General features: G+C 40.3%; 2 protein-coding genes across 3 annotated transcripts; one reads left to right on the top strand and one right to left on the bottom strand.

The window, feature by feature from the left end:
* The first annotated feature begins 2,713 nt into the window (after window positions 1–2,713).
* Window positions 2,714–23,963, top strand: DBX2 (developing brain homeobox 2). Of its 2 annotated transcripts, none has more exons than XM_017829153.1 (4): window positions 2,714–3,115; window positions 15,110–15,205; window positions 20,070–20,257; window positions 22,620–23,963. In XM_017829153.1, exons 1-4 carry the CDS (start codon window positions 2,779–2,781, stop codon window positions 22,938–22,940), a joined length of 942 nt encoding a protein of 313 aa, XP_017684642.1. In that variant the 5' UTR covers window positions 2,714–2,778; the 3' UTR covers window positions 22,941–23,963. The 2 variants fall into 2 exon arrangements, with proteins under 2 accessions (XP_017684642.1, XP_017684643.1); XM_017829154.1 differs by having other exon boundaries at window positions 2,726–3,115; window positions 22,638–23,963.
* A 5,200-nt stretch (window positions 23,964–29,163) lies between these two features.
* On the bottom strand, window positions 29,164–32,983 carry LOC108504328 (prolactin-like). The gene is made up of 5 exons (XM_017829150.1): window positions 32,866–32,983; window positions 32,622–32,773; window positions 32,368–32,475; window positions 31,160–31,339; window positions 29,164–29,482 (listed from the first exon to the last, which is right to left on the bottom strand). The coding sequence occupies exons 1-5, from the start codon at window positions 32,981–32,983 to the stop codon at window positions 29,288–29,290; spliced, it is 753 nt and encodes a 250-aa protein (XP_017684639.1). The 3' UTR covers window positions 29,164–29,287.
* Between the last annotated feature and the right edge of the window lie 39,106 nt (window positions 32,984–72,089).

Raw genomic sequence — 72,089 nt, forward strand, 5'->3', positions numbered from 1 at the left:
AAGTATCTTCTAAGTTTGCAGAGCCAAATGAAAAGAAATGAGAGCTAATCACCATGTGAATACCACCTCTACTTACTGAATGTATCTGGGTAATACACAACAACTTTGCAGGTCCATGGCTAAAGATCCGTTTGTCACACAATTTCAGGCTGCATTCACCAGAAAGGATCTGGGCTTAGGAATGCCACTTGCTTTACTATGAAATCATTTCATACTCCAGATCTGAACAAGGAATCTATGCTTTCCTGTGCTGTGCTCTCCAACTTTTGACAGGTAACAGCTCTTGAGCCTGACTGTACTTTATTTATCACATGTCCAAAAGATAAACAGAATTTGCTAGCTACTGCTCAGCAGGGCTACACGTGTCCCAGACACCAAGTGCTCAGAAGCTGCCCTGGTTTAGTGAGTTCATTCAGCTATTCTTCTATACCACCCTTGCTTAAGCTCACACAACCTGTTTTAGGTATGCACAGGGAATCTCTTGAAAAATAGTATTTTCTGCCTTATTTAAAACTCTGATTTGGTTCGCAGTGCTTTTTTAGTACAGCTATGAGAGCAGAGCCAGAACATGGGTGAGAGGCCACTGACAGATGAAGATGAGAGGGAAGAAAGGGACTGCTTAAACACACATTACAATTCATGGGTTGAACCCTGGAACTACAGATGAAACCTGACATGAATTGTGTTCAATTGCTCTCTTCCATGCAGCAAATTGTCCGATGCTACATGTGTTGATCCTTGTGGATCCCTTCCAACCCAGAATATTCTGTGATTTGGCATGTTGGGCTAATATTTCACAGAAATGTGCAACTTGCTAATCATACTTTACTGAACTACACAGCTGAGATTAACACACGGGTGGCCACTCTGGCATAAGAAATAGCCTTGGAGGAAACCAAAGCCCAACTCTGTCTTTGAAGACTACTGTCTTTGACAACCATCTTTTCCTTGCTGAACACCTGTTATTCATGCAGCACAGCTGGATGGACTAACTCCACTTTCCCAACTGCTGAATTACGGTTTTCAATGTCTCAGGCCATTGGGAACTCTGTGAGAACTTGATCAGTGAAAGGAAACACAGAGTAAATCCTTAAGTGTGAATAAATTCTCGAGGGGTAATTGGAAAGGCAGCTACTTCCAATGCTCAAAAGAATGTGCTGTCCTGGGAATACTTGTTTCTTTCCCTTAAAAACATGATAAATATGTATTTCTGCAGCTTAATATTACAATGATGCATAGTACCTTCAGATGTACTCTGGGACACAACAGGCTAGATTCTGTCATTTTTTGTGGCAAGAGGCAACCCAATCTTAAAACGCTCATAGGTAAAATACTTGCATTAATATCTTCAGATGAACGCCTTCAGATTTGTAAGTACAAGTGCTCAAGCTGTGGAAATTGTTTAAGCTGAGAACAGATAGAGAATGGAAATGTAGCAGGGCAAAACATCAGACTCATCTGAGTCTTATTCTTCTTCAAGCTTACAGCCACTGCTGTAAGACAAATAGTCAGACTCCATGGGTCCCTGGCATGAAGCACTCATCAACTCTTAGGTTCCTATTCACCACAGCTAACAACATCTTAATGCCAATGGAGTAAGTGCCCAAACTGTAGCAGGGCCAACCCACTCAAGGATGTGAAGGAAAGCTTGGGACATCCAAACACCTAATTTACACTTCCCAAGGTATTCCTTAGTGCCATAGCATTTAAGTCATCCTTCCCATTTCCCATCTGAGGGCACAGATGATTCCACTTGTCCAGCTAGCTTTAGCTTTGAACTACCCTGATGTCCAAGAGATTATGCCTCTGCTACTATACAAAACTAAGGGACGTGCTTGCTCCAGAGGATCTTGCAGGGAATATCCCCAGACTGACAAACAGCTGCTTTGAAGTAAAAGTATTTCTCTACAAAACAGGGAGATGCTTTCAGGTCTTTGGGAACAGCACCCAGTTTTAACTTTCTGTATGTGTGTTGTGTTTGAACTGCAAAATGAGACATCTTTGCCGCATTTCATCGTTTGTAAGCAAATAAATAAGAATACACACAAGGAAGTAGAGATGTATTAAGCGACCCCTGACAAAGAATGTTTATGCCTGCACAAAGCATCGTTCCACATTTCAAGGAAAACATGATTAACAGTGCCGTGATGATCTTAATCAGATTTATTAAGACAAATGTTGAAAACCCAGCATGTATTCGAGAGGTGGGTAACTAAAAGGAAAAAAAAAAGGCCAGATAAAAATGCCCAGAGGGAGTGAGCTAATGACTATCTTCCCATTACCTCATGGGATCATTAGGTCGACATGATCTCTCCGCGGCCAGCACCGGAGCCACCTCCCCGCTGGGACAAAGGCCAGCGGCCTTTCCCTTGCCCTCCCGTCCCTTCCACACAGGTGCAGCCCCTGGCCGGGAGGCGCCGCTCCGCCGCCATGTCGGGCCGGGCACCGCGGGACAGCCACCTCAGCTTCCCGCCCTACCCCCCTTCCCCGGGGGGCTGCTGGGCAAGGCAGCATTGTTGGCCGCGTCCATCACTCCTCGTCCCCGGCTGACATAATGAATGCGCTTGGACACACCTTCCAGCCCGGCGCAGAGGCGCCGCGTCTCCACGGACAGCCCCGCCGAGCTCTCCGCTCCGCTCCCCGCAGCCCTCGGGGAGGCGTCCCGCCAGCCCGCCCGGCCCCGGAGCCCGGCGCCCCGTCCCAGCCCAGTGAGGGGCCGCGGCGGCCGGGCCGGGCTGGGCCGGGCCGGGCAGGGCGAAGGGGGTAGAAGCCTTCGCTATGCTGCCCAGCGCCCTGTACTGGGACCTGGTGGGCTCCTCTGCTCTCCTCAACCTGCCGGCGACGCCGGGCTTCGGCAACCTGGGCAAAAGTTTTCTCATCGAGAACTTGCTGCGGGCCGGGGCGCCGCCGAGCCCTGCCCAGCTCCGTCCCCTCCCCGCCAGCCCCGTTCCCCTCAAGCTGTGCCCCGCGGCGGAACAAATCAGTCCCTCAGGGGCTCCCTTCCCGACAAGATGGGCTTTCCAAGTGCTTAACCCCTCCGGGGCGGACGGCAGCCGCCCGCCAGCGCGGGCCCCGGCGGCGGAGAGAGGTGGCGTCTTCCTGCCGGCAGCCACAGGTGAGCGCCAGCCCCTTCCCGCGTCCCGCCGCCGGCGAGAGGCACAGAGGGGCTTCCCGAGGGCTCGGCCAGGACGGTCCTAGGAGCCGAGCCCCGCTGGGTGCCGTGCCGCCGGGGCGCCCTCCCTGCGGCGAGAGCTGCCTCGGAGCTCAGGCCGGGGATCTCGCCCTGCCGCCGGCGGCGGGACGCCGAGGAGCGGGCGGGGGCCAGGGATGCGGGCGGCCGGGCGGCGGCTTTCGAGTGCGGCCGGGCGGGCGGCGCACCTGCGGGTGCAGGCGTGCTCCGCAGAGACCTGCGATGGCAGCGTCGGGTGCTGCTAAACGCCCTTAATCGCAGTTTTTCAGGTCTCATCCCGCAGCCTCAAGGGGTGGTAAAAGCTTCGCCGCCAACAGGCGCGCCGGGAAGGTCTCAAATCCCAAGTTTTGGGAGAAAGTTGAGCGGTCCCGTCCCCCCCGGATGGCGATAGCTGGGGAGGCGACAGCCCACTCGGCAAGTGCCCTGTGTCTGGGGGACAGCAGGGCGTGAAGGACCATGCTCGTCCAGCCAAAATGAAAATGAATCCAAGCAGAGCAGGCAGTTTTCCGGAACTTTTGGCGAGAAACAAAAAAAAAAAAAAAAAAAAAAAAAAAAAAAAAAAAAAAAAAAAAAAAAAAGACTTTAAGCGGTGTGAAAGGTCCGTCATGAGCCCTTCGGCCCGGTTTCACACTGAGAGCCAGCGCTTTGCCGGGCGATGGGACCAGCTCCCCGCCGCCGGGGGCCCGCAGGAACCGCTGTCATTGAACTGGAAACAAATAGGTTTACAAAACACGTTTTGTTTCTTGAACGTGCCAGTTTCCGTACAAATACATTTTGTCTGGGCATGAGTAACGTTATAAAGTATTTTAAAAAATGCGCACTTCTGTCAGTCATGGAACCGATTGAAGTTGTATTCAAACTTAATTCATGAAATTAGATATTAGATTCGCCATCTATATTGTATTTTGCCTTTCTGTTATAATATATCGATTTATTCCAATCTTGTGTGGTATTTTTAAAATTTTTATTTATGATCATGCAATTTTAAATGTACTTAAAATGAAAATCAGACAAGAAGAATCGGGTTTACTGAATTAAGTCTTTAAGGTGTGAAACCAAAAGGCTTCTTTTGGAAGCAGAAGTAAGAGTTGTTTTCTTCTCAAAGGTAATTTTACCTCAATTAAATCCTACAAACTCTTCTGCAAGCAGTTTTTGATCCTTTAGCATGATGTACTTTAAAGGTAGACAGGAGAGAGTCGAAGTGTATATTAACATTTCTGAATGTTTCAGACCTCAGGTGCCAGTAAGTGTTATCTTAAGCATATCAGTTATTTAAACATGTTTGCTTTAACCAACTATAGGCCAGGCTAGGAAACAGGACAAGTATCATCTTCCTGGAATTAAGTGCATATTCTCCGGTCTCCCCCTGCCTTCCCCTTATCTTCCCCTTGAAAGAAACATTCTAGAGAAAATGCTACATTTATTTGTAAAGGGAGAGATAGCAGATGCCCCAGCACTCTTCATTGCTAAAGGTAAATTTAAAAAAAAAAAAAGAAAAGCTGTAGGTAAGTTATTACAGAAGTTTCTGAATGTCAGGTTTTTCAAATACTTGCATCCAGGATTAGTTCTTTCTTTGATTTGCCTGTAGTGGTACTAAAAGTGTGGCAGGTGCAGACCTAGTGATTTGGAGTCCAATCCTCTGATTCCACAGCTCCCAGTGATTTTGGCAAAAGCACCAGGCTCTTAAATTTGATCAGGGAGAAAGACTAGGTTTCCTCGTGCATTGTGCACAAGTTCTTCTGTGACAGTACACGTGCAACAATGACTTTTTTATTTTTATATTTTAACAGGGATCTGCTGATTCTGATCTGACTTGCATGTCTTAAAGTGATGAGGACCCTTAGGTGTTTGAACTTTCATAAATTCAAATTAGACTGGAACTGCTGAAGCAGAGTTTGTGCTTGCTAGGGATGTCTTCTCTCTAGCGTAGGTGTACACTGGGGAAAGTGCTCAGACCAGACACTTGCATTTCAGAGTAAGGCTGGGCTGACCAGGCTGTGTGTTATATTTCTTGCTTCTGCAGTGATAGGGCAAAAGAGTGTTTTGTCAGAACAAGAATTTTAGCTTTCAGGGACTGGTGAAGATATTTTAACCAAGGAATTCATACTAGGTAGGGAGTTTTAATTTACTGATTTTTGTGACTATTTACTGATTTTTTTTCCCTGTTTTTTTTTTTTTTTTATGAATCAACTCTTTCCTATTTGAAGCCCCCAAATGACGTAGTGTTTTGGAAAATCTTTGTCCAAGTCTTTAATGAGACTATTGGACATGATAAAGTAAATTTTTTTTTTAATCTTTCTGAACTTTCATAAATTTAGGTTATGCAGGGACTAAAAGTCCCCTAATAAACTCTCTTGGCATAACCTAGGGGTTTTAATTAAAAAAAAAAAGGCAATAGAAAGGACAACTGAAAAAATATCAGACTTTTTGGGAACAGTAATTTAAATTACTCGTGTAGTCCCAGATTCTGGTGAGGTCACCAAGAGCTCTCAGAAAGGAAGAAATTTAAAATTACGCCAGGGACTGAACTGAATAAGCTGAACTTTTTTACATGTATCTACAGCACCTACCAAGGAAAGGCATAAAGAAAGCACTCCATTTTAGGATACCATTTAAAACTCCATAGAAGTGCTAAAGAATGTATTCTTTATTCTTTCTGTAAACTGGAAGACTCTTATCCATTGTGGCAAAGGAGACCAGGTGGGATGGCATTCTTGATTTGGGCCATCTGGTCATGGCAATTTTTCCTTTTGTAACTCCTCAACAACAGAGTTGTATCAACAAGTTTCCATTCCCATAATTTACAGGTTTCAGAGGATTTAGCTGGATATTTCAAGTGCCTATCTACATGACTATTTTGAATTCTGCAAAATCAAAATCTGAACAAGTACTCAACACATGTCATGTCTTAGATACATCATCTAATGAGTGCACTTGAAATGACTGTCTTTATGTTGTCTATAAAATATTAAAATCATTACTTTACATGTTTACATATATTTTAAAAATGAAATGTAATCAAATCGTAGGGTTTTTTAAATTAATTTAGTTTATTTTCATTTAAGAGTACAACCATGTTTTATGTGAAACTTAAGAAGCAAAAACAGGAGGAACATTAATGCTCCATGATAAACTCACTTTCTGCAATGGTATTTCAATTTATACCAGCTTGGGATTCCCACAAACTTTTTTGCACCGTGCTTTGAAGTGCCAGTGCTGTCCTCAATTGCTACTTGCTAATTTGGATTTTAGTCCCTGGTACTCCAGTCCTGTTGTTATCTTCTGGATAATTAGAAGACTTGACAGTTTTCTTCAGTGTGTTCTGACATAGAAAAATTGTCCAGAGGCTGCTGAGGTGCTGTCTGTTGTAGCACAGGTGCTGTGAGGTCCACTCCCACATATTTCCTCATTACTTGGTTTCTGCAACTATTGTCTGGCACCAGGGCAGAGTGACCTCCCTGGGAAATGCAAAGTTACTCTGCTACCTGAAATAATTTTTCTGAAAATCTCTGCTCTTCTCATATAATTTGCCCTGGTGGAGGATGACAGTAAGTGGTTTACATTAGTGCTATGCCCATGGATAGGGTCATATGTGGAAAGAATCAGGCTTTTGGGTTTAATTTTGTCATTTTGATAAATTAACAGAGAAAGGAAATTGAAAAATGCAACAAAACAAATAAACATAACAGTGAGATAATTCCATTGTGAAATCTGCTGAAAAATTTAGCTTAGGGGATTTTTGCCTAAGGCATCAGAATACAGTAGAACAGAAGGCAGGACAGTGCATATAACATAGAAGAAATCAATTAGAAACAGTATATAATAAACATAAATTTGATTTATAATAATAAACATCTATACCGTAGATGTAACTTTTCTTTCTGTAACATCTGGGTAATTTACATTTTGATGTATTTATCATCACATTTTGCTAGTGAGACAGGAGAGACTTCTACTGTGTTGAGGAGAAGCTGGAGCAAAAAGAAATGAGGTGGCTTGCCTAAGGTAGTACAGAAAATGGGTAGCATTTCAGGGAGATTAAACCAAGCCTTCTTCTGCAGGCTAACTCTTTGAACCAGCAGTTTTTTCCCTTTCATGTAATGACAGCATTTCTATCCTAATAATAAAAGTTATACCTATATGAATCAATTTTTATTGATTCAAATCTCAATTATTGGCTATTTTTAATAAAATCTCTTATGTTCCTTTATGACAACCAGGAAATAATTAAATTACTGAAGTTAAGTGGTTTTTTTTTCTTTCACTTTGATCCCCTTCTTAGTGAATTAGTGCTTATTAGTTATTGATTTCAAGCCAGGATGTGTCCTCAAGCGACATGTAACACTAACTTTCAGTAATATAAAAGGCAGGAAAGAGACCAGTGTTTTATCTTGGCTCCCTCTAACTTGGGCAGCAAGTTGACTGACAAGTCTTAGGATTTTCTTGTTTTGTTGGTGTTTTCTGAGGATAGAAGGTTTCTTTAGGGTGGGGAGATCTATTTGGCATCTTTTCTTATGCTGTGGTTGTCAGGAGCGCTGAGGCACCTTTATTGTTTTAAAAGTTTGTCTTTGGAGGCAAAGAAGTTTCTGTAAGTATCAGAAATCAGAGACTCTTTTCAGCACTTTTCCTGCTTCCAGTTAACTTTGTGAGCCATTTAATAGAATTGGTTTGGGATGCCCAGCATATCTTAAAAGTGGCTGCAAAATGTCTTTTAAAGGACAAATTGTTGTTCTCATTGTAAGGTTGCCAAAGCTAGACTAGTGCCAGCTACTCTCCAACCCAGCCACTAGTCTGGCAGTCTATGCTCAGCAGGGAGTATGAGCATTGGCTGGATGATGCTCCTTGCTCTGGCAGCTCTTGCCTCTGAAAAAGGAAGGGGATCCTGAGTTCGGTCCTTAGCAAGATTTAATCACTTCCAGAAGATCTCAGAGCTGCACCAGGAAGACAAGTGGAGTTTGTATAAAAGCAATTCACCAAGGGGAAGCCATGGAATCAATCGTGCCTACAGTTAGTGAATTAACTTCTGTAAAATGTGTTTTGTATTGCAGAATGAGCTGGTCTTCTGAAATCTTGTAGTATATTCCTCATGTGTTTAGAAAACATGTGATTGTGATAAGGATTAATCTCATCAGGCAAATTCTCCTCAAGTGGAGATTTCAGGTTTCATTGTACTGTGATTTTTTTGTGTTAACAAATTCCCCTGAATTTTGGAAGGTAAGTTCTCTGCCTCCATTTCCCACTGAAAGTGTTATGCATTCTTATATAAAGTAGCTCTGCAAAATAACTCTTAATCTAATGTTTTAGATGGTGCTTTTGTGGTCAGTCATGACCCATAGCAGGAGGCAGGTATTTTTTTCCAAACAACTGCAGGTATATAAAGCAATTGGAGGCTGTTTCAAATGTCAGGTACATACACCCTGATATTTATAAAGTTAGGCACCTAAATATTTTCAGTAACCTGGGCTGTGTTTCTTGGAGGTGAGTTGACACATTGGAGAAGTGGCCTTTGGTTTGTGCTGAAAAGCTTGTGAAAATTTCTCTTCAAAGGCTGCCTTTTTCTGCAGTTATAGGACGTACTTTTCTTGAGGTATTTTGTATGTATATTGAGGATTTTACCTCCTCCTCTTGAACAATTTGGTGTTGTTTGTTAAAGTCCCTACCCCTGAAATCTTGTGACTATGTGAATATATCTCAAATTTCAACTTTAAGAAGTATTTCCTTTTACAAATAAAATAATAAAAGGGCAAAAACCTGTTTTAAACCTCACGTGTTTAAAAAAACCCAAACAAACACAAAGTAAAAAGAATTCACCATTTGTTATTTTCTCATTCTAACAATGTTTCACTGATTTTGAGACTTCTGTCTGGTTGGAGCTAGCAATACTGCAACAAGTAAAGACTGGTCCAGGTAGGAAATTTTAGCTAATCGGTGCATACCACTGGAATAAACAGTGCATTTTGGTCTATTGTGAGATTTCGAATTAGGGCTGCAACAATGAAAAAACAATGAATTGTCCTCTTGCACCCTAATTTTGCTGTGCTTGAGGAAATAATTTCTAAGCAAATTGTAGTATGTTAAAAATGTAAGAAAATAGTTTTAGTGCATTTATGGCTGAATTTTGTATTTTTTACAGAGTCTTTGTGGCTGTACAGATGATTGTATTTTTTTGACATTACCTATGAAGGATAAAAAGAATGTCATGGTAATTCAGCTGTTTAATGAAAAGTAAATGTCGTGTCTAATCTATAGTCAGTACAGAGAGATACCACCAGAGGACAACACAACTTACCTTCTTGTGTGTCTGTTTTAAGGTAGTGAATTGTTATGTAGAGCTACTTATCTCTTCTCATTGACTGTACAGGAGGCCTAGACAAGGAGCTTAGGCAGTACATTGGACTTTTAGACAGAGAAGTGACAGTGATGCCCCTTTTGACAAGAACTGGTACTTGTAAAGTGCTGGGGCACACTAGTGCATGGGCATATCGGAGAAGGGCAAAGTCAGAAACAAGGCTGGTTGTTTCTGACAGCTTTCCAGATCCCCTTCTTTCTTCTAAATAGCAAGGCTGTGTAGAAAGCCACCGTTACTGCTGACACTGTGAGACCCATAGAGTCTTTGGCAAATGATGGTTTGGTTTGGTTGTTGCTTTGGATTGTAACAGAGGTGAGATTTGACACCAGCCTGAGGCACCTGTGTTTCCTCAGGTGGAGAAAAACATGTACAGCAAATTATGCCCTAATAGTAAGGCATATGAATGATGCCACTGAAAATTGACAGTGATTGACATGGTTTCAGGTAATCCACACCGTGACACAATTGGCCATTACATTTCTGTAGGTTTAAGGAAATTATTATCATGCTGTTAGCACATTTCAAGCCCTTTTGGGGGGCTACTCTGCCAATTTTTGAAAGCCCCACCAAGACGCAGCATAAAAGTGCAAGCTCGATTCTAGCATCTGCCTTTGGGTAGGATTTAGAAATATATATTTGAACTTCAAAACCCTTTCTGTGAATGTTTGCCAGTATTTTAAAACTGATCTGCATATGCTGCCCTGGTCTGCCCTTTTGGCTCGACTTCCTTTGAGCATTCATGCAATTGTGGTTTACAGGAATAAATGGGAACCAAATAGGCAGTGACCTTGGGAGTGCAGGAAAGCCAGCTCTGAGGGGTGCTGCACCACAGGCTCTTGTAGTATTTGCCAGGTCCATGTGGTGATGATTGCCTTTGGTGGGATATGGCAGTGGCTGTTGCACCATTCTCATGGCCAGGGGCTCCCCTTCAGCTGGTTGTAATGCTTTAGGGGGTGCACAACTGCTGCTGGAATATTGCACTCTAAACACAGTAACTGCTAGGGGCAGAGCTGTGACTCATTGTGAGGTCCAGGGCTTGTGGTTCAGTAGTTGAGCTTGTGGCTCAGCTGGACTGCTAAGCTGGCAGAGCCACTGTTGGACTATTTGCAGGAAGCTCTTCATGATGTGAAACTTTTCCTGCAGCTTTGCAAAAGCCTGCTTTAATTATTGCCAAGAATGGATGTAGGTAGGAAATTGCAGTTTATCTGTGCCCACGTTGTGGGCACAAGCCATCCAAGGTTCTCAGATGAAATTTGATAATTTTACTGATAATATTTTTTATATTCCTGCCAAGGCTGGAGCCTGGCATCACTGTGAAAAGCAGCTTGTGTGGACTTAGCAATATTTTGAGAGTTAAAGTGTTCATGCAGCTTGAGGTCTCTGGTCCCATCCTTCCTGTTTCTTGTTAGCTGGCTGTAGGCAGTTTTCTGAATCATTCTTTGGAGGTGTTCCATCTCTCTTCACAGGTAAATACCACATTTTTATCAGTTATCTTTAAAAAAAACCCAGCTGACAAGGAGCGTGTGCAGTGAACGAGCCTGTATGGGTAGTATCAGAAGTTTACCATCAGTTACTTTTCCTCAGTTGCCATTTTCCCTTCACCCCTTCCCCCTTTCTTGATGAGTTATAGGCTACACTATTTTCTGAGTTACTTCGCAACAGTAGAATTAGGGAAAGCAAACAGTGCCTTTAATAATAAGCGATTTTAAATGTTACATATCTGTTTGAACTGAGTTGTACTTAGGAACCTTACTCTCAAAATGGTGGATAGTTGGAAAAAAGACTTCTGATCCCACTGTCAGTATGATTTTTTAGAATGGAAGGGCTTTTGAATATCTTCAGACTGGGCAGTATATTTTAAAATCAGTATCTGAACTGCTCCCTTGAGTTTTAGCAGTAGGTGAACTTGAGGTCCGTTTACTTGTTTAGTATCATTTTACTGTCTGTTTGTAAAATGATTTCTATTCACAAAGCTGAATGTAGTGAGCATTATTACTAAAATTTTGCGTGCAGCAACAGTGTCAAAAGAACTTATCTTTGGTAAGAAAAAATATTTGTTTTATTTTAGATATTTAATCCTTTTGTATTTATGATCCAGTACATTTTGTTTTAAGGTATATTGTACAATTTTCGGAGTGCCAAAAGGCACCTATAGCATACATTGATATTTTGTTTTCATGCATGTGTGATGTTAAAACTGTAAAGACTGACTCTTGTGAAACACTTAGTTCTGCACAATCTCAGTTTTTATGGAATGGAGATGCAAAGCAGAAAAAAACATAAGTATCCTGAATTCAAATTATTAGGTTTTGGCCCCTAGTTCATGTTACTATACATGTTTGGGAGCAACAGCTGCCTTTTGGTTACTGTGTATTTCGTTCTGGCCTAAAAAATACAAAACTAATATGCTGACATTTCAGCAATTTTCAGCCTTATGTGAACAGCAAACAAGGTTTGCTTTAGGTCTCTTGGCCAACAATTATTGGTAGCATTGCCATCAGATACGTGAAGAGAAAAAAAAAGCATAGGCAGTGCTTTGTCCTCAGCTCTGCTAGGTATTGTGTCATTCATAATTCTGAAATGCATATATATAAAATATATAATTTTTCTCTGAACAATTTTAATTCTGTTAATGCAGGTTCATGCAGGTAGTGGAAGCCATTTAATGTGATGAATAGTTTGTGTTGTTTTTATCAAAGATAAAAAATATACTTGGATATGTTAGGTTGAAGCATTAACGTTTTTCTCTACATAGAACTCCCAAGATAGCGTTGAGTATCTCTGTATTGTGTCATTTTTTTTTACTGATGTAACTCTGTATAACCGCTAAACATTGTTTTGAGTGCAACAGCTTCGGTAGACCTGACCTAGGGATGTAGTTTGATATAAGTAATACAGATTTCACTTGTGTATTGGTAGCTGGAGCACATTAAAGAAGTTTATGAACTAGACATACTATACATGTTGGCTATAGACTTAGAGAGACATAATGGCATTGTTAATTCCTCAGGGTCTAGTTTAAATCAGTCTTGAGAAGTGGTCTCAGGAATGTCTTAATTCAGAGTTACATGAAGATATCTCCTGCATCTTATTTCTTAAGCAAATATTCTGCCTTAAAGGGATATGTGCCATGCAGGCAGAAAAGACAGCAGTTGGTTGAAGGAATTAAGTAAAATGCCCAAGAAAGCCAGACTCATGATTTCCGTTGACTTGAGCAGAATTAGTGCCAAAAATCTCTGCTGTTTGCATCATGATGCTTTGCTAGTGCATTGAATCATTGCGAGCAACCAGCAACTTCCATGGAAATATATTGCTTGTTCGGAGTTTGCTTAAGCAAAGTGTCTCAAGTTTTGACCTTGGTCCATCTTCAGACCTTTATGCTAGCAGCTTCCTTGTTGAGAGATTTAGTGAATGGAGGAAACCTGTCCCTTCCTATTCCTGTCTTTATTTGTAGGAGCATGCTATCTATCTGAAGTAATAGCTTGTTCAATTTATCCAAGTGTCTCCTGGATATATCTCATACCATTTTGAGCATGACATTATCAAAACAGAGCAAGGAGATAGACAGAGTTGAGAAGCCACAACAGGGAATATCAAGGACAAGCCAACAGTTCTGCCCAAAATTGTATGGTATGAATAAGGTGCTGGAACAATGATTAAAGGGGATAGGGCATTATGGCAAACAAGGAATATCCAAGACATTTGAAAAGGAAGCAAAGGAATGGAGTATAGCACCTTCCGTATACTAAGTTGTACTTTTAGAAGTGGAGAGCTTTACCTGACTGTAAGGGAAACTTGATAATGGCATGAGGAATGTGTCTTCCAAGGAAGGGAGGGAAAGCTCTTAACTTGGGATTTTGGGAACTGCAGCAGATAAAAGATATTGTCAGTAATGAGTTCTTGTGTCCAGGAGGATAGCTGTTTTTATCTGGCAGGTCTTTATCTTCTGCAGCTCCCGTGCTTCTAGAGTTAGTAGAGTCCTTTCCAGCTTAGACACTACACCCTTGGATACATAAGATAAGTAATATTTGGCTGCACATTCTTGACTATTTTAAGTTTCTAAGGACATGGTTACACATTTGATGGTCTTTTGTGGAAAAGAAGCTTTAGAATACTAATGCCTGATATAATTCATTCATTTTTGTAAATGTTTTGCAAGCATATGTCTCAAAAATAGGCAATTAATTTCTCTTGGAGTATATTTATATTTCATTACAGACAGCAAAGTTTCAATGAAAACCTATACTGACAAAATGCTTATCTATCAGCAATTGCAAGTAAATATTTTAAAAATTGTTTAGCATTAGACTTTTCCAGTAATAGTTTATTGCTCTGGAATAACAGCAAATTGAATGGTCAGAAAACTTATTTCAATGCCCTAATATATACTGGGGAACCTAATTGTGAGTGATCTTTATTTTTAATTCCAGTTGAAAAACCTTTAAAAATTAGCAGCATGGCTTAGACATTTACCTATTTATCTACCTTTCTCCCTGATTATTGATTTCTTGTTTCTTTTACTTGAGTATGCAATAACTTCTTTTTAAAAAAAAAATTAATCAGGTTATTTTTAGAGATCAACTACAGGACTGGGTCTAGAACCACTTATTTTCTCCCTAAACTAAATGAGGAGAGTGATGTAAATGTTTTGATGCTGATCACATTTCGCGAGTGTACAGTTCTAGCAAGCATGATGCATCTTTTTTCAAAAGAAAAAAACACTCCATTTTTCATAGTTGACTAGTACAAGCAGAAAGGTAATTAATCTTAATGGAAAAGCCTATCAGCCTTACGGAAGAAAATTAAAGGATTAGTGGATAATAAAGACCTTTCCAAGATGTGGAAGCACTTTTTAGACATAACAGAGACTTTTGATTCATTGGTTAAAAAAAATGCATAAAAATTTTACCAAGTATTATCTAATTCTGTGGGTTGATTTTGCAATTTTTTATGGTGTGAAACATAGCCTTCTTTAGCATTTGATTTATTTAAATTTAGAGCACTTTTCCAGCAAGACTAAGCTGACCATCAGGCCCTATAGCTTGGGCCTGTAGAACTCAGCTGGTTCATCTTATGGCATTTTATTCATAAAGGTTTCTTATTGAAGATGTTACTGGTTTGAGCACTGTTAACATCATTGGAATACAAACTGATTTTGTTTTCTAGGATGTCATGCTTACTAGAGTTATTTTAAATAACCTTTTCAGATTCATTATACTCATTATTTCAACAACATTATTGAAACAATGTGTTCAATACCAATATTTAGGGAAAAAATCCATAATTACACCAATTAAAGAGGCAAATTTTAAATCTGCAGAGCTTCATTCTTATGATAAATATATTGAGAGTTCTGTGTATTATAGCTAAGCTACACATGTAAAATAAGTTTGCTAAATTAAAGAGCAATTACTTGGTTTATCATTGTTTGCCTTAAAAATATCACCATCTTGAAAAAAGGAAAAAGAATTTGTGGGGCAGGACTTTACACACTGACTTTTTGGAGGACTGTTGTTATGAATATCACCTAAACTCAATGGATAATCAATTAGATCTATCCTTCCTTTCAGCTCTTTCCAAACACGTTTTTCTCCGAGCCCCGCCATTCTACTCAGCATGCTGTGGTGGGTCCTGTCAGCACCCTGCATCCCCCACTGCTTTTCCAAGTAAGTTTTTATGCTTCATCAGTAATGCTTGAGTTATTCTGTAAACCAAAGCAGCAGGATTTAATGTGTTCTGGAAAACTAATTGGTGATGCAATGGCAGCGGCTAATTCCTTCGTAAAATCACAGCAATCCTATTCAGAGGGTTTCCAAAGATTTATCAAACTTAAGTACACTGAGCAATTGTGAGAGGTTTCTAATGGCATTGAGACACTGAGACAGAGCTAACCTAGGAAAGCTCCTTGTTTTCAGTTTGCTAGAAACAGTTCTTTAAAATCAGTAACTCTTCTAAAAATCGGTGTCAATAAACGTTTGCAAATAAGAAAGAGCTGAAGGATCATAAAATGTGTGCTGCATTTTAATGTTTGTTAGGGACAAATTGTGATTCAGGAAGCCCTAGCATTATTTAAATACAAGTAACTCTTTTTGCAGCAGTCAAATGTGTGCATGTTTAATTTGTTTTTCTTTTTTAATCATAATGTAAAAAATTGAAGAAGTAGGTTGGAAAGAATTTTGACCACCATGCAATATCTGTTCAGGATTAAGACCTGGAATGCACTTCCATTTAATCCAAACCCAAATTTAACCTTGATTGGGAAGATTGCCTACCATAGTGTAAGAACAGTCATAATTTTACATATTTATGGCTCAGGAGTACAAACAGAAGGAGCATTTCCTTGTTCTTCAAAACAGCAGCACAAATCGTGTGTCAAATCCAAATGAAAATTGGAGCTTATACGTGCTCTAGCATATACTTTTTTATCACAGTTGCATTCAAACCCTTCCTAAGTACATGCTTTTTATGAATGTTTCAGAAGGGCAGTTGCTAAGTTGAATGATTCTTGACAAGTGAGGCAGCAAATGCTGGCAGTTTAATGAGCTGCAAGTTTCTGAGCACCTCTTTAGGGGGCTGACACTTTCCCACAGAGCGTTTTACATGGCCTCGGCTCTCCCACAATGGCTGACAGCACCATGACCAATCACCACTTTCACTTTACTCATCCACACGCGACCTCACCACAATTTTTCACTGTGCAGATGAACTTTAGGAACCATTTCACATTGAAAAGGCCTGGGCAAGGGTCAGTTGCCCTTTTGTATGGCCATAAAGCAATACTCTATGTGCCAGTCTTTTCTCCTGTCTCACATTCCAAGGGATTTTCTGGACACCATTTAAAGCACTTGACTGAAAAATAAAGCAGTGAATGAAACTGACTTTTATAGACTCATTCTAGCTCATCTTCCCATATAACCCTGTCTACCTGAAAAGGGATTTAGTGGATGAGCTGAGTGTATACAGGGACTTGGTGAATACATAGGCCCATTATCAATTGTGGGGATTGTTTATTAACCAGGACGGATGCACTACTATTTTGGAAGTGACCTATTAATTGTCCATTAAACTAGAATGTATTGAATTCTAATGAAAAAATGGAAACCATGACTAAAGCTTTTACTTGCTCCTTCAAGGTGGTCTCTGACATAAAGGCAAATGAAGATTGTTCCACAGATTAAGAGGACATTTATCACTATATATTAGGATACAAAGGAAAGACTTAAAAAAAACCCCAAAGCAAAGCAAAAATCAAACCAGCAACATAGGAAATAGTTAGTAACAGAGTCATATTTATGTCAGCAGAACACTAAACCTTTTGATGCATGTTCAGAGTGACAAGCTGCAAACTGACATATTTAATTTTGCTGTAATTGTTGAAATATATAAATGACTGCCTGTCCCATTGTAGTGAAAAATCCTTTAATTCACAAAATGAAATTTAGTTTTTGTGTAACAGTTGGATTAGAATATGAGTTATTCTTAAAAAAATTCTCTAGGCTAGGCAGTTTGGGATAAGTTTCAAATTTTTTGACCAAATGGCTGTTTGCTAGTGCTTGTGAGCATCATAATTAAATTCTGTTTAGTTAATCTTTTCATCTAAGTACCTTAGAGTGTGTAGATGCTTCCCTATTAAGTCAGTCTAATACAGGTGTTAAGCTGTACCCTACATACTGCCTGTATGGGAATTAATTGGTGCCTTGGGGCTCCGGCAGGAGGTTGTTTCCTTGCTGATTGACTGTTAACAATCAGCCAGGCAAGACAAATTTTAAGGGGTCACATAATCTGGCATCCTCTGTCCTCGGCTGACAACTCCATTGTGGAATGGAGGCCAGGAGGCAAGGACCAGCCCTGTTATGCCTTTTCCCTTCCTGGTGTCTCTCTTCCTGCAGTGGGGATGAGAGAAGGTGCCAGCTCTTCTGCTGCCAGACTGTACCTTCCGGTAAACCTGAGAATGGCTGACAAATTGGCAGAAACTACTCAGATACTGCCTGGAAAAAGATAACTAAATTCACCAAATTTGAGCAAGAAAGGGAGAAAACATGCTTGAGGAAGAAAAACCCCCAGCTTGCCCCCAGCTTCATGGGCATGATCAGAGCTTGGGGTGGGGGTCTTGAAGGGGCTATGCACTCTTCAGAGAAATATGAACCTGGCTTGCCCTTTGCAGAAACCTCCATTGTGGCATTTTGACATTTGTTCTGCAGATAGTTTTTTTGATTTGGATGAAGTCTTACTGTATCTCACTGAGTAATAAATATCAGGACGTTAACCAGTAGGTTATGATTTTTGTATCTGATCTCAGATATAATTTTGAAAATTGAAATGCATCTGTATAAATTTAGGATTATTTATGATGTAACATTGTAAATCATAATAATTACTTTTTATCACAGGCTGTTACGAGGGACAAATATGAAGACCAGTCCTTGAAGTGTAGAAAAATTCAAGAAAAGCATTGACAGAATGCAATGGTCTCTAAATCAGTAACATATCACAGTGGCAGTGTATTTTAAGGAGTAATCATTCTACACTTGCTCAGCTTCTTTCTCTCCTGGTCACAGCTGGAAGCAGGATGCAGGGGTAGTGTATGTCTTATCAAACCAGTCAAACATGCACCACAAAAGTAGTTAGTCAACTTTGCAATACATACACATATACACTTCAGTTTCTCATCATGATACTACAATATCTTCAGTATATGTGTGTTTGTTTTTCTGTGTGTATTTAAAGACAGGTATATCCATGTGTGGGGCCTCTGGTGGTCTAGTGGTTAGGGTGCAGGACTCTCACCGCTGCGACCCGGGTTTGATTCCCAGCCCCCCGGGCAGATGGAGCTCGTCAGCCCTGTAAGGCAATCCATCTAAGAGAAGGTCACTCTAAACAAACCTACGTCCTGGGGACCTCACTGCCACTGTCCAAGCTTGCTCGGCCCCGGCAGATGAACCTCAGGATTAAAGGGTGGGCTCAGTTCAGCGCACGCTGTGTCTCACCTAAAAAATCCACTGCGCAGGCTCGAAGGGTTAATGACCTTTCCCAAATCTACGCTCGCGAAGACTGGCCATTATATCCATGTGTATATATGTATAATATACAGAAGGTGGAGTGTGACGTAGCCCCAGGGAACAGTTTGTGGAAGCTGCATCTGGATTTAATTAGAATTTTCAAGAGCACTATATCATTTTGACAAATGTATTTAATCTCCCCCCACTCCATTACAGCTGACTAGAATAGACAGACTTTTTCACCAAAAAAATGTGCAGTCTTTTAGAGAATCTGCTTTTCATGGGGAATTTGCCATTGGGTTTGATATGAAAATTATCAGATCCTTGATAGAAATTGAACAGCAACACACCTTTCCATCTGCTGTAACTATAAGCTACGACAGCAGTCTAGGCCCCTGTATATGAGGAGGTGGACAACAGGAGGTCAACTTGCATCTTAAGAGTCTGAATTGCCACTCCTACAGAAAGATTGCAGGTATCAGTGGTTATATAGCCATGGCACAGGTTTATGAGCCAGAGAGAAGCTCTTTCCTGGCCTACTTGTATCTGCCCCAGTTATCACATCCAGTGCCTGGTGATGGGCACTCTTCAACTGGCCTCTGGTCCTGCTCCCTGGGTGAGCATTTGAGGAAGCTGGGAGTGATGAAGGCATACCAAGGCTCACCAGGGACTGCTCCTCATATACCATATGCTTAGAGGGAGCATGGCTTTCGATTTTATTTGGTGTGAGGAATGCAAGAGGTTTATCTGGATTTGGGTTTTCTGTGCTCTTTGTGAGGCCAGTGAAGGGACAATGCAAACACCTCTACTTCTCCACTGCAGCTCTGTCCCCCAGCTTTGAGCTGTTTTCCAGGGTAGGATTCACTCTAGGCATAGGTCAAGGGGATGTGATTGGATTCATTGAAAACTGCCCTCCCTGGACTTGCTATGAGATGTCAAAGGATTAGAATCCAGGCTGAAAGGAGTAAGTCCAAGTACTCCCCAAATCCTCTAATAAAGAAATTGCTGTGGTTTCCAGAATAAGTGAATGACCAGGGATTTTCTGAGAAATTTTTCACTCTGAAAGCCTTTCATTAATTAAAAAAACTAAAGAAAGCCTACTTAGTTTCTTTGAATCAGTATTAGAGACCACTTTTATCTGGTTTTACATTTCACACAAGGATAAAATAAACTCAAAGGAAAACTTATTGCAGTTTACTCAATGATGATGACAGGCAAAGGAAAGTTGAGAAGTTTCTCCCTGACTGTATTTAAATTTTGCAGTAGCATGAGCTCTGTATTAATGTTCCTCTATGAACTCATCTGATTTACTTTGTACCGTGTCAAGGAGAGACTCTTGACTACAGACAACACTTCTAGATCCAAATGAGGATTTGGTCCTTAATGAACATGACTGAAACATTACAACACACTTATAACACCAACAAATCAAAATTGGGACAAGAGTCTGCAAGCATTATAATGAACAGCACTTACGTGTTTCTCTGATATGTGCTAGATATTATAGGAAACTCTCATCTATTTCCACTAGGAGAGGAAAGTGTGCTGCCTCTTCTGACCCAGGAGTCTAACTCCAAGTCCCGCAGAGGCATATTAAGAAGAGCTGTCTTTTCCGAAGACCAGAGGAAAGCTTTGGAGAAAATGTTTCAGAAGCAGAAGTATATTAGTAAAACAGACAGGAAGAAATTGGCCCTTAACCTGGGTCTAAAGGAGTCTCAGGTAAGGAATGATATAATATCTGTGGCTTTCTGTCCTTTTGGGGAAAAATCTTTAAAATGGCTTTGAAGGAGGAAAATTGAACAGCACAGGGGCAGCCCTGAGCTCTTCCATGGTGCAAAGACCTCAGTAAATCAATGGCAGTTTTAACCAGGGAGTGCTTGAACAGTTTCCTGGTTTATTTCCTCTATTTATACATTCAAAAATTGGTTGATCCATTTTAATACAAAGCAGAAGAAACATGACCTCTGCATTTCATTTCTGACTCCTGTTTTCTGTCTGACAGAGCCCCCTTGGGAGCTTTGGGGTAGGGAACTATGCTCCATCCCACTGCTCAACAGGCAGTGATCTAGGCAGAAAACAACAGAGCATAGGGCCCTCCTGAGTGCCCTTTGCACTTGCAGATGAACAGCTAGGGACAATGCAGTCAACAGCACTTGTTCTGAAACCATTCTGCCCCAAGAGACAGGCAACCATCCCTACAGAAAGAAACTTGTCTGCACAAGGAAAGAGATCTTCAGAGCTGAGAGATACTGTAGGAGGAAAAATTTTTTAGGGTGACCTTCTAAAATACTCCCACTTTACTTACCAATTCACATTGCATGAGATTTTTCACATGAGTCTGAGCTGGCTTCCAGTGAGCTGTTCTGACTGAACAGGTACATTAATAGTGGTGCTGAGCAGTAATAGCCCTATCTGGAATCTCAGCCTGATCTAGCTGCAGATAAAAACAAAGGAAAAGTGCTTGAAGGGCACAAAACCTGAAAGAAACTGGAAAAAGTTTGTGAGGGCACGTAACAGCAGAAAATGAACATAGTAGTTGCTGATAGGTGGGATTCTGAAGGTGCTGGAGTAGACACAGCCCTCTAGATTACATTTGAAAGAGTAAGAGCGGGATAGCACACTTTTGTTCCTTTGCGTGCAACAGGAATGAAAATTCTTAAGACATGAATGGCAGAAGTTGTCTGGGGGACAGAAAAGTCTAGGAATGGTGATGGGATCTTTATCTTGGAGGTTTTCAGAAATTGGTAAGGCTCTCATCAATTTGATATAACTTTGCAGTTGGCTCCACTTTGCACAGGAGGTCAGATCTGGTGGTCTGCAGTGATTCCTTGCAACCTGATTGACTCCGTTGCAAGCACTGCAACAATAAACCAAAATAAGCAGAGTGTGGTGTTTCTCAGTGTGATGAACAGAAACATAATCTCTGCAGGAAAACTATTTTAATGGAAATGCTCAATTGCACTCACCAGTGTGCTGCCTAAAATTTTCCCAAAATGTATTCAAATGCCTAATATTACAGTTGTTTCCTTGAGTTTATTTTCTGTGGTCATGTTATTCAAGAGAGCCTGGGGGAATGAAAAATAATGGCATGATATACAGATAACTACTACTACAGGTAAATAATTTAATGATAGTGATAGACCAGATGATATCTGTCTCTTTTTTTCCCCTCTTGAAAAGAACAGCACAGTTGCTATGAACATTACTTCTTCAGTTTTCTGACCAGTTGTGCTGGAGGAACAGTACCTGCCATCTAAGGCGATGATTCTCAAACCTTTGAAAGCATAGCCCCTTTGTCCTCCTGTCAGGTATCTGAGTACTAGACCTAAATGCAAATGTTTAAGGGAAAATAGAACAGGATCTGAATAATTTGACTGATCACCCTCACCTTTATTCTCTTTGTGTAAAACCACTTTCTAGATATATATTCCCCCAAGCTTTCCTCAGCATTTCATAAATGCCTTTGAATGCTTGTGTTAAAGAGTTCCAACTCAAAGTTTTTGTAAAATTGATTTTCTGTCAAAAGCGCACGGATTCTAGGCAACTCCTGGAAAACTGTAGTCATGCAGACAAAATGTCTTTAAATCCTCACTCCTGTGTCCTATGTCACACGCACATTTTGAAGTTATATGGCCAAGCTGGTTTTAGCTATGCTTATAAAAGGGACAATCATACTTCTTACAGCCTCTTTTAAATAGAGGGCTTCACATCGCTAGTAATATGGCTTAGTTTTTTTAATGATGATGTTAATTTTCTCTGGGAATTCTCTTCTGTCTAGAAGTATGTTGCTATAGGAAACTGCTCTAGCCTTAGCCACTGGGCTGTCTATTTTCCAGTCTAAGCCAAATAATCACCTGTTGGAGGTGGTGAAAGTGAAGGAGAATATTTGGCCCAGTTGTAGTAAATAGTGATGAGAAAATCCTCAAATAAAGTCAGTCAGCTAGCTTCACCAGATCTCTACTATAACAACGAATAAGGAAGGAATGTGAAACTAAGAGAATGGAAAGAAAAAACCCCATTTGTTATGGCAAAGTTGTTTAAAGAAAAGAATGATAATAAACTTTCATTGACTTGCAAACAGGTGAAAATTTGGTTTCAGAATCGAAGGATGAAATGGCGAAACTCCAAAGAAAAAGAAGTACTTTCAAACAGGTGCCTCCAGGAAGAAGGTCTTCAGGAGAACTACCTCTCACGGTCTACCATGAATTTTACCTCCCCGTGCCCATCTGTATGGCAAGTGTCTGAGGAGCAGACAAGTCCAAGGTGGAGGGAGAATTCTCCAGGAAATTCTGAAAGACTGACTAGTACACAACCACCTCCAAGAGCAAATTCATCACAGAGCCCACTGTATTTGTATCCTGACCAAGACACTGCAAACAAGGCAGTTACATCATCAGTGTAAGGAAGTAGGGGCAGTTTGTAAATTGAGTGGGAGAGTGCAGCCTTCAAATGAGCAGTCTTCTAAGACTAACAATATTTGAATATTGTAAAGCTAACCAGTTTATGACTTCAAAATTTGCTAAAGTCTAACACCATTAAAATTACAAAAACTAATGACTTAAGAAGTATTCTTCAATACTCAGTCTTTTCTTGTGTTTTTTCCAGTATTGTACTGACCTTAAAAGTGAAATAGGAACTGATGGTAAGTAAAATGAAGTGAAGAGCGTAAAGCTGTGCTCTGATTTATACATCTGCACTGTGTGTGATATTCATTAAAAACACACTGATAATTACTTTTATCTCTGATTGTAGTCAGACCAATTAATTTCTTTTATGCATGAGATAAGAAAAAGCCTGTTTCTTTCAAGCCAGTAAGTGGTTTTGGGTACTTTTTGAAATTCATGAAATAACACAATAGATTCATAGGGATAAATATAAGCATTTTTGACATGTATTCTCCATCTGTCCTCACCTGTGTCACTATTCTATTAGTGTTGAATAGCATGGTCACAGGTCAGCTGATAACCCTGGTAAAGTGTGCAATACTAAAGGGCAACCGACCTACCCTATAAAATATTCCATGTTTAAGTAACATGTAAATGTGTACTGGGAAATTCCATTCACTAACTCCTGTCTTTTCTCCCATGGGTAAACCTTACAGCATTCTTAACTCTGAATTTCAGTGGCTTTTGTCAGGGTGTTAGGGCATTCTGTATTTGGTATTTCAAAACTGTAACAACAGTATGCAGAATTTAGTAGCCAAAATGCACTAAGCAACAGACCCATAACTGGAAAAATTGCCACTACAGCCATCTCAGAGAAGTGCTTATGGAGATGGTGTACCACAGTAGCCCTATTTGTGACTTATTCCTGTTTAAGCTGGTGCCAATAGGGATACATTAGCATATGTCTGTATCAAGGACAGGGCAGTATTCTGTATAATACAAGTAGCCTCGAATAATATTATTAAAGCTACTTAAAATTACTTGCTTGCTTCATCTGATTTAAGGAAATCTGTCTATGAATTTAAGTGCGGTTTTTTTTGTTTTATTTGCAAGGCTATATAGCTCAAGATGGGAGCAGAACACTGTTTTTCTCTATCATACATTTATGGATGCATTTGTTGAGAAGAGAGACTTAAGATTTTATGTTACAGGCAAAATCTTCTGGAGAACATTATGGTTTTATAGGGACTGTTTACTTTCTGGCATTCATATCTTTTATAGGCAAAAGAGATGATTATGACAATATAGTCTGGCTTTTCTCATCATACATGCCATGAATGTTTCTGATTATTCTTGTCTTGAGCTACAAATCTTTTGAACTGTATTGTACATCTTTCAAAAAGCCATACAATTGTTACTTAATGTTTTACCTTTTGATAGATGATCTACCATTCCCCTTGTTACATTGTATATTCCCCAAGTTACATTCCCCTTGTTACATTGTATATTCCCCATGTTACATTCCCCTTATTACATCTGGGAGGTGAAGTTTAGATACATTTGCAGCTAAAAAACTTGAGATTGTATGATGAAGCTTGTATCATAAAATTTTACATGATCAGGTGAGTTTTGTATCTCACCTTGTGCACATCCTGCCTTCTCAGTCACCAACTGCAGTCCTAATCTTGCCTTATGTGTCATTCCTTGCATGGGATTTCCTATGCTTGATTTAAAGAAAAAAAGCAATTACACAAAAATTAAAAAGTTACCTTTTCCTTCAGTTACAAACCTTCATCAGTGTAAGCTGCCTGGATACCTACCCTCAGAAGGCCCTTGAACACATTTGGTATGCCATGTGTTATATGCTGTTCAGTAATGTCAGGAGATTATTCCTATCTTGCAGTTGAAATCCCAGAACCAGCTCAGATTCTGCCTAAAGCCTTTTGGGGAACAGACAGATTGTGTACACATGGGGATGAATTTACTGTCCAATTGTCTTGTTGAAGTCATAGTCCTGCTGAAGGACCAGCAAAAGTTGGTGGCCCAGATACTTGTGAAATGGGATTGCAGATATCTCCAAATTACTCTCGAATGATCAAGCAGTGGTACATGTGTCTGTGTATTCGTCAGTGCTTCCCATTTGGGAGGAAATCAGTGTATGGTGGGGGTGATTGGGGTTTTTCCATCTCACCTTTAATGGAAAGGGAGTCTTCACAGCTGCTCATATTCTTTTACTGCAGGTCAGTCAAGCATTAGTGTTAGAAGCAACACTTTTGGACAGGGGAGATGCAATTCAGAGTGCTCTCTGGGAAATTCTTTCAGTTGATGGTGTTATAAGCACAAAATATGAACTGCTGTCAAAACTGTGGGCTGATGTGCTGAACAGAATACATGTGAAAGATGTCTCACTGAGGCAAAGATCAACCAAGGCTTACACAGAATTGGTTTCACAGTTGTAATATGAGACGTTTTAAATTGAATAAATTCTGATTTCACTGTAGCTTGTTAAAACTTACACCATCTGATAGTCCTCCAAATCTCTTAATATCTCCTATCAGCATTCTTATTCCACAGCTAGAATAGTTTCAGTATGCCAGGTGAAACATTCTTTACTTGAAAATGCTGATCAAGCTATCTTAAAAACCTAGAAGTATACATGTAAATCTTGAACTATATCTGAAATAATCTAATTCAATTAGTTAAAATGGATTTTGTCCCATAACACATATAACCCTGATTCCTCTCATTTAGTGCTATTTAAAGAAGAAGTTTCCCTTCAGTCCATACTGTAAAAACTTGGTAAATGAGAAACAGCACCCCGTATGAATATAAAAGTATCTTTACAATGCCAGTCTTTTCTTTGTGAAGGATCAAGTAGTATTTGTTTTCTTCAAATAATGTATGCATACTAGTTTTAGAAAGAAAAAAGAGAGCACAAATTATATGCAAAATCCCCAGCAGGTACTAGAAGTACTTTGTAAGAGACACATTGCAGAGGTGTAAGGCGTAGAGTGCATCTGCTATAATGGAGTGACGTGGTGGATACCAATGACACCTCCCACTTAAAACTAGGAACGTAATACTTTGACTTCAAAGATTTGACCTGATGGGTGACCTTGCTGCATGGTTGTAGGGTGTCTGAGGTATTTCCATGTGTAGCATTTAAAGACTATACTATACAGGCTGTGGAGTATTATGAAGGACATTTATTGGGATCCTGGGGCTGGGGAAGGTTCGAGTACCTCAAATTGCGAATGCAGTTAAAAAGCTCAACTCTTCAGAGGTCACAAACAAGGCAGATACTTGATGGGCACCTCTCTGTTTGGTGCGGCAACATATCAATGCTAAAGTAATACACGATAAAACAGGGAAAGGGAGAACTGACTGAGACTCAGTACTTGCTTCATTACCCAAGCTGCAGGCTTACATACCCTCAGGCTGTGCTGGTGACAGAGGGATCTCATTGCCCAACCTAGCAGCAGATTAATACTTTGATGCATTGTTGTTCCTCATGTGCCACCTACTTCCTCATTTTCTCTGCTTTTACATTTCTGTACTGAAAAGCGTTCCCAGGGTTTAGCGCTTTGAAGGAGACGAGTTATTTGTATGATCTCCTCCGTCTTCGACATGTTTTCCACCTGATCGTCAGCCACAACCCCTGGGAGGTCCTTTCAGCTGTCATTACGGTTGATTTCTGAGTGATCTTGTAACTCGCTCTGAGCGCCACAAGCAGGGCCATGGGGGCCACGGGCCACCTCCTGTGGGAACACGGCCCGGGAGCGGGGCGGGACGGGAGGAGGCGGGATGGGACGGGACAGAGCCTGTCCAGGAGGGAGCTTCCCTCCGTCAGCGTCTTCGACCCTTCTCGTGTCTGTCACCTCTGGCCTCTGACGCAGGATGACTGGGGTGTCTTTGCCGGTATGCGGCGGCATTGCACCATGGCACCGCTTGTCTCCTCAATGAACGCGCGCCGGCCCCGCTTCAGGCTTCGGGAGCCAGCGATAGCCCCTCGCTGGCGTGGGAGGCACTCACCGCCAGCGGGCTGCTGTACTGCGGGACTGCGGACACACAAGGTGACAGGATAGATGCTACAGCTCTTAATTGCTACTACATCTTCCGTGATCACAGGTAGATGCAGGCAAGTGTGGCATGCCCCTCTGGTCCTGTTAGTTTGCCCAGAGGAGCCTGCCTTTGCTGTCTTTGGAGCTGTGTTTTGTTTCCAGAATTTCTTCAAAATTTGCACACGAGTGCTGCTATTTTGTTATGTATTTGTAGTATCTTACTGCTGAAGGAACTGCAGCTAGGAACTGAAGGGCAGGCATGATGTAACCCCTTGCCCTTCTACCATACCTGACACAGCAGACACGAGACATGAATTGTGAACACTCAACAGCTTCTAGCTGCAAAAGTATGTCAGCTGTCCACCAGACAGTAGATACCTGAGAATACTGGCAGTTATGGAGATGTAACTGAAAAGGTTGTTCCTCTGGTCTGCATAAATGCTTCTCTGAAGTCTTCCCCTGCTTCCCCAAATTCAGTATCATTATTAAATAATCATCAGCATTTTACTCTCCATTCTTGGTTGTCTGAGTTCCATCTACTGTCAGCAACCATCAAGATCAGGGAAGGACAGAAAAGAGCATTTGGGGATGAAATAGTCAAGAATATTAAAGATAAATCCATGTTGATTGTAACTGCTTGTTCAAATGGCTCATTCAGGATCTGAATGCAAAGAAATTTTGTTCTATGCACAGCCATCAGTACCCCCCTGCTGCTAGGAAAATGTGATTTCCATAAAATATCTGACAGCTTTCACATGTTTATTTTCTAGGGAGTTTGTCATCATTACTGTAAAACCCAAACCCTGTGTCAGCATGTGGAATGGGAAAAAGACTTATTGTTACACCATGTTCAGCCCTTGGACTGTAATGCTATTTGGACCAGAATTCTGACTTACTTTTAGCAGGAAAACCTTTTCTTTAGGAGTTTCTACTAAAATCAGTGAAGACATTACAGGTATAAAAGGGCATTCAAAATTAATAAAAGTGCTAGGAGCTAGATCTTACAGGACACATGTGAAAGCCCATCAAAATGATTAAGAAGTACGATGTACTGCCATGGGCCCTACAGTTACATCAACTGATCAACATCAATGCCACTCTTCAGTGTTAAGCAATATTCTGCAGGTGGGTATGTATAAAAGGGGGGAAATGTTTTCTTTACATAAAAGTATACTTTATTGATAGTACATAGATGTATTTGTACCAAGGTTTAACAAATTGAATCTCACTTTCAACTACGTTTCAGTTTCTGTAAAGCTTTCCACAGTGTCCCACATGACACCCTTATCTCCAAATTGGAGAGACATGGGTTTGAAGGGGGGCCTAGTTGGTGGATAAGGAATTGCCTGGATGGATGCAGCCAGAGTTGTGGTCACTGGCTCTTATGTCTCGGGGGAGGCCAGTGACAAGTGGTGTTCCTCAGGGCTCTGTCTTGGGACTGGTGCTCTTCAATATATGCATCAATGACACAGACAGTGAGACTGAGGGCGCCCTCAGTGAGTTTGCAAATGACATTAAGCTGAGCAATGCGGCTGACGTGACAGAAGGATGGGATGCCATTCAGAAGAACCTGGAAAAACTTGAGAAGTGGGCCCACGAGAACCTCATGAAGACAGTCTGAGAGAGTTACGGTTGTTAAGCCTGGAGAAGAGAAGGCTTCAGGGAGACTTCATTGTGGCCTTCCAGGACTTAAAAAGGGCTTATAAAAAAGAGAGAGTTGCTTTATACATGGGCAAACAGTGATAGGACAAGGGGTAATGGTTTTAAAGTAAAAGAGGAGAGATTTAGATGAGATGTTAGGAAGACGTTCTTTACTCAAGAGGGTGATGAGGCACTGGAATAGGTTGCCTAGAGAAGTCGTGGATGCCCCATCCCTGGAACTGTTCAAGGCCAGGTTGGATGGGGACCTAAGCAACCTGATCTAGTTGAAAGTGTCCCCGCTCATGGCAGGGGGATTGTAACAAAATGATTGTTAAGGTTCCTTCCAGCGCAAGCTTTTCTATGATTCTATGTATATATCTAAACTGTGAATCAGCCATAATATAGTCTGTCACAGTGTAACGTACAAGGACATTTATTTATCTACTGCTAGAGTACTCCTTTTTATCAGGTCCATTAACCCACATACACACATAATGCTTTATTTAGTATTTCATCTACATTGGTCAACTGTGTCAAATAGCTGCCAAAGGATTTCAAAACCACTTTCCCATTAAAATTATTGTAAATGTGATGATTTATAAGTTCTATTTTTGTATCTTTATAAGCAACATGCTGAAGACTACTTGTCAAGGGATTACAATTCAGCAACTATTTTCTGGCATAATCCTACATTTGAGAATTTTTAAGTAGCTTTGTACTTTATTGGAGTCTCTCCTGAAACAGTGGATGAAGTCAGAGTCACTCATCATGTTTGCTTCATTACTAATTGATAAACCAGTGCCTTCAGATGATGCCATTCCATTTAACGAGTTGCTGATGATCCCCATTGACTGCATCTGTATTGAAATCAGGAAAAGAAGAACAATTTGTAACTACACATACAACGAATCTTGAAAATGCTAGTGCAGAAGTCAACTGAGGCATCACTATGTTGGGATGTGCTACTCCAGATCTTTCACATACTTATTGAAGATATATGTAAAGCTCCTTACATAGAAAAACATTTTTTATCCTTATGGTATCTATACAACCTTTAGACTAGACTGAAATGATTTGATATTCTAGTAATGAATACTGGGATGTAGCTCCATCTGAGTTTAAGTAGAGGAACCCCTGTTTGGTAATCCTCTTGAAGAATTATAGCAAATCTGTCTTGAGATTTTTTAGCCATTTATTTTAATGAGCTTTGTGAAGGGAAGCTTCTAATGTGAGCATCCACCAGTGCTGCTTAACCTGGTGAACTGTGCAGACTGTGATCACCTCTCAGAGTAGGAGCTTCACAACAGAAGCAAGTTTAGAATTTTTCTGTCTTACAGAAAAACACAGCTGCAAAATATGGAATGCATTTGCATTGTTTGCTTAATTTTTGTAATTATATTCCTAACCTGTGGTAAGTCCATAGTAAAGAGAGGTCAATACTTCAAAGCTTTCCTTCTTAGTAATTCCTTCAAAGGTGTTTTAGATAAAATAAAGCAAGTAAATATACAAAAAGTGTGTAGCTAATTTAGAGTTTGATGGCTTGCTTCAGCTACAGAATGAAGCAAAGGTCAGGCTTTGAGGTTGAACACGTCTGAATTTTAAGGCCATTTTAACCCTAAACCATTGCTGCATTTGGAAAACAGGGTTTCTATTTGTAGCTCTGAGTGACCCTAATCAGGGATGCATTTTAGAGCAGGGTACAATTCAGTCTATCCTAGTAATAAGCTACTTACCATTTTAAAACTCACCTTTCATAAAGCTGAAAGGTGATCTACTAGTGTAAGATACTAGTTTGTTAATCACTTTTTGTGGTGAAATGGGCACCTTGGCAGTGTGGCCATTGCGGAGAATGGGCACACAGCCTTCATTGATTTAGCCAAAACTACAAATAAGTTTAGATATGAATGCACAAGAAATGCAAAGATCAGGACTACTAGCTAGTAATGAGAAGACAGAAATGGAAATAACAAAAATACATCCTATAGTTTATATATGATCTGCCAGAATTTGGAATGGAGTTTTGAAATTGTTTTGTGATTGGCACTGGACTTAAGCAATGTCACTGTTGTCTTGGAGAACTTATCCCAGCATAAAATTATTGCCTTAGGAAAGAGCTCTTTTCAGCAGACAGCAGTGATACTTGAATTACTTAGAATGTAAATCCAAATAAAACTGAAAACAATTAAGCATTTATCATGCCCTACCCACATCTCCTCTACTACCCTAGAAAGGTCAAGTGGCTCATATGTGAAGCTGTAGAAGGCTCTAGTCTTTGTACTTGTGTCTTTCTTTCATATATTTAATATTACTAAATATTGCTTGTCAGATATCGAAATCTATAATACCATTTATGTATGTGCCAATCGATAAACTAAGTCATATCCTTTGACACAAAGGTGCCTGTATCTGTAACAAAGACCAGCATTTTTCTGGATCAGAGCCTTCAAGCCCAAGTGGGAGCAGACACTGCCCCCTCCCCAAAGTCAGTCATGCCACATAACTGGTATAAATAAAAGCTACATCAAAAATCTTACCTTTTTTGTTACTTTCTCAACTCCAGTCTTCAGCTCATGTACCATATTGCTGATTTGCTTAGCTTTGCTAAGGCTGTCATCAGGTAGCTCTTGATGGTGCTCAATATGCTGGTTAAAGTGGGAAAGTGGTTCTTTCCAGGCTTGCAAAAGTTTCAGTATCAAGTGAGTTAGTTCTTCTCTCTTATAAATTAAAACCATAAAGCTCTGTTACTTTGCAGTAGATCATATGAATAATGTTAAACAGACTCATTGTGAAATCTCAGCAGGATTAAGATTTATATCTGCAATTCAATACTTAAAGGCCACTCTCTCACTGGTTATTTGCTTATATATAATAACACCCAGAAGTAGTATTTGTCTAGTTTTCAGCTAACAGGGGCAAGGCCTCATCTCCCTTTGCCATTCCAGGGGACCTTCTGGGCATCTTGGGCGAAGCTCCTCGCTCCATCACGACCAAAATCAAAAACGTTAACATTTGTCTTTGTCTGTCTCTTCCAAGAGGCAAAAGTTTCTCTCATTGCTGTATCCCTGACTTCACAATTTGCTTTTTCTCTGTCTGAAGAAACTCTTCTGGCTCTTCTTTAAACTAATAATGATTTTTTTCTCTTTGCCATTATGACTGTCTAAACCAATTTGCTGTTCTTTTCCCCTTATCAGTTGAGATAATGACTGTTGTTTCTTTCTCCTGATTGCTTTTTGTACTTTGCAGTGACACTGATTAATTTAACTTCTCTGCCACATACACACAGGGTGTGTTCTAAGTTTCCATTCCACAGAGATTGCCACAACAAAATCAAAAGATGTCTGTCTCTCAGTCATTTTGACAAACTACTACTTCAATATCCTTATTAGAACTAATATTATGATCCGAGAATAGATAACCATATGCAGCTTTTAAAATACAACAAACTAATGATTCATATGCAGTACTTCTATGATGTGCACCTGTTTGGGGTCAAAACTTAGCAGCTTCTTCCTTCCATTATTGATGAAGCTCCGGCGACATAAAAGCCTCTCTGCCTATCTCCAGCCCGAAGGGAATCATCACAGTGTGATGAATTTGGGTGTTCCGACGGGACGGGAGGTATTTTCCCCTTTCTTCAGAAGAGAGAAAGGAGGCAGTGTGACCCGCGGAGTCCTCTTCCAGCCCCTCAAGCCCCGTTGTATCCCCTTCAGCCCTGTCTCTGCCCGCCGCCTTCCCCCCTTACCGGGATTTTTTGGGCGTATTCTTTGCCGTTGGGGGTCAGCATCCCCGACGTGTGGCACTTTCGAGCGGGCTTTCCCAGCTCATTGTCACGGGGAGGAAAGTGTTTTTCCTACGGGGGAAGAAAACGTAAACATATACCGAGACTACTACCACTGCCCTCCATCCCCCCATTTCCTCCCCCATCTGCCCCGCCGGCAGCCGCTCCCAGGGCGGCGCAGCCCCGCTCCGCTGCAGAGGGACCGGCCTGGCACTCACTAGCTCGGTGTAGAGCGTCGTAGAGAGGCTGTGGATCCTGCCCGAGTGCCGGATCACCCGGTCGAAGAGATCGGCCACGGTCAGAAGGTGGCAGCCGGAGTCCCCCGGGCCGCAGACCAGCAGCCACAGCAGCGCCAGCGCCGCGACGGCACCTGCGAAGAGCGTGGCGGCGTCGGGAAGTGCGGGCTGTCGGGATGTCCAGCCAGCCCGCCCGCCCCCGGCCTCCCGGCCCCGCCGCCCTCACCTGCTCGCCCCGCCGCCCGGGCGGGGGCCATGGCTCTGCGGAGCCCGCTGCCCGGCGCGGAGCGGCTGGGATCGACCGGCGCTGGCGAATCCCCTGCATCCCCTATATATGCCGGCATCTCCCGATGGTGACGGGTTCCTCCCTGACGTTCGCAGCCCGCGGTCACCGTGAGCAAGCCGCCCGGAGCGGGACTCCCGGCTCGGCGGGCGGGCGGGAGCGTCCCTCACACCGACAGGACAGACTCCCCCCGGCAACCCGCCGGACGCGGCAGAAATGGGACTCCCGGGCTCTGTGGTGCAGCTGCTGCCGACCCTCTCAGCCGCCCGCCCGCCGCCGGTCCAGGGCTGCCGTGGATGGGTGTCACAGCCCCACCGTGGGCAGAGCAGGGGGGCGGCTCCAGCCCCACAGAAGTGGCGTGCCCAGGTCCGTACCAGGGGGCCCACGGCCGTCGGAGGGGGTAAACGTGGGAGAAATGAGCCCAGGCAAATACACTGGTCGTGTCCGTAGTAGCAAGGGGTTTATAAAAGGGCAGCAATGAGCAAAATGAGGGGGAGGAGAGAACCCTGGTCTGATCACATCCATCTCTTAGCCAGCTTTTCTAATGACACAGTAGAAATCAGATCTGCTTTTCCTGCTTCCTTGCAGGTGATCAGAGGTATTGACACTGAAGATGTGATAGCTGATGACCGCATGCTTGGTGGTCCAAGTGTGCCTGAGAATGGTTGGTCACATATGGCTAAAAGGTTCAGGGAGTAACACGGCAAAGGACTCCAATCAGGATCCCTAAAGGGGTGCAAGTGCTGTGGACTTGGTTGCTGTCCTCTATTTCTGGGCATGAGATCCCAAGCAGCCCTACAGGACATATAACAGAAGTTGAGATGTTGCTCATGAGGAAAATTAGCTCTGCCCTTGTTGGGGTCTTTCACTGCCAGAGGAACAGTTTGCTGAGAAATGAGGATACATGTGACATGAAATTGTTGTCATCTCTTCCCAGCCATTATGCTAGAGTCATGTATCTGTTTTCTAGCCCCTGAATCCTGATTTCATTTATGGACCATATGTCCACCAGAATGATAAAGATCATCCCTCTCCCCGACCTTTTAAGGACAACTGGATAACTAGGACTCATTCTGGAGGTGTTAGACATGAGTTTGACTAGCTTTCAGACAAGGAGAAATGGAACTTGGTCACTTATATGCTGTGTGGATGCTAAAAAAACTGATAGACAACAAGTAGAGGTAGCTACTTCTCTAGTCAAATTTTAAAAGTAATTGCCATCTGCCACTGCATTTGGTATGAAGTCAAGTGGCATTTCCAAAGGATTCACATTTTGGAAGGTTGATGGCACAATGGGTCTATAAGATACTTTTAACCCCTCATGTTTTAGAATTTCTAAAATTAGTTTTAAAAACAGTTAATTAAGATGTGCTTAATGATCTACCCTATTCAGTAGAGGTTGTTCTCATTTTCTTACCTCTGCAGTATCTGTAATGAATAAAACAACGCAGTTAATTTCAAGGGTTAGTGCTGTTGAGCTAGCTCTTAATGGGGACTATAGAGTCAGCCTTAGCAATAGCTCTGAGGTCTTTGGTAGCTGATAAAATACTTCTGGCTTGTGGTCCAGGTGAAAACTTGGAATATTAGTATTATTTTGGGTAACTGTCAGAAAATGAGCAATCATGCATGCGATGGGACCTGAAAAACGTTGGTAGTGTGCATATGGGAACACCTAGATCAATGACTTTATTAATCAATAGCCATTTTCTTTTGGTTTTCACAGGCCTTAGACAAATCCTGACATATGCAAATCCTACCCAGGAAAAGGTTCTTTAAAATGTTAAGAAAATTTTTGAGTTTTGAAGGAGCTGTGAACTTGCAGTGTGGAAAACGTAAATTACTTGAACAGCAAAAAATACAGTATAGCTTAGAGGAAAGAATCCACAGTAAATTAGCAAATTTTTTTAAGGTTTCAGTTTCTAAAATGTTGTTTTCTTAATGAAAGATATAGCAATGTTTAAAAATTGTTTTTACTAGCTCTTCACTGATATTTTAAGCTTGTAGATGTCACTGAACATGAAGAAGTCACTTGCATTTCAGAATTCAACATGATCCTGAAAACTAGTGAAGTGTCCTGAAGAAAGTAGAGTGCAGTTCAGTAAATAAAAAAAAAAAAGTACTATATTTAGACAGAAGCTTAGACTGCCCAAATACAGAACAAGGGAGCAGTCAAACAGAAGGGGATCATGATTTGTACAAAATAACAAGTTGAACCTCCATCAGTAGTGTCTTACTGTTGCTTTGCATTATTCATTTACTAATTTGTTTTGCAGTCTGGGTTATGTCCTCTGAAATGCTGTCTGTGAGACATGTGAAAGTGTTTGGCTGCCACACATTGCATTGTAAGGCCTCCACTAGAATACTGTGTTCAGTGCTGCACATCTCATTTCAAGAGAGACATGAACCAGCTGGAAAGATTCGAGGGGTGAAAAGCAAGAATGCTGACAGGTTAAAAACCCCCATGGCCTGCAAGTAAAGATTGAAGTAAGTGTGGGTTTTTTGTCTGTCAGGGAAAGACAAGGCAAGGATACAGTTTTTAGGTGTGCATAAGGTACCATCAAAGAGAAAGGGAATCAATTATTCACCGAATTAATGTTGGATACAAGATACAACGAGAAACTAAACTGCAAGGACATTTAAATCAGACATTTGAAAGAACTTCTGCGTTCTAATGGTTAGGAGATGTTACGGACTGGAACAGACTGCTAGGGACACTATGAAAGCTCCATCATTATCTAACCTATCTTATAAACTCTGTAGGAGTTTTCAGACAGTCAGCAGTGGTATTCATCCCATGGTGGGCAGAAAGGTGAGTGGGCAATATCAGACCTCTCTCCCTTCCAGCCTGCCAAAGATTTATAGTGCAAGACCAACTGGAGTTCATTATGTATTCAAAAATCACTCCTAAATTTACATCATGAAGGAGTAAAAGCTGAAATGAAGAGATTTGTTTCAACCAGATACTGCCCACTATTGATTTGCCCTTTTCCTATAACATAACATAGCAACAGGCACATTTTATTGTTCAAGAAGGGATATGTCACATACTTTTGCTCTAGAAGTTGATGATATGAGCTCTTGGATAAAATAGTATGGGAATTAGGTAACCTGGATCTTAAAAAGGAAATTAAAAAAGAGTTGACTATCCACTTAAAGGAGTCAACCACTTCCCGAAGGCTGGGTCTCAGTTCTGTGGTTTTTCTGAGTTCTGTATGCAAAACCGCTTCATGTAGAAGTGTTTGACTCTTCTCTTCTCAGTTCTAACTTCTCAGCTCTTCTCTCTCTTCTCTCAATTTTTGTCCAATTTGACCAATTTGTGTCTTCCACCCTGCATTTATATGATAATCAATAAACTTATATCTTTTTTCTTCTCCTTCCTCTCACTCTTCAAAATATAAACATTCTTTAGTCCCTTCATCTTAAAACAGTAGTCCTTGACTCCATTTGTCACTCTGGGCAAAATCCTTCAAAACTCTGCCTCTCATTTAGTTACTTTTCACTTCCTGAGAAGTTGTTTACATTCATCAAATGGATTTTTTTTCCTCCTTTTTATGCTCTTTTAGTCATATTTCTCTGTTTCAATCTTCACTAAATATGCTTTTGTTTATATCTATGATGACTTTTTATAATCAAAGCTCCTCATTGTCATCTCCTACAAAGCGTCCTGCTTTCCTTGTCCTGTCTTGGGTTCTACAACCATACCATTTACTTTTTCTCCTGATGTTTCTCTAATTCCTTACACAGAGAACACTCCATGTCTCTTCTCCAGGTTTATGTGAAGACTTTACAGGAGTTTGTCTCACGTTTTACAGTCTCATCAGTGAAAGCAAAAATTCAGCTACTGCTTCTTACTGTCACTTGGAGGACTGCCTTTCAGCTCCAAATTGGTCTCCTTATGTCCAAATATCTCACACTGCCTCTTCAGCATGCATTTTTAGGTGCATCTTGTCTTTCAGCTCAAATATAAAAGAGCTAAAGGAGATCACAGCTCTTCTTTTCATATATATATATATATTTATTTTTCTCCCTAAAAAATATTTTATTCTGATTCTCTGTGTACCTCAGAGAGCTTGAACTGAAGATATGCATGTGTTTGGCATGTACGCTGCTGAGTGATTGCCTCAGATCCATGGCATTCCTGAAAAGGAGTTTGGTTGATGATGGGCCTCTGCTGGAGATGGAAGCTGGAGCTGCTTCCTGCATTCATCATGTTAATTTGGCAAAGGTGGTTCAACAGAATAAAATGTAGCATCCTTAGCTCTCCTTCCGTGGTTCCGCTCTATTCTCTCCTGCGTTCTCTTGCTTATGTCTTTACTCTGACCTAGGGAATACCATCCATAAAAGATAAAAGATCATTTTCAGCACTCTGGAAAACTAGGCATTGAAATAAGAATATGCCCTGAGGAGGCCTGGGCCTTTATGGGACTAATTTCTCAAGGGAAGGATCTTGTCATCCTTCATTTGCAAAACACTAAAGAAAAATGGGTGTTCAGGGCATGCAATTCTCTTCCAGTCGTTCACTATATGATTTCTCTCCCCTAATTTTAGGCATCCAGAGTTTAGAAATGGATACTTTCTGAGGTTCATCTGGAGATAGTTGCTCGTCACTAATTTCTAATGGTGCCTGGTTTTACCTGTTGGTTGTCAGGGGAGTTTAGGGTGATGAGCATAGACTGAATTAGGGCAGAGGAATCTCATTTTCTGTTTGCAAATGTAGTCTGGGAGCTGATGGAGCATGTGCTTGACACTTCAAACAGAGCAGGTGTGTTGCTTCTCTTGGTATTCCTCTACTGAACAGCTGATTACAGATGTTGCATGTTTGCCTCCTTTGGGGCTATAGAGATGTCAGGAAAACATCCTCCTTACTATTTGTGACTGTGATTGTAACACGCAAGTGAGAAACATGCTTTTGAAAAGTCTGCTCTATTCCAGGCCTCTGGAGAAGATTAATTCCTTAGCTGATCTGCTGACTACTCCTCAGAATGAACATTTATGCTATTTTAGGGGATACTTGTATGCACATAAAGATTAAGTAAAACTGAAGATATAGACCCAGTTACAAATTCAGATAATTTAAGTTTCGGAACCCTTCATTATTATTATTATAATGTATTATTATACGTCCTGCTAAAGAGGTAGAATCAGTTGTGTACAGACAGATTGGGGTCTATGTGGAGTGCCTGAGCAAAAAATTGCCATGTTGAAGAGATATTACTGTAAGTCAATGATTTTCACCATACTAAGCATCACACAAGTCAAGTGGGAAAATCAATGTCTCAATGTTTTATTTATGAAGTGATGTTTCTTTTGGATATTGTTTCAATTTATTTTTTAAGAGGAGAGCATTTCTGTTCTCATCTCTGTTGGCTTCAGTGGACTTGCTTATATATGTGAATTTAGTTCTATCTGATAGAAGGTTTACTTAATATTGATTTGGAAGGACTCATCCGGTCACTGGGAAAAGTAAGTTCTATGAAAACTCTGATCTTCACTGAAACTTGAAAGGGTAATATGCTTTATGAGATCTTAACTTTACATTACATATATTTTTATAAGGTTTTGTATATCTCAGTTTTGCAATTAGCCTTGAATGTGGCCTGGAGAAACAACCAACCAGATTCGATCATGAAAGGTAAAATCCATAATTAAAATATTTAATACTATTTAGACAACGAAACTTCAGGAGAAAATAAGTTCTACACTGTTGGATGTTCAATTCCGTTGAAGAATGCACTTACTTATAAATGTAAAATATTTCTAAAATATAAAAAAATTGTTTTAAAAAAGAGAAAGGCATGATTGAGTCCTACTATTTGAATATTTACAGATGTTCTTACTGTCTTAAAAATTCCAAGAGAGGTGAAATGTCATATTTTACCAGCTACAGATTTTGTGAAATGCTTCAATTTTCCTCTAAACCACTATAAAGGAAGCCAGTCTTCTCAAAAGAAACTGCACCCTAAATATAAAAGTGCCTCATCATCCTTAGTGTCCATATGGGATAGTCTATATAGTGCCTCTGATGTGCTGTAACAATACTAAATATTTCAAGCTTGGCTATATTTGTCCTGATAAGAAATGTGTCACTGCTGTGTCAACAGGATCAGTAGTAATATAATAAATAGATGTGTTAAATTTTAGAGGAGATGAGCTTATATTTGGAACAACCTTCTTTGTAGAAAAAGATAAAATTATTTATTTAATGTTTGTAAGTGCATCAAACAAAAATACATTCTTTAGCTCATGATCAGGAACTGCCTGGAGATAAATTTCAGGCAAAGTCATTACCCTAGTTCTGAGCAATTTCAAGGCAATGTCCTAGTGCCCACTCAAATCTCTAATTGGCTTTGTCTGACTTTAATAAACACAGGGTTAGACCATCGTGCTGGTATAGCTCCAATAACTTTGGATTTACTGTTGGTTCATACTAATGTCACAGAGATGGGCTTCAGGTCCTGAGTGTGTATTATTGATAGCATGCACAGTTGAAAATGAACTGCCACCCTCAGTGTTAATTCTGTAGTATCCATTTGGGAAAAATACATGGTGTGTCCTCTGTTTAGGAAATCAAATTATTTAGAACACTTAGTGAAGTAGGGAAGAAGACACTAGCACTGTCCACAGATTTTAAATTATGCTTCATTTAAATTGTGACTTCCTATCTACCACCATATTGAAGTCAACTTTGTAGAAGAGAAACATGACAGAAGTACCAAAGGTCAAAAGTTTTTATGAGTGTAGTATGGATATAAGCATTTAGCATCTGGCTAGTGTTAGATGTTGCCAAACTCTGTCTTCCCCATTGGTATAATAATATTTTACAGCATAGAATAGTTGGCAAGATCTCAAGCTTTGCTTTTTCCTAGCAGGACTCATAGGCAAAACAACGTAAGTATGTAAGTCCTCCATTTTGTCAAATACTTCGTATGGCACTTTCTGCTGCATTCTTTTCATATTCTCAAATATTATCAAGGCAGTTGTTATTATAAAATGCTCCTTGCTGCAGTTGAAAACACTAATTATGCTATGGAATCTTCCTTTGCTCTCTTTGTGCATGAAAGCTAATAACTTTAATGACATGAATGGTGCTTTTTCTCATGGTTTCCACTTTGGTTTATTCAAATGAATAAGCAGCTTTTGAATTTTGGTTTTCTCCTGTTGTTCACTGTGTGCTCTCATGCCTTATTTACTACCCACTGTTCAAACCTCTTCTGAATACATAATCATTTTCCTTTTGGATTCTCTCTATTGCTCTCAAATATACATCTGCTTACAAACATTAATTAATTTATTATCCCAGCATATTCCTGAGGTGAAGGGATGCTATCATACTCATTTTGCAGATAAGTGAAGAGGCACAGTGAAATTACATACTCATCTGGATAGTCAATTTGCCATGCAAAGGATATGAATAGTACTTGAGAAATAGCCTCACATCAGATTATGAGAAGCTTCAGATAGAAGTAGTATCTTTACTGAATTCAGATATAAAAGTCTTTTGTTTAGGTTCCAGCTCTGGTCTTCTGAAGATACTTCCCTCACCACATCCGTAGATTCTAGTTTTCCCGTCCGCCTCATTAATCCCTAATCGTCATTCCCTTTCTTGCACCAGACGTTTTACTCCTTTCTATGTGCTTTCTCAATAGTCAGGCATGAAGCTTCACAGAACATACCTGGAGCTTGGAGGGACAAATTCAGGTCCTGCTCTCCTCTACCTGTGCTTCCCAAACTGCCCCACATGGGACTGGTCCATATCCTCTCTGTATTTGAATTGGACAAATTCTTCTTCCAGGGTTTCAGAGCCCAGCATGGAAGCAGAGGCAATGCAGATGAAATGTTGCATACTCTGAATTCAAGTGTCATGGCCAAGATCTTTAATCCCCTGGTGGTTTAGAGCTGCATTATCTCTGGGAGGAAGGATGCTGAGTGCAGGTGGGATCACTTGGAAAGTTTGCAGCTAATTCCAACCTTTTGGAAAAGGAAAACCCTGCATTTATGCAGAGGGTTTTCCTTTTCCAAAAAGTTACAATTTAACCATATGAGGGTTAATTTGCATAAGAATAAAAACTACCTATCCCAGCTTATAGTTTACAACTGCCCTGTACTGGCTTCTGTAAAACAAATTCTGTTCCCTTAACTCAAAAGCTTTTCTATTCCCTGCTCACCACACCAGCAGTACTCAGGGGTCAGGGGGGACAGAGAACCAGATCCCACACTCCTAGGAAGTACTAACAGTATGCAGTATCCCAGTTAGGGGTTAGGAGGTGGGTTTTGATCATTTACAGATGAAAGAAACACTGAGTAGAAAAGTGACTATTCCAAGGTGGTGCAAGGGGTTTTCCTGGCAAGGAATAAACTCCCTGCCTTTCAGTTCCCGTGCTCTAACCTCAGAAATCCTTCCCTATACAGACTAGGTGCTCTGTGCTGAGATAGGACTGGTGCACATGCTTCTGATATTTATGTTACAATAAATATTGTATAAAGTGACAGATTATTCACAATCAGAAAAGAAAAATTGCTCCTTCTTGTTCCCTTAATGCTGTTTTTCTATAGGGTTTTTTTGTGTGTCTTTCCAAATCACTGACTTGTACTTGCATTTATATTCACATGCTTGTGGACTTTGTTCTTGTGTCATTCCGTGGCTGCAGCCATGTGACAGCATAACGATAGCGAGAAAGCCTGCAGGTTTTCTTACCAAACTGCTGCAAACCATTTAGTAGATTGGAATTAGTGGCTAAACTTCCACTTTCTTATGTAAGATGATGAACATAGATTATTTATAGAGGCTGCTGTCTCTAAATTTATTTACCATCACATGGAATGTGTGTCTGTCTTTCACGTGTCTCTGTCAAACTCCTTGGAAAAAATACTACCAAATGTTAAGAACCCACTGGTCCCTGTTGTGCGTTGTAATTGACAAGGATGAAATATGACATACTTATAATAAAACTAATTGGGATGAGTAATGTGTGTATGTATATAATTTTCATGCTCATATGTTTACATTTAACTCTTGCCAAAGGAAATAATTAAATACCAAATTACTGTAATGTAACTTAAGGCTTCATTTCAGCATTTCCTAATAATCCTTATTGTTCCCAGGATAGGAATTCTTTAACATGGTTGTCCAGAATATGCTCCCAAAAGCGAGAAGCAGTCCTGCAAATTAAAATTTACTTTCCCCCGTGCATTTGCTCTAACTGACCTTTGTGTGAAAGAAGTGCAGAGAAGCAAAAATCCTCCTACCCTGAACCAAGCATAACCAGGCAGGAGTACAAGACCCTTCCAGTCTGCTCTCCTCATCTTTTCGTACTTCTGAGAGAAGTAGTAATCATCTTTACTACACTCCATAGTGGAACCATAGGACCTGTGTGACTGTAGGATTCTTCTGGACTGTGCTGCAGGGACTAGCATGTCACTTGCCAAGATCTCCACAGCTCTTGGGAGCAGTCCCTCTTGCTCCAGCCAAGCCCAGGAGCAAGAGAAGCTGGAGGCCAAGCACTGCTCTTTCTTGTGCACTGGTCCTCATGTGCTGCTCCTCATGCTCCATGGGCATTATGCCTCTGTGCATATCAGTGTGCCTGGTCCTGTCAGGGGACAGTGCTATTTGAATGTCGGAGTTTAAATCACAAGTCAGGGGAAGAGTTCTTATCCAGAAAATGTTTCTGAGAATGCCTGCTGCTGTTCCTGATTTATATACCAGACATCCTATCACCTCTTAGTATGTATCTGCTGCCAGGGATGAGTTGTTCCAGCTGCAAGTAGGCAGACTAGAGATTGTCAGAAGAAAGTGGAATTGAAGCTTCAAGCTGACCACAGCCAAGTGCAACACTGAAACAGAGAAGACTTTTGCTCCCCCTGACTCCTTTCTGATCTCCCTGGACATAGGATGGAATAGAAGAAAAAACTGCATGAGTGGAGACAAAGTCGCAAGGAAAGGCCTACTATGGAGCAAAAGGGGTTGTGTTCCTGAGTAAATCCATGATGTTTTAAGACTCCAAGCCTAACTGGTCTTGTGGTGTAGCATGAGGTCTGGCAGTCCCATGCAGCCACATCCCTCTCAGGTGTTTGTAAGTCTGTCTAAGGTGTAGGTGACTGGCTGTTCAGTAACCTTAAGGCATATCCAAGTAAAATTAATCTCTTTTCTTGTTGGGCATCCAACATGGCAAAGTCTATGGTGCTAAAAAAAAGGAAAAAATGGAAGAAACATTCTGGAAAAAGTCAGCTTGGGCTAAGAGAAAATCTGAGAAGGAAAAAGTAAACAGTGTTACAAAAAATATAAGCCCAGCTGAAAGGAACTAACAGATGTTCCTGTAAAAATGTCTCTAATTGCTTTTCCCTGTAATGACAAAGAAAAATGTGAACCTTGGAAAGAATGGGGCAAATAGGAAGAGAAGGAAGTCTGAGGCTAGAAAACCTGGTGAAAGGAGGAGGATCCTGAATGGCCAAAAATGTTCAGCATTTCAAGGTCACTGCACAGGCTGATCTGTCAGTCAGCAAATGAGAAGAGTGAACAAAGTTTTCCTCAGCTCTGATATAGGCTGGAGAAGGCTTCAGGTTCCCATCCCTTCTGATTTAAGTTTCCTATTTACTTGACAAGTAGACTGTTAATAGTGTTGGGGCTTTTTTTGAATGTCAGCTGAAAAAAATCTTTAGGAATCAAAAAGAGAAGAAAATCACACACTATGCTTTCCTCAGTATTATCTGGTGGATGTTTTGTTAGAGTTTTCAATTGTTCTTATGTACGCAGGTGTTTCAGTTGGTATTTCTATAAAAACGAATGAACTATCACACGATCATATGGAAAACTGAATCTGGCACTAAGAAATAAGTTTCGTTGTATGTCACTAGCTATTAATGGTCTTTTAGAACTGACAATTTCTATCGGCGAAAAATTGTCCTAGACTCTGTAGTGGAACATGTGAACTCTGAAGAAATGATCACAGGCAGACTCATTAAGAAATGCCCATTTCTTTAAACTACAGACAGATTATGTTGACAGTGAAGCTTAATTACCAAGAATGTATTTGATTTAGAATTATTGAACCAAAGACTGTCAGACTTTTATGGGGAAGTACGTTGTCACACCATCTTTCTGATTTACATGGGGCCATTAATCATCATACTGAAAATCTAAGGCTTATCAAGAACAGTTCTGGTTGTTTTTTAAATGTGTATAGATTTTGAACTACAGCTATCTCATTCTTCTCTCCTACCGTGGTAGTAATATTTTCCTCTCTATCTCCCACTGTCAGGTCTATCATGTAATTGTATGTAAATACACAAGTCACTAAGCATGAGATTAAGTAGCCATTCTGAGTTACAGTAACTACTTGCTTTAATAGCAGTATAGGTAAGCCTGAAATAATGTACTTAAAATGGTGGGGTTGTCTGTAAGTGGCAGAGCATGTCTTCAGAAGGGGAAAACTGTCAAAGAAAGTGAGTGTAAAGACATCGGCTCAGTAGAATATGAAAATATATCTGTGGCTATGAATGTATGCTAGTTGGATTGATCAATCTGACAGCTGCAGGACTACTCAAAGTCACTTTTTGGAGTTGAAATCTTAAGGATTAGATCCAGATAAGACCTTCTGCAGCTGTGGAGAATCCAGGTCCAATAGGGTTGGTGTGCAGGACAGACAGCAATAAGGAAGCCCTGCAAAACCACTTCTGATATTTTAGAAGATGGCAGTTGAAATTAAATACTCACAGTTGAGATTTTCTTTTGTACTTGGGATTCTCATTCATGTCCAACACTAATATAAAACTAACTCCAGGTGAGATTTTAAACAAATTCTTAATTTGAAATAATGACTATTTATAATATCAGTGATGTGAGAAATTATATAAACTAGAATGAGGATTATTAAAGTCTATAGTGCTAGTGAATAGGTTGATTTTCTAATTTCTCTGTAATCTGCATTGCATATCCTTTAATGGGAGATATCTTTGCTTTGGAGTCACATTGTCAGACTACACAGTGGTAGCCTAACGTTTATCAGATGATTTGTCAAAGGCACAGAAAAAGAGAAGAGCAAAGAGATGGGAAAGTCAGTAGTAGCTCAAGTCAGGGTCTTTGAAAATATTCTCTTTGATTGCTTTTTAGGTAATGCGTAAATATTGTCTGAAAAGTTCAGTCTATTGTTTAACAAGTTAATATTTTGTCTTTGCCCATTAGCAAATATTTGACTCACACAATCCAAATCATTAAAAGTATGCTTCAAGCATGAACATGTGTGGAACTAATTTTTGTCTGGTGTCCTTATCATGTGCTAGTTTTTCAATGATTAGGGGACACTGAGTGAGTCAGTTCATAATGCAAAGTTAAATAAGGATGATCTTGACCAGAGTTTATACTGTCTTGAAGGGAAGGAGGTCACAACACAGGTTTTTCTTCAGTGGTAATTCACCTTAATTTTGACCTACAAAAGCAGCTCTGGTTTGGTAATAGAGAATTTTGGTTTTATACTTAATTAATTTTTAATCATCTTTTGACATTGGATGCTGACTTCACTGTTTTTGTTGTAATTTGTGGTATTTGTCAGTTACATGACAAAGTGAAGTTGATGTGAACTAAAGGCTACCAAAGTTCACTAAACTCAAATCAATCATAAGCAATAAATCCAAAGATGGTATAGTATTAGTGGTTTTTCTTGTAACTAGATTCTTTTTCACACAGTCAACGTTTCATATCTGTTGCACACTGTATGCGTTGCCTTTATTGTTCAGGTTTTTGTCATTGTTATTTGACACAGCACCAGTGACCTCTATGGAGCTGTGGTTGTTTATAGCAGTGGATCATGCAACTCTGACAGGAAAGTTTGATAATTTGCCTTGTTAGAGTTTCTTTCTCTCTTATACAGATAACTACTCCATAACAATTCTGAAAAGAGAAAATCAAGGAGATCAGTGAACTGAGCTGGGTGTTGAACAGCAGAAGTAGTACTTCCACAGAGCTATGGCTGTGTATTAGCAGCTAAATACCAGCCTCCTTTATCCACACCCCAGTCAGTTCTTGACTCTGGGGTCAAAGAGTGATGGCATAGCATTTTACACTCAATTTGAAGAGCTTAAGGAGGATCAATGACCAGGATGTCAAGGCTGAGAGTGATGGCAAAGTGTCTCTGATGAATCTGGAATTAATATTGAGCAAAATAATGAATACAGTGTCACTGAAGCTGATGAAAAACAGCATCACGAGGAACAAGAACAAAGAGATGCAAAAAACCACAGTGGGAATGGGAAGGAGAGATTGCAAAGCATAACCACCCTTGAGGAACAGTGTGACTGTTTGCCCTGTGGTATCATCTAACCATCAGGATACCCTGACACAGGACAGGAGTACAGATCACCTCAGCATGATCTCTGGGAAGCAGATGGAAGTGCCACAAAACAGTGGAAACCCAAGGGAGAAAGATGAGGCCATTCAGTCAATTTGTGAGGATATTTGGGAACCAGGTTGGAAAGAAGAACACTATTAAACGAGAGCAAATGGAGAAAAAAAGTGCAGGGCTGGCTCACTTACAAGCAGAGTGGGTCACGAGGGGTGGAAGAATAGAGATGGGCAGATAATGTTTGCTTTGGCTTGCTGAAGTCAGTAGGCCACCTGCTTTGATAAAAGTTGCATGACATTTTAACACAAGTGAAAAGCTTACTGAAATTACATGTAATTCCACATCTGAGAGCAGAATCATTTTTCAGTCCTTCAGGGAGGAATAAATCAAACCCAAATAAAAGTTGCAGTTTCCTGATGTAAAGGAAAGAATCAGTTGAGTATGACTTCTACACATCCAAGGATTCATCTGGCCAAAGCAAAAGCCATTGAAACAATATGCCCTCAATTGCATGCAAACATGACAAGGCTTCATGATAACTGGAGGGGATGTTTTGATTTAATGTGTATATATATTTCCTTTTTTTACATAAAAATGTGAAAGGTATGAAGGTGAAGAATTACTTCTAAATAAACACTGTCATTGCTAGAAGAGTTTCACATTTATTCAATTAGGAAAAATATATAAAATTATATTTACAGCTGTAAAGGCCATAACTGAAGAAAATATTTTGCAGCTTCCTAAAAACTTCACAAATCTCCACATTTTCTTCCCTCACCAATTCCATGGTTTGTCAGGTTGGGGGGGGCAGCTTTTCTAGTGGTGTATGTAATAGGGAAAATAATATGAAATACATTAAAATATTTGTAGATACTATTATTACAAGTTGTAAATTACGTGAAATGTTTCTATTCTAGAGAAAAAATTCTTTAACAGTTCAATGCTATCATTCTTTTCAGCTGAAAGGCAAAAGAAACAGCACTTAGACATCTAATTCTGCATTGTGGTCAGAGGCAACACTTGTGTTTGCAACCTAGGAGCCAAATGTCAGCACTCTGCTTTTTATTCAGACATGAATTCAGAGGTCCTAGTGAGGGCTCTTTGGATATTGACCTACATTTCTAGTGCGTTACTGATAATAGATTTTTAAAGACAGAAAGGCAAAGGAGAAATTAAGATTCATACCTAGCTACAGCAGTTAAAGCAAAGTGGTTGATGGGAAAAGGGTCATGGCTTCAGGAGTTGCTTCACTGCAAATTTATGCCTCCTGTCTGTAAGTACATGTAGATATTTAACAGAAGATTGGCAAAAGTACAAGGTAATTCAGAGTAAAGAAAAAAACCCCAACAACCTCCTGAACAAGAAAACCTTTTTTTTGTTTATAATGTTAAGTCTTTTTTCTTTGCCAAGGTGGACATTGAAGAGTACTGAATTTTGTTCCTCTTTCCTTTCCTTCCTTTCTTCCACCTTAAAAAAAAAAAAGAAAACAAAACTGAAATGAAAAGAAGAGAGATTATTTTTTAATTTGGGGAAAAAAAAGTTTGAGAAAATTTAGAACAGAGGTCTCTTTTTCCCTAAAAAATCTGTATTTCCATTAAGACATTCAGTTTTGTTTACTTTGGTCTGATAGTTGTCTCCTTGAATCATACAAAATGTTAAGGATATACATAAATATTTGAAGGGCTGGAGCTTTACTTATTTTCTTTGATTTCTGTTGGACCAACTGGACGTAAAAGCATGATTCTTTTGAAAACTGTTGGTTATGAGAAAATGTACATTGAAAGAAAGCTTCTCAGGAGAGATTCTCAGCCTTGTTTTTACCTTGTTTATACACCTGTCTTTCCCAAAATTTCAGTTTTACTCTGGTTTTTTTTTCTTCTTTTCTTCCTTTTTTTCTTTTCCTTTTGTGTTTTATTTTTCTTTTTTTTCCTCTTTCTTTTCTAGAACTGTTTTGTCATTAACAGGCTTCCTGTATTGCTGATCTTTTGATTCTGATCTACTCAAGGCCTTCATTAATAATAATATACTTCTATTCCACGACCAGATGGTATACCCTGCATTTCCCAAGCCCCTGCAGAGAGATCTTCACAAATTAGAGGACTAGGAAATCATCAACCATATGAGGTTCAACAAGTGAAAGTGCCAGATTCTGCACCTGGGATGGGGCAACCCTGGATGTACGTACAGAGATGCTCGAGGGAATGAGATGCTGGAAAGCAGTGCCACAGAAAGGGACCTGACAGTCCTTGTCAATGGCAAGTTGAACATGAGTCAGCAGTGCCCTGGCAGCCAGGAGGGCCAACCATGTCCTGGGGGGCACCAGGCAAAGCATCACCAGCTGGTTGAGGGAGGGGATAGTCTCTCTCTGCTCTGCACTGGTGCAGCCTCACCTTGAATATTGTGTGCAGTTTTGGGCACCACAATATAAGAAAGCTATTAGAGATTGTCCAAAGGAGGACAACAAAGATGGTGAAGGGCCTTGAAGGGAAGCCATATGAGGAGTGGCTGAGGGCACTTGGTCTGTTCAGCCTGGAGAAGAGGAGACTGAGGGGAGATCTCATTGCAGTCTACAACTTCCTTGTGAGGGGAAGAGAAGGGGCAGGCACTGATCTCTTCTCTGTGGTGACCAGTGACAGGACCTGAGGAAATGGCTTGAAGTTGTGTCAGGGGAGGCTTAGGTTGGATATTAGAAAAAGTTTCTTCACCCAGAGGGTGTTTGGGCTGGACCAGGCTACTCAGGGCAGTGGTCACGGCACCAAGCCTGTCAGAGTTAAGTGTTTGGATGATACTCTCAGGCACATGGTGTGACTTGGAGATTGTCCTGTGCAGTGCTAGGAGCTGGACTTGATGATCTTTGTGGGTCCTTTCCAACTCAGCATATTCTGTGATTCTGTGAAACCAATGCATGTATCTGCATCTGTGTGAGAAAGAGGGATGTGGAAAGGATAGTGCCAAGATGTGAAGACAACTGGTGTTGGCATCATCACACAGAAAAGGATATTGCACAATTTCTGGGCTGCTGTCAGGGACAGGTATCATATGGGATTGGATATGGGTCTCTGAAAGTAGACAGGCTTTCTGACAGTGCAAGAGATGACAAAAGCATTCTGAAGATGCGAAGTTGGGACTGTTGGTTTAGGAGATAATACCTCAGGCTGTCAAGAAGTTTGTGTGTTTCCACTGTTTAAAGTACTGAAAACCTTTTGTTGATGGGTTTGACATTTCAACTCAATGGAAGAAGCTCTTGGTAAGAGACCACCTTGTAAGCACTTGGGAAACCCTCAGTGGAAATGTGATGAAGAGGAGAGAAAATTATTATCTTCTACCCCTTTTTTATCAAACCTGTATCATAGGACAGATATTCCTTAACTAATTTCCTATGTGTAATTTTTAAAGCTTTTTACTTAATGTCTCTCTTAGCCACAATCAGTACAGATGTGTGAGATACTGGATCCGAATCTCACTGAATTACTGATTTGGGTCGGAACCAACTCACTGTATGTGTGTGTAGGGAAGGACTGGGCCTGGACAAGCAGTTCCGTGGTAAGGCCTGCTGAGAGCACAGGGCCTGCAGCCAACAGGGCTGAGCTGGGCGTCAGTCAAGGAAGGTCTGCCTGGGAGCCCCTGGAGCCTGTGACTGGGTACAGCACATCTCACTCTGACCTGGAAGGCACCAACTGGTCAGTAACCGGATATCCTGTCTGGGAGGGAAAAACAAACTGTATAAATATATGAGACTCCATGTGAGCTCTCTTCCTCTCCTTTGTTCCAGCTGACACCATGTGAATCATCAAATCTTGTCGGCAATCATTTTTCTTTCCTCTCTCTCCTTCTTTCTTTCTTCCTTCTTTCTTTACTCTTTTAATCTATTTTCTTCTTTTACTCTTTTCCTTCTCTTGTGGGTAACTTAAAACCAATGAATTGTGTTTTACTAAAGCTAGTATATTGATTGTTTGTAGTGGGTGTAATGGGTCTTTGTGCTGGGTGTTTTAGCAAAATGCTTTTCTTCAGTTATATGTTACCTGTTATATGTAAAACCTTTTGCCAAAATAACTTATTTTTCTCACTAAATTAAAAAAATTTCTCTTAGAGAAAAATGTGTAGTTTCTCTCCAGACATGAATTCGAGGTTATAACTAATCAAAAGGCTTAAAAAGTCTTAAAATGTAACCACTCTAGACAGCTTATGGCTTAAAATCCGGAGTGTAAGAAGATGGCAATTTTAAATGGCTTTTCCTGTCACAAGATGGCAGTACAATCCTTCAGATAACAGCAAGAGATGGTAGCACACTTCAGTTTCTAGAGGCAAACTTCCAGAACAAAACAATGCTTTGAAGAGACTGTTTCAAAGAGATTTTATAGTTTAAGGAAAAAGGGCTTGATAGTTGTTTTAACTGTTGTTATTTAGAATTATGGCCAAAATAATTCACCTCATGCCTGAACATGCACAACTGCTGTTTAATTAAGAGATACACAGAACTAGTTCCATTAAATAAATTTGTACACTTGCAAATGGAGGGATTTTATGGTGATACACTTTATATGCATCCCAGATGGTTGCAATATACGGATGGCTTATTATAGTACATTTCTTTTGCAATCTCCTGCTGCCTGAAAAAAAGTTGGATCTCAGAGTGTTCCTAAGTGCTTTGCAGAATCAAGATCTGAAACCACTTAATACCTTGATGTCTGGCACTTCCTTAGCTTCCCCAACCTCCCTGCCACAGTGTAAAATCAACTGCAAGCATTGTTGGGTTGTATTTTTCTTTTGTCAATGGCCCAGAAGTTTCCATCTAGGTACCAGCTGGGATAAGTTCTGTGAAGAAACGAAGAGTCCCAGCTCAGGAAATGAATCAAAGGCAGCAAGGTAAGAAAATAAAATGGGTCAAGGACCACAGTGCACTCCTCCCAATGCTTCCTTCATAGAGCTGTGGTAAGCTGTATGAATTTTAATGTTCCTTGAAGGAGCTTTCCAAACTTTTTACATATAGCCAAAGGCACTAAAGATAGTTTGAAAAGTGAACTTATAAACCTGCTTTATAGTTAAGAATTTAAAACACAATTCCCGTCATCAGTATATAATCAGCGTATAATAAAGGCAATTAAGGAGACACAATTCTGTCTAATTAAGTATAAGACATGTCAAAATGTCTAATTTTGTTGTTGCTTTGATTTGCAAAAGTTACTTTAGGTAGGGCATGGTTAGAGGCTCGGCTTGGCACTCCAAAGCAGCTGAGTACAATTCTGCTCACCAACAGGATTCTGTGCGACCTTGGTGTCAAGGAAATGCAGAGAAGAACAGAGAGAGCAGTTGTTCTCTAGGTGTCTCAGTCCTCTTCTCTGAGAGCAGAATTACAATTCATCCCTACTTTGTCACCTGGATATCCCACCTGTTTTGAACGTAAATGCTTTAAATGCTTCTGCAGAATTAACTAAATTGTATCTTCCAGCTAGTATGACAATACCGCTAACACTGTAATTAAATACACTATCATTGTAAGAATTAAACCTGTGAGTGACTTGGCAATTTTCTGTTAGAGAAGGCATTTTATCATGGATTTATTATACCAGTTCATTCTTATGCACTGTTCTTATTTAGGTGCTTGCTGATATGGGAATTTTTTTTTCTTCTTAGAAAACTTCATCGCACCATTTTCTTCTAACAATGGCACATTTTTCTGGCAGTATAAAATGTTGCAAACAGGCTTTTTATTTAGCTGAATTGCTATCAACAGTCAGGACAGGTGTAAGTGAGGTTAACAGGAACTACAGTGACATGCATGGAGGATTGCAGTCTATAATTGATAAAACAGTTCTGCTTTTGGGGAACTGCTTTCATAAAGTTTATCCTTGTTCATGAAAATAAAACACCATTGATGCATGAGAGGTGTATTTATTTTCCAGGTTAAACCTTTACAGGCAAGCAGGCCACAAAACTTCCTTTAGTGGCTGCCAAGGGCCAGACAGTGCAGTCCCTGCCCCGTGGTCTGCCTCCATGTCCTCAACATATAGAATCATTTAGGTTGGAGAAGACCTCCAAGATCATTAAGTCCAACTTTTGATAGATCACCACCTTGTCAACTAGATCAGAACACTAAGTGCCACATTCTACAGCATGTTCTACAGCGGCCTGGTGCAGCATTCACTGCTTCTGGATCCACTGTGTGTATGTGCAGGTAAACCCTACCTGCTGCCACAAGACTCACCCTGGCAAAGAAGGCAGACAGCAGTGGCCCAGCAGTTACAGAATAGTCACAGGATTCCTTCCCAGCCTTCTCCAGCTCACTGGTTTGGGCAGGTCAGGGCTGTGGGATGAAGGGATTCAGCTGCACCTTCCTGGGGACCCCACGCCATAACAGGAGATGGACAGGACATGGGTCAGCCAAGCCTCAGGATATGCAGTGACCCAGTGCCACCTCCAGAACAAACTGTTTGCTCTGGGGCAGCTGCTGGAGAGCATTCAAGGAGGGTCTGGAAGGAGGAGGAATACAGGCTGTGGGCATGCTGGGTTGATTTTTTGCAGGCTGACCACCTCCACCTTAAGGAAATTGCAAAGCTGAGAATCATTTGTAAATAGAGACTAAAAATTCTCAGGCCTACAAGTAGTAAGTGATGTCCCTTTTTTTCTTAACAGTTACCTTGTCCCCCTGTTTTGCACTGTAGGAGGAAGAGCATGAATGCATGAGACCTACTTGGAAAGAGCTGAGTTAGTGTCACGAACACCCACACTTGTTACTGAAGCATGAAATAAAACCAAAGCAAAAGAAAATTAATATTGGTCATGAAACCTTCTGTTTTATAAATTGGAATAAGTGTATCTAGTGCAGTATATCACTTTTAATAGATTACTTTGCTTCAGTAATCTTAGGGAACTGACTCTTCAGTATATCTGGGACCTGTAGCACGTACTATAAAAGCTTCCTGATTTTGAAAGACCATTTTAACCAAATTTTATGATCAAGTTAAAGTCTGTTTTGTTTTACATTCTCCATCCTGAGATTATAGCCTCTCAGCAAGATTATTTTAACAGTTTTGGCTAAAGCAGTTGAACCATTCATTGAGAAAGATATTGTTTTGCCCACCAGCCTGGAGAAGGAGACCAGAGACTAGGGAGTAAGCAAAAACATGATGAAAAGTTTGGATGACTCCAGTGTGAAGACTGATACTAGGTATTACTTGGCAGGAAGAGGGAGACTAGAGAGAAATTGAAGGGAGGAAAGGATTCTTCTGTAAGGAAAACTAGCCCTGAGATAAGAAACTTGAGATAAGAAAATACAGATCTTCTGTAAAACAAAGTATGATTGTACTGATTGGAGAGGAAAGAGGCTTGACAAAGAATCTTGAGCGCAAATTAGAAAGAACTACAGAAGTAGCAAAAACACTTGCACTCATCGGTGAAGAGCTGGAGAAGAAATGGTATGAGGATAAGGACAGGAAAGCAACAGCTCAGAAGCAAGTTTGGATGAAATGGTCAACGAAGGTCACATATCCCTCTGTGTTGGAAAGAGAACTTTAAGATTGACAGCAAACATCTCTAGACTATGCGTATATGTCACCCAAAACTTGTTAACAATTTTATAATGTACAGAATTTCATTGCACAATATTAATTTCCCTCTTTTGCTTTTTTTTTAAAACAAGAACATATATACCAGACTTCAAAGGAGAGTTTCTCATATTCAGGAAGGGATTATTGACCAGGGAGGGAGAAATACATACATGCAGATGAAGTCTAATGCCTGATTTCCTGCACACTCTGAATCCTCTCAGACAATAACTTTTCATTTCCATAGTGGCTTTTATTATCACATCAAAACATTCCACATATGCAAAACAATATTCAGAAAAGTCCCATGAGATGAGGCATAGGGTAATCAGGATCCTCTTCCTCAGATAAAGACTACAAGCCTGAAAGTGTAAATAAAAAGTACCCACTGGTTCTAAAAAGTTTAAGAACTGGTTTTCAGACCCAAAGCTCTTTTCATAGCACTCTGACTGGCAGCTTCCACTCCAGATTATGTTTTGGCTGGGGCATCAAGAAGTTCCTCAATGACCTCAATTCTTATCCAGCTCACTTCATAAAACACAGTCCTGCCTCTATCAGAACTAGAAACCTTGCTCTTTGGTGAGCCCACATGTCCTCACACCCGACAGAAAAGGAAAACCTTGGATCCAAGCTCTAGGAGTCCAGCCCAAAGGTATGAGACTGTTCATGTTGTTTCCTCCTCTCATGTTTGTAACTCTCTTCATGTTTCCTCACTCTCTGCAGGAACTCTGACTTTTCTGTTACCAAAGTAATAGTTGATACAAATCACTGCAAGATGGTGGTTCCTGTGTTTTCTGAGTCTTGTTTCCCCTTTCTGACGTGTTCTTCTATAGGAGGTGTCAGATGTACAGAGCAGCTCATGCTGCATATGAACTGCCCACGGATGTTTGGCTGCACCTCACACCCACTCAACTAACCCAAAGTTCCTTGTCAGGCACTTGAATAAACATCCAGGCATTCCAAATACACCTCTCCACAGATTGCTGCATGATTTTCTCAGAAATCCCCTGTGTATACATGTTATATGCAGAGGATTGAGTCTAAATAGGTGTAAAGAACTTCCACATTCAGTAACTTACTGAGAATTGAAATTGTCTGTTTGCCATGCATGAAAACACCCACCAAGAAGAGCACTGGATTTAAATAATATGCATTTGTTTTCACTAATGAATCTTCCCTTATGCTTCTACTAAATACTTACCAAGCAATAATGATAAGTTCACCAGGGTATAGGCCACCCCCGTGCACTTGGTATGATGATCCTTACTAGTACTGGGCTTTTGTCTTCTCCTTTACTGGCCAGACCAGCTTGTAAAGCTGTGATGCCACCCATCAAACACCATCCTCTTACAACAAGACTGTGCCACTGAAGCCATGCAGGTTAAGAGACATCTGCAAAGCTCTTGTTACATTTTGTTTCTTGTCAACCTCTCTTAAAAAACCCAACCCATAGTTCCTATAGCCCTAAGCCTGCATTAAACAAGGTTATGATGACTAGAGGCTGAAAATTCACATTCAGTGACTTAAGTAAGACTGTTATTGTTTCTCTCACCTGTGAGCACCTTCCATGCTAGCTGAGGAACTTTTTTTGGCAGGAACTTCTGGTACTATGATATAAACATGCAGAGGCAGTGAGTAAAGGTTTCTAAATTCCTAGATTTTTTTATTGCATGTCCAGTCATAAAATGGCTTCAGCAATTCATGGCTGCATTAGCATAATTTGAGAGATTTTGCAGGAAATGGGTAATTCTTGCTTTAATTTTTCCTTGTATTGTTTCTGCTTAGGACCAGGAAGGTCATTAATTCAGCTTAGCCAATTAAATTCTAAGGAATTTTATTTTTCCTTTCTGAACCAGAGTAATTATGCTGCTGCACCACAGGCTGTGGTCTCTCATGCTAATAAAAGCCTGGAAAACAAAGACACAAAATCCTTCTTAATTATACAGTATTTTTTTTAATAGAAGGGAGTTGTAAAGAAGGTGTATTCACCATATTCACCAGCATAATGGAGAAACACTAATTTAAAAAAAAAGCAACCCTCAATCTATGAGCTCTCCCCTTGCATCAGGGCAGCAGAACAAAACTAGACTCTTGGTTAACCATCAGAATGATTTGAGCCAGAAGCCAAAATCCTATCACTTTTCCTTTTCTGCACCACTTCACTGTTTCTTTTCTTCAGTTACTCTCTTCTCTCATCTCCATTTGGGATACATTGGGAAAGGCATAAAAAACCCCCCATAAAACACAAAATGACTGAAATGAGCACAAATATAGAAAGAAAAAGCAGCTGCAAGAGGATAAATCAGTCAAAGTAAATACACCATAAGGAAAAGAATTCAAAGAGCATATTAGAAATTATGACATGGATTCACAGCTGACATGTGATTTGTTATTTGGGACATTTCACCATTGCAGCTGAGAGTCCTTCACTGAATGAATTATAAGCACTTGGGTACAGTATCTTTTACCATTTCTATGGGAAAGGAGATCTGAAAATGGGTCTAGTTAGTTCACAGCTGATATTTTCACTAGAATAAAAATAGCTGGTGAGGGGGAAGGGATCATGGAGTGTGGCAAAAAGCAGGGGCTCGTGGGTGTAAGCCTGAAGGACTGGTAGAGAAGTTGCTCTCTCTGCTGCAGCAACCTCCTTCCAAGGTGAACATATGCTGTGCAGAGTCCAAAAAAGCAAACAGTTTGTGGGAGGTTGTTTTTAAGTCAGATTAAAAGAAGTTTTATCAAACCTTCCCTGTCAGCAGCGTGGTGCACAACATCCCTGTTGGACTACGGCCCAAAAGGCTCATCAGTGAATCACCACCTGGGGCTAAAAGAAGCTGCAGGCTCTGGCTCAGGCTTGAGCAGGCTGGGTTAGAGGAAAGTGAGGTATCCAAATGACCATTCTTTAAAATGTGATGTGAACATGCCTGAGCGTACTCAAGATTCAACTTTCTCACCTTCTGTGCTGCCATTTCATCTCTGACACACCATGGACATACCCTTTGCCAGCTACAATTGCTTCTTAATTTCTAAGAGGACTCCTTTGGGAGGGTTGAGCTTTTGGAGATTCATCAGTGTCTAGTAAGAGAAATCCAGTTTTGTTTTATCTTCTCTAGGGCTTCAGGGACTTTAATGCCTTGAAAACTTTGGAAATTTCATGGTAAGTAAGACGGAGACAATGGTTTCCCAGAGGTAACTGGGCTGCGGAAGTGACTGTCCAGATCAAGGGGCAAAACTTGAGCACAGAATGAGCTCTCCTACAGGGTCTTTTTGAACTATCACTTGTTACCCGAACTCCAGAGAGAGAACAGAAGTTGCTACTTGGAAACTGAACTTAGCTTGGTGACTGCAGTTTAAGGAAATACTATTTTTAAAGAAAATTCAGAGTGCTTGATGAAAGCCTCAGTTAAGCCCTTAAAAATGACTCAGTCTTTCAGAATAGACCCACACATCTCTGGCAACTGGAGATATCTCGCTGCATAAGGTAAAGGTGGTGGTAGAACCTGGATCAATTTTCTAACTTTGTTTTATGCTGTGAAAAGTTGCTCTGCTTGATGATGATGAATTGGTACTCATCTATGTCTGAGCTGGTCATCTAGACTTCCCTTATAGTCAGAAATTGGGTTTTCTGTGCTATTATTATCTCACCCTGAAGCCAACATCTAAAATGGGTCAGATAACTCAACACCTAGAAGTGTTGCGTTCAGATGAAGGGATTTTAGCATGATGAGCTCAGATGGAAGCACTTATATTGCAAATGTCTCAAGCGAGGTGAAATGAATCTACCTATTCACCTTTCTTTCCTGGGCTATCCTGTAGAGACTGAGAAGTTTTCTCAAGAAGAATTCAATCCCTCACTTACTTCTATTTCTTTAGTCTTATTGGGCCATTTTTCCTAGACTGTCTGAGACTGATGGTTGCAAAGCAGTAAGATCTTAATTCTCCAGAGTGGTCATATCTCAGTTATATCAAATTATTATCTGCAAGGATAATGATACAGTTTATCTTGAACAATACTGGGTTGAATTGTTAATGCTGGTCCATATTAACAAAAATTTTTTCACCTTATCAGCTCTTCTGTGACAAGAAAAGTATTGAAGAAAAAATGGAATGCTTTCCTCCACAGGAAGATAAATCTGCAATCCATTCAAATGCAAACAGGAAGGCTGTGTTATGTCACAAGATCTTACATGCAGGGATGAGGGACATATGTGCTGTAGCAGGTCATGCTGATAGTGAAAGAAGGTGGTTATAGCCCCTCTGAACTTTCCCTTTTCTCCATCTAATAAATCCATATCTGCTTTACTCTCATGAACGGAAAATCAATCTGAACAGGAGCTGATATAAAAACACAGCGTGCTATTCATCAATTGCAATGGGGGAAATACTCCTCCTTTTGGTGAAGGAACAATGTCTGTCACCCAACTGTCTTTATATGTAACCTATTCACCCCATACTCATACAAATGAAGGGTCAATCTACCCATTTCAGCTTCCAAAATGTCCCACTGGGGCACTCTGCTACCTAACATTCTAATGCAAGCAGTGATTATAATCTGGTATGAAATATTCTAGTCTTCCACAAAAATACTAACTTTCCCCCCATGTTTTTGATCAGCTCTGTGTCATGTTCAAAGGCATGCACTTATTCTCTTTTCTCACTAGCAGCCTTCGTATGACATAGAAGTCTAAGCAGGTAAAAAGCTGGCACAAACAATGGATAATTGTAGAGACACTTAGCTGTCAGACAGGAGATCTAAGAGCACACTCCGGACATTCAGTTGACACTGTGATGTGGTTTTCTTAATATTTTTAGAAATAAATGTGCAGCATGTAGAATATACACTAGAAGATGAAACATAGCTCTGTCTTCCTGAAGAAAATTTGAAGGCATGTGGAAAGTTAACTAAATTATTCTTTCTTGTTTTCTCATCTGCAAGGGAAAAAAGATCTTTCCTAAAAATAGAAGATTGATGAAAACAGTGCATGACATGCACATCAGGAAAATGCACAGGAAAATGACATTTTTGCACGGCATATGCATTGCATGTTGAGAGATTTTTTGCTATAAAAATGACAGTTTTGGTGCAGGCTGTTACTGCCATAACTATAGGGAATGGAGTGTAAAAGAGAAAAGTGTGATTTACACTATGCACACTTGAAATGAACCTGACAGGCTACAAGGTGGCTCAGCTGTTCCATGTAAAGGTACCATAAGGTATCTAAAACTAGTTCCCATGCCTTTTATAGAACAACATTCCTAGACATTATATTTGTAATATGGTGAACTGATTACAGAAAAATCACAGGTCTCTTTACAGAAGTATTGGTGTGTACTGGTGAATTCAAGTCTTCGTGAGATTCCCTCAAACACTCATAACACAAGACCAAATTTCCTTTAGCAAATTTGCATGAAACAAGACTGCTTGTTTATGAAAAGATTAACAAAGGTGGCCATACTGTGTCTGCACAGTTCTAAAGAAACTTTACAAGAAATAAAAGTGGTAGCAGTACTTGCAGAAAATCAAACATTTGGCTGCACAGAATGTATATCTATTAATTTTAAATAAGACTACCTAAAAAAATAGCTTGTTGTATAAAGGTTATCATCAAAGCTATAATATATTCAAATTCAATACAAAATGTCATTTTACTGATAAATTCCTTATGCTTTCAAATTTCAAAGAAGTGAAAAGATCTTTAAAAAGCAATGATTAAATATACAAATGAAATCCTTGCAGCCTTTTTTTAGAGAAATGTACCTTTTAGAAACCTATCTGCAGAGAAATCTTATTTTTTTCTCATTTTTCTTCTCTGTCTCTTCTATTTTTAATGATGAATTGCTATACAGTAGGCTGAACACCACACAGTTTCAGTCTTCCCTATTTAGATTAATCTAGGGAGACCATTAGATTTCTAATCTTGGGCAGTCTCACTTCCATTCTCCCATTGCTTGAGGGCTTACCTACTGTCACCTCAAGCTAAATCCTTCTCATTTATTCACATGAACCACCAAGTTTCCAGAGACTGCCAAAATAAATAAGACTATAAGGACATGGTCCCATATTTCTTTCAGTTACAGCTTTCTTCAGTGTAACTGCTACACAGAATGACAGTAGGACTCTGTTCTTCACACCCACTAGTTTCTAGGAGAATTACTCGATTTTTGTTTTCTTACAACACGAACTGTTTAGTAAAGTTGTAAGAAATGTGTAAGTTAGACAAACATACTTTCAAACCCAACTCAATATTTGTTTTCCTTGGTATTTGTTTTCCTCTGCTGCTATTCTGCTCAGTACCTCCTGGGGCTCACTTTTTTTTTTTTTTTGACTTTTATACACCTGTTCTAGTTTGGCTTCTTTCTAGAGCTCTCTCAATGGGCCATGTTTGAAAAGACACATGATTGATAGAGCTAGGCTGATGAACTACCAAGGGATTGAGGCCAAAGTTTTAAAGTACTCTCAGAAGGTGAGTGAATATGACCAAGAAGAAAAATAAGAATAATAAGAGGAGGACGAAGAAGAAGAGGAAGAAGAATACTTTATATTCAGAGAAGCTGATACATATTGGCTGGACTCAGAGACCCACAAAACAGCTGGAGCTCAGTTGCATCCTTTGGTGTTCATCCCACATGGGTGCAGGAATTGAGTCCTGGATTACACAGAAGAAAGCTTGGATTAGAACCAGAAAATAATTGAAATGCCCCTGTAACAGCTTGGGATCCTCAAGACCTCACGTTTTTGGATCTTTCTATTGGAAATTAACATTTCTCTGGACCCCAAACTGTGTGTCTACCAATCTAGAGGTTCTCCTGCACCTCGGTGGCTCCGCAGGCCACTACAGTCAAGATATGTGATTGTGACCAGCAGCATTTAAAGAAGTGATTTGCATTAAATTTGGCCACCTTTCACTTTCCACTTTTAAAAACCCTAGGTTTAAATAGTAAAGGCCGCTACTTCCCGGGGCATGAGGGAAGGCTGAAACAGTATTCTGGGTCAAGCAAGAGCAGAGAGTCCTGGTATCCCATCTGGTTGCTTTGTTTAATCCTAGAGGAGTGTTTCTCCAGTTTCTTTAAACAGCCCATATAGGGTTTGTCTTCTCCTTGCTGGGGATACAGGGCATAAATCAGTCTCCCTCCCCTTTGCATTTTACTGGAGCTGCTATGCTGTCTCCCAGTATTGATGCTGTCTCTCTGTACCTCCGGCACAATCAACAGCAGAGTGACTGGGCCTGGGCTGCGAGGCAGTGACACAGCAGGGGAGGGGGGAGAGGGAGGAGTCAGCGCAGCTGATCCAGAGTGTGCAGGGAGAGACTTAACGCTGAGCAAAATGCATCCCTGACTTTTGCCTTTTCCTTATGCATCTGGTCATCATGTTGCATCTTGTTAAAAGGCAGAAGTAGTGCTAGAAGAGCTATTGCTGCTGTCTATCTGCATTTCTGCATTCAACGTCAGAGTGTCTCACTGCTAGAGGAGATCCTCTACTAAGTAAACTGCTGCTAGCTTTGTACAAGCAATAGCAGTGGAAATGCAAATTCTCTCCCAGTCTATCCCTCTTCCACAGGAGATGATACAATTTGAGGGCAGCTGAAACTTTAGATCTCCCATCTGCTTCTGCAGAGCTGTAAGAAAGAGACTATGCTGGTCAAAAACACGGAAGACAGAAACACGTTGAGCAATCCAAAAGAAGACAACTCTGTCTCCCAAGATCAGACTGCAATAATGATTCTGAAGAAAGCAAGGCTGTGTAGTAAGCTGTTCAAAACGTATATTCTGAATGATATTGAGATGTGGGATAGTTATGAGTTGGAAAACTAGAAGTTCATTTCCCACTTTTTTGAGCTCAGTCATTCCAGTATCTTCATCTTGGCTACCTGCTCCAACAGGACTAGAGATTCTCCATGGTTGCCTACCTCCTCCACAGCATGTCACCCGGAGAGCAGAGTTACCATTTCTCATAGGCTGGTATCCAAAAGCATCTTCAGTGAGCTACTGTTTTTTTTCAGAGCAATCATGAATGCAAGCCAGGAGGAGGTAGGAAGAGGTAGGAGTGGAGGGGAGAGAAAGAAGTGATGCTTATTGTCATGGAAACATTTCCCCACTGTATTGTTGACCAGCACTTACATATGTGGCTTACCAAAGAGTGGCAGAATCCATCAGCAGTGGCACATGTGACCCGGTGTCATGGTTTAACCCCAGACAGCAACTAGATACCACACAGCTCCCCACCCCCCACTGCAATGGGGCAGGAGGGAGGAGAACTGAAAAAAGTTAAAACCTATAGGTTGAGATAAGAACAGTTTTATAATTGAAGTAAAATAAAATAATCAAACCAATAAAAATACCAGTAATGAAGAGGGCTGTGGGGAGAAGGGAGAGATAGAGAGGGGGAACAAAACCCAAGAAAAACAAGTGATGCACAAACCAACTGCTCACCACCAATGCTCAGCCTGTCCCTAAGCAGTGATTGGCAGCTCCTGGCCGTATCCCTTCAGTTTATATAGTGGCAGGATGTTCTAGGGTATGCAGTATCCATTTGGCCAGTTTGAGTCATCTGTCCTATCCATGCTCCCTCACAGCTTCTTGTGCAAGTCCTCACTGGCAAAGCACAGAAAACAGAAAAGTCCTTGACTAGGGCTAAGCACTGCTTAGCAAAATCTAAAACACCAGTGAGTTATCTAAATTATTCTCATACTAAATCCAAAGCACAGCACTGTACCAGATACTAAAAAGAAAATTAACTATCCCAGCCAAAAGCAGAACAGTGTTCAGCCTTTATTCCATACCATTTTGGTCATGCCACTTTTGAATACATCACCGCTAACCATCATCACCCTTCCAGTCCTCTGATATATATATATATATATATTTATGTACACATATATATACACACAGAGATAACATTCCCTTAGTCTATGAATGATCTCTATAAAAGTTTGTTGAGTTCATTTACTCTGGGACTTTGGGTTCCATCTGGGTATCTGCAGTTTTGTTGCCATTCCATAGCTACTTGTATATTGCAATCAAGGAACTACTTGATCCTAGTACTCCAAAACACTTGCAGTAACTTGGATACTCCACTGCTGATGAAGACAAATGTAGGATATGTGCAGACAGCAAAATCTGCTATGGTGCTGTTCTGCATCCTAATGGTTGAGTCTAAGTAATGTATTTTCTGACCTTGAGTTCTGCATTTATTTTTGAAGAAGCTTAAGAATCAGTTTCAAATTATTGGAGGGATAGTTGTAATTTCCATTTTCTTCCGAGTGCATTGCTTTCAATTCCCATCTGTCCTCTCAGACACTTCCTCTATTAAATGGTCACAGAAGATGAATAACAGTGGTATGAATTCTTCAGAATGGCATTACATGTTATTCTGCTGCTTATTAATGTTCTATGTTGTTTTATTTACACTAACCTTGTGAACAGTAAGATAAGATGGCATCCACATGGTCTCTACATCCAGCTGAAAAATGACACGAGTGTATTATTAACATTCAAGGATGGGAAAAACAATAAAAAGCAAGATCAAAGGAGAGAAAGTATGTTTTAGGTCAGAAACTAAAAGAAGACAGTTACAGTAATGCTCTTTCTTAGTTGCCAAGGTTTTCAAGATCTAGTTGTGTAATTAGTTTGTCAGAAGCGAACATACTTTTTTTATAACACCTACTGTATGCTTATGTGTCTTTTTCTAATTGATTTTATTCAATTATTTAATACACACAGAAATGAACACTGTAAATTCTGTATTGTCTTTACTGGCTTCAAGTACAGTGTATCACAGAGAACTTTGAGATCAAGGGAAGAAAGGTTTTCCTTCTACTATGTATCTGCTTCATAGATTGAACTATTCCAGCATTTTCACTATTAGGATGACATGATCCATGTTGCTTATTTGACATATCTTAACAGTCTGGTACACATTCCCTAGACAAGGAGTACACAGTAGTTGATTAAACCATTTTCAACATCACTGCATCTGTAATAAAATCTTTTGAAGTCTATTATATATGAAATTATGCTCTGTAATACTTTCCTGGCTGCTTAAGAAGACTTCCAGGTCATGAAATCTGCTTCATCTTATGATTCCTGGTGGAAATGATAGAAGATTATTTTTAATTTCAATACAAGGATTGTGATTCAGCAGGTCAGTTCTGTGTGCAGGTTCCCCTTTGCTTTTACACACTACACACAGGCATTGAGCCAACTTCAGTTGTTTCTTCCTCCATTTAGGATGGTATTGTCACCAGGTTCAGTTCTCAAAAACCACGGCTCAGACTCTAAACCTCTTGATGTTGCTTACACTGGCCTTAAAAAAATATAATTTCAGGTATCTCCTGATTTCCCTTTCTGCTTCAGAGTGTTCAGGTGCATCTGAGTCATATTTTCAAGCTTTAATCTACAAATATAGGTGACAAACACTTTCCTTTTTTCTTTTTTTTTTTTTTCTTTAATGCAAGCTGATAGTCTCATGCGATTTCTTTCTGTTAGCTGTGGCCTTCAGAAAAACAGCAAACATTCCAAGAGTCAAAGTAAAATATGAGTGCTGCCGAGGTAGCCATCAAAGCTTCTCCACTTTTTAAATTTTTTTTTTTTATGGGGAAACTGTATAATCATGAAGGTCAAGAAAAGGTTTTACTCAGTTGTGCAGGGCTTCATGGTGGGAATAGGTACAGGAACAGAAGCTTTGTGTTGAACAGAAGGCATAGAGAAGAAAATATGTTTCTGTCAGAGCCATCTGTTGTGGATCTCCCCAGGCTCAGTTGTGGGTACAGGTGGAGATCTCTGTAAGATGATGGAAAAATTATATGTTGGTAGGAGATTCTAACTTGTACATATAGTCTGAGAAGTTGTGCTACTAGAAATTTTAAAGTCCTGGTATTTTTGGATGAGAAGGTCTGCTTGTTCTGCTATAAGGTCACTATATCAACCAGAGATGATACTGCTTTAAACTCAGAATCTTACAGAGTTACAAAGGAACTGGCTGTCAAAAATCAACTTTGATCAGATAATTATAAATCACTTGGAACAGTCTGCAACTAAGGTTTAGGATTCAGAATGGCAACTTTTTTTGCATGTGTGAAAGAAGGCTCCGTGGAGTTAGGAACTCAAAAATTTTAATGTGAAGGCTTGGAGTTAATTTAAGTCAGAACTGTGTATTATTTAAGAGTTTTCTTGTGTATTGAAGGCACAAGGGGAAAATGGTAAGAAAGGAAAGTTGACCCGTCTGGCAAAAATAAGAACCCACAGAAAGTGTTTAAGGGAAGAAACCTGCCTCTAATGAAAAAGGAACTGACAGCTGGGAGAGCTAGGTCTCAAAGGTCAGAAAATGCGGAGATAAATCGAAAACATTCAAAAGCCTTGCTGAGCTGCACCTCATGAAGAAAACTAAAATAAATAGCAGGAGATACTATATCTTCTGAAATAAAAAGAGAACAAGAAGGCAAGAAGTGTGAGAGTTGCTGAATGACAGATAGAAAGGAAAGGTTAATCCAGGTATGGCCAAGTAGTAAATGAATCCCATTCCCAGGATCTGGAATGGAGATAGTGCTGCACTGTGAATGAGGATGGCAGGGGGATTGAAATAATCCTTTCCTGAGGAAAAAGCAAATGGAGAGCACATTCACACAGCATAGTGTGGTCAGGTGTGAAGCAGCTCTGCTTCAGCTGCTGTGGTTTGGCCAGGAGGGAGCCAGCTGTGAAGTGGGCACTGCTGGGCTGCATCAGTACGGCTGCAGAAAAGTGAACCTAGCTCTCATGCAGCCCTTCCACCCAGCCCTGGCTGGCATCTGAGAGGCTTCATCCAAATTTGAGCCATCTTTAGTAAAAACCTGAAGTAAGGCTGGCTTCACCTCCCACTTGGAAATGTTGGAAAGTTGTTTCCAGCCTGGGCAAGCAGCAAGTGACACTTCCCCACCCCCAAACTGTGAGTTAGGCAGATGGCCTTGAGCAAACAGAAATTTTATTGTAAGGTTTGAACATATTGAGAGGGGAAACCTGAGCAATCTGCCACGAGTGGGGATAACACTTAAATAATTTACTGGCACTAATCCTGACTACATCTTCTCCTCTACTACCATGCTGGGTGAGGTGAGAAGTGTTTGCTGGCTGCCAGGCTGATACATACACTGGGACAGTGAGGGGCCTAGAGAGCTGATGCTGACCTGATCTATAAACTAAGGCAGCTGCATATATATATAAAAAAACTTCAACAAGTCCTGAGCAGTTAGAGCCCTGCATGTGTGTCTGAAAAGCAACCCAGTCGACTCCAACCATCAGCTGAAAAGCTGGTGAATGTGGGAGCTGGTTCCTTTGAGATGCTCCTGCTCATTTTTTGGTGGATGAGCATATCTGTTGTCATTGCTCAGCAGTCCCATCTCTCTTCCCTCTTTGTTCTCTAAGTCCATCCTCAGGCTGCTGGTGCGCCTTCAGTCCTGCCTTTTCCAAGAACCCTCTCCTCTATGCCCCAGCATTCACTTTATTTGAAAAAGCTGCAAGGATCTATACGGAGTCCTTGCCCGTACAGGGAGATTTTCCTGAACACTCTTTACCTTCATTAAGAGTCTCTCAGGGTCTTTGACAAAAATATCCCAAATAATATTGAACCTGCATGTTTGTTAAACCTATTAAAGATTTAGTGGGAAAAAAACCAACACAACACAAAATCAGGACTGGGTGATGATCCAAACATTACTTCTATCTGTCCTGACACTTCACCTGCTCAGCAGCAACTTTTCTCCCCAGGAGATGCTGGCAGAGCTTTTGTCCTCTGCTGGCACCATTTCTAGAGAGAAATATGCTGCTTCAAGGCATGAGAAAAAGTTAAAAAGGAGTGATGGAGAGAGATAATCACAGCTCATTTGGATTTTGTCCTATATGAAACCCAGAGAAGATTTTAGGGAATAAATATGGGTGAAAAAAAACAAATAAAAAGTAGAATGAATCTACCTAGACTTAAGGAAAGTGTTGAGACTGCGTGTGCTTCACAGGAACTAATATTTGACTCAGAGGTGACAGGGGATTCATTCTGACCTTGTAGAACAGAGGAGGCTGCTGGATAACACAATATAGAGTAATAGTTATATTCCTTTTGAGGGCAGCCTTGGGCCCAGTCTGGTTCATGTTTTCCTTCATGACCTTGCTGCAAAAACTAGATGTGGGCTTACAAAATCTGCAGATGACACAAAGCTGGTAGGTACAGCTAATACAGACCAGAGGAAGACTTGATTATTATGCAGGAAAAATTAGATGACCTTGTGGAACAGCAGAATAGAAACAGCATGAAATTTAATAATCCAAAGTGCAAAATCATGTCCTTGAAGACTAATCACCAGAACTTCTGCTGTAGGAAAGGGGTTCATGAACCAGAGGAAGGAGAGATGAACAAACTGATTGACCATAGGATGGCCGTAAGTTCTTCTGTGCTATATAGCTGTGAAAACAGCTAAAGATGTTCTAAAATGTATCTGGCAAGAATTTGCAGCAGAGTTGGGAAGGAATTAATAGCTGGGTAAAAGGTATTGAGCTCAGATTGTATGCACTTCTGCTCACCTGTGTTCAAAAGATACTTTAAACTGTAACATATGCAGAGAAAGGGAAATACGTACAAGCAGGAAAGGTCAGATGGGGTAGCAGTGAACCATTTCTGTGCCATGTGGCCTTGATTCTCCTCCCTACCCCCACACTTTCACACAGTGTTTGCTGATCTGCATTAATGTTGTCCTTACTGAGTTATTCTCATTCCCTAAGGAACATTCTGGTCACCTGAACAGGTGAAGTAGTGAATTCCCCTTTCCAAGGATGTATACCTTCACGACGCGGGTGAGAAAATGTTTACCTTTATTTCATTCATTAAAGCATGGCTATAGTAGAATGTTAAGGCAAGAATGTAGAGTCTTCTCATAGTCCTGGGAAATCAGTCTGTGCCTGTCAGCTGTATTCTCTTCCTGCTCGAAGCTGAACAGGGCTGAGCAGGTGTAATGGAGATGCCAGCAGTATCCGTACTGTGGGGCTGGGTACCAGAAATGACAGCTCAGTATGCAAGTGCTGGTCTATCCACATGCTGCTCTCTCTCACAGCCCCATTGCTGATGGGTCTTTGCTGAACTTTGCAGAGCTACTCCACATTTATATCAGTGCAAGGAAAAAAGACGCTCGAACACAGAATAAGGTTTTCAGTGCACCCCTGGCATTTTCCTCCTCTTCCTTCTGCCTTTCACGTTTTCTGAAGCCATTTAGGGTCAGATAAAGGGAAGGAAATTCTTCAGTGAATTGGCCAAGAGGAGCTTCCAGCAAACTCCCTCCCATCAGCACTGCAATCTGCAAAAAATATCTTGCAATATGGGAAGGCTGTTCATTTTTTCCTCTGTGGACAATTTGGCTTGCCCTGTGTAAGCAGAGGCTATCTTTAGCATGTCGTCGGTGTTTTTTATGAAGAGATATAAAAGCTCCCCCAGCAGGAGTCCTCTGGCTCTGAGACTGGGTAAAGGAAGGAGGCTATGACAGACTGCTTGGCTGGCCCCACCATTCAGAGCCATCTGCTTGCCAAGGTTTCTCAGCTATGAAGAGAGAGGCAGACACTGCCCTTCTCAGCAGTGATATGTCACTGTGTATTGAGCCCCCTTCAGAGAACGCTTCAGATAAAATGAAACCCAAACTATTTAAATAGTCAAACATGAGATGCTTTATCCTATTTGTTGTTTTAAAATAGTCCCTCTAGTTGTAAAAAAGCAACAAAACGTAGTAGTTCTTCTCTCCCACATGCAATTCAGCAAAGCTCTCCCATAATTCGTTCGGACCCGATTAATGAGTATAAGCAGTTTAAGCAGTTTGTTTAATGGCCATATCTCTGCAGTTGCTTATGCTGAACATAATTTCCTTTCCTGTTACTAGCTTTGCAACAAGCCCCAAGAGTTATTTACAGACACCTTAGTTTTATCTAATTTAACAGCTTTGCCTTGTCAGCAGTTTTGCCATCTCATTGTATTCCCTCTCTTCCTGGTCATTAATAAATAGATGGGGATGGAGAAAGAGTGGAATTAATCCTAGCAGTGATCCTCTGGTACAGTCCCTATGGCATCGCACTTCTACCACCTTTTCATCCCAATCATCTGCCATTCATGCTATTCTTTTCTCTCTCTTTAACCCACGACCAAGACCTTATCTCCTACTCCAGAGTTAATGAGTTTCCTTAAAAGCTTCCTTTGAATGATACCATCAAATGTCTCTGTAAATGCATATCTTGTGATTTTCTTTTAGTCAATATTTTGCTAACTCTTTGTAACATTTGAACAGGTTAGAAAAGCACAGTTTATCCTCACTGATAAGTTTATCAATTTATCTCTGCTAATCTGTGCTGCCTTGTCATTTATTCATCCTGTTTTTTCTCTCTCTCCTACATATCACCTGTAGGTGTTATATAACTATTTTAAATTATTTTCTCAACTATCTTCCCTGTTAGTGAATTAAGATTCTTTAGATTTCAATTTGAGGGTCATTCTTAAGAGCTATTTTAAAGATTGCTACAGTGTTGGATATTTTCAAGTTACCCAGCAGAGTGTCTGTTTTAATTATAAATTACGTATCTTTAATGATAAACTATGGTAGGCTGAAACTGTGCTCTATTCTTAGGATTTCCTCAGTCTTCAATGAATTCCATTTGGTACTATGAGTTATTGGAACATATATTTCTGGAGTTGTTATACCACTGATACTTTTAATATCTTTTATCCAACAGGGGTTTCACATCATTACGTGTAACTTCAGAGTATAGATTCAACCCCAGTCCTTCTTTTCTGACACCCAAATGAATCATTTTCCTTCATTGCAGTCTTTTCTCACTCTGTACTTTAATTCTTAACACTTAGCAGTCTAGTAAGCCTACGCTTAATATTCAGCTTTCTTTATCTGATTTACTTGCACTGCTTCTTTGTCGTCCTGCCTTTGACTGGTTTTGTGTACTTTCTGAGCTTCATCTTGCTGTATGAGTTGTATCTTGCCTGCCAAATCTTCCATTTTATTTGCATTGCTTTAACTGAGCATCCTTTCCTGAAAGATGCTTTGGGGATCAAAATTAATCCTTGAATTTTACCATTTAATTATCCCATGTCTTTCCTTGTTTTTTTGTTCTGAACTGTGGAGATCTACTAAAGGACAGGTTATAAATAGCTTCCACTCTAAAATTATGAATAACATTATTTTTAAAAATAATTAATTTTTCGGGAGAAAAAGACCTGTCTTAAATGTTGATATTTTATCTTCAAATGCTGGTATTTTGCTTAAATTATTAAGCTTGAATATGATTCTATTCACACAAACTCCTAATTCTATAAGCTTCAAGATAAACTCATGTAAATAGATCATAATTATTTTCATTGTAATTATTGTGCTTGGAACCATACTCTCTGAACCAAATCCTGTTGTTAATGAACTCCATTACACATAGCATTTCTTCATGCTTAATCATTTTGATCCACGGGATGTGCTGTGTTTACAGCACTGGATTTGATTTTCTTGGATCTAGAACTTCTGTGCTAACTTGTGTCAGCTTCTCCTACACACCTTGCCTTGAGTTCCCCTCAGTGGTTTTGGTGGCACACTAGAACTCTTACCTTTATCTTCCGATAAGCAAACTAATCATTGAACATCTTTTGATATTCCCTTCTAATAAGAGTTTCTGATTCACAGTTGCTTCATTTCTTCATAAGTTAGTACTGGTTTCTCAATCATTGGTAACCCTCCCCTCCTGTTTCTCTGTACCTTTTTGTTATTTACACACTTGTGATTTGGCATGCCTGGCTCCTGAATCCTCCTCCCCAGCCAAGAAGATGTTATTTTAGATATTAAATTTATTTCTCAAGATAACACTGTTGTTAGAACTCAAAACCAAGAAGGCAAGGAAGTCCAAGCCTTTACAGTTGTTTCTCCCTCATTGGTTATGTACTGAAGATATTGACCACTATATACCCCATTAACAGTCCATCTTCCATAGACAAGCCTGTTAAAATACAAGGTCTCTATATTTACATGTGCTTGAACAAGTAATGAGTAAAACTGCAAGTGATGTTCATGAGAAATGCCTAGTGTTCAGACTTTTGAAAAACAGACTACTTAGATTAGGACTAATCAAGCATTTTATGGTGAAATAATTTTCTGTGAAATAACTCAAGAGTTGTGCGCTCACTAAGCATATGTTGTAACCAGATGAAGCAGGTACTCGAACCTGATTATCCTAGCCCTACCTGCATTTTAGGTATTAAGGGGACAAGGAGTAGGATCTAAAATATGTGCCTATAAATGATTATTTTTAAGAACATATGAGCCCAAATATTTCTCTTCCTTTTGTTTGTTCCAAAAAAATAAATAATGGAATTTACTATAATTTCAATAATGATTTTGCTAGATTAATCAATGGAGAATTAAAATTTTGTGGCTTAAAAAGCAATGCCAAAACAATGTAACATTTACGCTCTGGAATTTTGTATCAAATTCACTACCAGACTGTTCTGGCTCTTTGGAATTGGGGTTTCTTTTATCGCATATATAGAACTAACCCAGGAAGTGTGGGCTGAGGTACAGTGTGCATTTCTTCTTCCTGACAACGCAAGTCAGGTCTCCCTTTGGCTGCAGGGAGATTTGGCAAGACTGGCACTGGATATGTTTAGTCTCTGCAGTGACACGGGGTTCAGAAATCTCCAGGCACTGCTCTGCCAGAGCACAGCGCTGTTCTAAGATGCCTCCTCGCATCCAGCAGCCACCCACCGTGTCCCAGCACTGCAGTACCTGAGGTAACATGGCTCTGGAGATCTCCTAGCCAGTGAGCCTGATGTGACTCAGGTGTCTGCACCAAAGTGTAGACACGTCCCTCACCACCCAGGTTGTTCCCTTTCTTCTACATTTTTCTCTCTAGGCAGTAGAAATCCAAAGTCCTTTAGGAATAGGAGTTTGATGATATTTTAATGGTACTACACAATGTTACACGACTTGAAGGCCTTCTCAATTATTTGATAACTGATAGAAACATTGAAACTATTCTTGTTTGCCTAATAAATATGCCTTTGGGTATGAAAAGTGTACACATCAAGTTTTAAAAAGTCTATTATTTGTCAGGTAGTGTAAGAGAATCTCTGATACTGTCTCCTGATATTACAGAAGTAATTAGACTATACTAGGAGATGTAAAATTTGTACCTTTGAGGTCATAAGCTTGTTTTAGACTATTTTTTCCCACTATCTACAAGGCAAGAGCCAACTTTGCTCAACTGAAAACTAAATGGATGCATGACTGTTCCACTGCAGTCC

This window comes from Lepidothrix coronata, unplaced genomic scaffold, assembly GCF_001604755.1.
Source record: "Lepidothrix coronata isolate B3197 unplaced genomic scaffold, Lepidothrix_coronata-1.0 Scaffold159, whole genome shotgun sequence".
Taxonomy (NCBI): domain Eukaryota; kingdom Metazoa; phylum Chordata; class Aves; order Passeriformes; family Pipridae; genus Lepidothrix; species Lepidothrix coronata.

What these genes read in the sequence shown, in the direction of transcription:
- DBX2 (XM_017829153.1), top strand. Translation starts at nt 2,779, where the DNA reads ATGCTGCCCAGCGCCCTGTACTGGGACCTGGTGGGCTCCTCTGCTCTC. An exon ending in CTTCCTGCCGGCAGCCACAG is followed by an intron (nt 3,116 to 15,109) that starts GTGAGCGCCAGC and finishes CCTTCCTTTCAG; the next exon opens with CTCTTTCCAAACACGTTTTT. An exon ending in TGGGTCTAAAGGAGTCTCAG is followed by an intron (nt 20,258 to 22,619) that starts GTAAGGAATGAT and finishes ACTTGCAAACAG; the next exon opens with GTGAAAATTTGGTTTCAGAA.
- LOC108504328 (XM_017829150.1), bottom strand. Translation starts at nt 32,983, where the DNA reads ATGCCGGCATATATAGGGGATGCAGGGGATTCGCCAGCGCCGGTCGAT. An exon ending in CCGGGCGGCGGGGCGAGCAG is followed by an intron (nt 32,774 to 32,865) that starts GTGAGGGCGGCG and finishes CGCTCTTCGCAG; the next exon opens with GTGCCGTCGCGGCGCTGGCG. An exon ending in TTGAGAAAGTAACAAAAAAG is followed by an intron (nt 29,483 to 31,159) that starts GTAAGATTTTTG and finishes ATTTCAATACAG; the next exon opens with ATGCAGTCAATGGGGATCAT.